The 72,089-nt window shown below is 35.0% G+C and overlaps 4 protein-coding genes across 7 annotated transcripts; 2 read left to right on the top strand and 2 right to left on the bottom strand.

Annotated features, from left to right (window-relative positions):
* Positions 1 to 17,697: 17,697 nt before the first annotated feature.
* Positions 17,698 to 18,755, bottom strand: LOC133032436 (uncharacterized; the record flags this gene model as incomplete). Its single annotated transcript, XM_061106380.1, has 1 exon — positions 17,698 to 18,755. A coding segment is annotated over exon 1 (606 nt), but the record flags the coding sequence as incomplete, so codon positions are not given.
* Positions 18,756 to 36,152: 17,397 nt separating this feature from the next.
* On the bottom strand, positions 36,153 to 36,888 carry LOC115718923 (calcium-binding protein CML37). Its single transcript, XM_030647746.2, has one exon. It carries the CDS (start codon positions 36,840 to 36,842, stop codon positions 36,399 to 36,401), a length of 444 nt encoding a protein of 147 aa, XP_030503606.1. The 5' UTR covers positions 36,843 to 36,888; the 3' UTR covers positions 36,153 to 36,398.
* Positions 36,889 to 41,343: 4,455 nt separating this feature from the next.
* On the top strand, positions 41,344 to 50,246 carry LOC115718911 (stromal processing peptidase, chloroplastic). Of its 4 annotated transcripts, none has more exons than XR_004012085.2 (24): positions 41,344 to 41,757; positions 41,878 to 42,136; positions 42,451 to 42,683; positions 42,829 to 43,027; positions 43,221 to 43,268; positions 43,426 to 43,533; positions 43,623 to 43,811; positions 43,946 to 44,245; positions 44,522 to 44,623; positions 44,940 to 45,074; positions 45,266 to 45,490; positions 45,828 to 46,031; positions 46,141 to 46,311; positions 46,643 to 46,792; positions 46,986 to 47,123; positions 47,667 to 47,894; positions 47,987 to 48,142; positions 48,232 to 48,358; positions 48,437 to 48,569; positions 48,761 to 48,881; positions 48,969 to 49,049; positions 49,155 to 49,256; positions 49,363 to 49,681; positions 49,798 to 50,246. XR_004012085.2 is itself a non-coding variant. In XM_030647734.2 (24 exons), the coding sequence occupies exons 1-23, from the start codon at positions 41,594 to 41,596 to the stop codon at positions 49,609 to 49,611; spliced, it is 3,822 nt and encodes a 1,273-aa protein (XP_030503594.2). In that variant the 5' UTR covers positions 41,349 to 41,593; the 3' UTR covers positions 49,612 to 49,657; positions 49,798 to 50,246. The 4 variants fall into 4 exon arrangements, 2 of the variants coding, with proteins under 2 accessions (XP_030503594.2, XP_060961687.1); XR_009684964.1 differs by having other exon boundaries at positions 41,349 to 41,757; positions 49,363 to 49,677; XM_030647734.2 differs by having other exon boundaries at positions 41,349 to 41,757; positions 49,363 to 49,657.
* A 3,107-nt stretch (positions 50,247 to 53,353) lies between these two features.
* LOC133032109 (uncharacterized) lies at positions 53,354 to 55,193 on the top strand. The gene is made up of 3 exons (XM_061105948.1): positions 53,354 to 54,189; positions 54,308 to 54,831; positions 54,935 to 55,193. Exons 1-3 carry the CDS (start codon positions 53,365 to 53,367, stop codon positions 55,071 to 55,073), a joined length of 1,488 nt encoding a protein of 495 aa, XP_060961931.1. The 5' UTR covers positions 53,354 to 53,364; the 3' UTR covers positions 55,074 to 55,193.
* The last annotated feature ends 16,896 nt before the right edge of the window (positions 55,194 to 72,089 follow it).

Genomic DNA, 72,089 nt, shown 5'->3' with positions numbered 1-72,089 from the left:
GGCCCAAATACTAATTGGGCCTAAATAAAATCTATCAAGAGTGATGATTTTATTTAGCAACCTAGCCCATTTTAATTACAAAATTAAATGGGCTACCTATATGCATCTAAGCCCAAAGCAAACATATAGGCTCACACAGGCACACTGATTTGGATGGATCCTATCATGTTACTAGGTTTATACACAGATGAAAGAATATTGCAAAATTTACCTGTTACAAATTATTTATTTGACTTATTGACAATTGAACCATGGGTTAAATCAGATCATTGGATCTGTCAACAAGTTAACCATGACAATTTAGATCAAACAATAATAGGTTTTATAAAAAAAATTTAATAATTAAACAATATATAAAACACACAAACATGTAACAAGTTGGATAGTTGGACACAAGATTTATTTAATTTTAAATTAATTAATTAATTTACTAATTTCGAACAAATATAAAAAAAAAATTATTTTCAGAATAAAAAAATAAAATAAAATTAAAAATTAATTTTAAAATTAAACCTATAAATTTGAAAAATTAAGTTTAAACTAACCTAAATATCTACTTCAAAAAAAAAATGCTAACAAATTTTCAAATTTCATATTATTTAAAATAAAATTAAATATTCAATAAAATAAAATGATAAATAAATATCATTTTTCTAATTTTACAATTTAATTTAAATAAAATAACAAAATTTAAAAGTTAGCAAAATATCTTATTTCAATTTAAAACTTCATGATTAAAATAATCTTATTTTAAATTTTAAATAAGGTCATTTTATTAAAAAGAAATTTAAATAATTTAAAATATTAAATATCTGACCTTAAATTTAAAAATAAGATAAAATAATCAAATTTTAAAAATAAGATAACTAATTAAGCAAAAAGATAGATTTTTACCTATTTTCAAGCTTCAAATTTCACTAATATCTTAAATTAATTTAAAAATATTATTTTAAAAATATTATTTTAAAAATATTAATTTAATTCTGATAATTAGATTTGAAATATGAAAAATAAAAATCTAAATACAAAATTACACAAAAAATTCGAAATTAATTCCATGAAAAAATGAAAAAATGGAAAAAAAAATGTATTTGGTGCGTATGGTATGCATTGCATACCATCTGCACACGCACGAAGGGATGTTGGGCGTGATTTCACGCACACGGATGCTGCCAGTAGCATTTTCGCGTGCGTAGATAGGGTTCAGACAGCACCTGGGCGAGAAACTTCGGACAACCCGTGTCTGAACACGGGTGACACCCGTGTGTCACGTGCATCCGCACGCGCATGGGGTGTGTCACCACCCCTAAGATTTTTCAAATTTTCAAAAAATCATAACTAATTCAAATAAAATTGATATTAAGTTTTGTAAAAAAGTGAATTTCTTAATTTTTTTTTCCAAACTATCCAACAAAAATAATTCCAGAAAAAAATTCAAATTATTTTTCGTAAAAAATTTGCAAACATCAAACAATCATAAAAAACACATAGATCAACATGAATCACATCCAAATCACACATATATCGTTTTAAGTCCGAATTTCTTGAAATTAAATCATTACCATGGCTCTGATACCAGTTGTTGGAATATATTTTACCAGGATCTAGATTTACTAACAAGTATGTTTTTAACATCCTAAACATGAACTTCTAAAACCATATGAAATAAACACATATAAAGTTTCAGAAACCTTACAGTGGGTGTAGCGGAATTATAATGGCTTCTTCCGCTCAGATCTCTAACCCTTGTATCCTTTCTGTAGCAGTGTATGACCAAGATCTAAGCCTGATTCTCCTTCTCTTGAATTTGGATTCAACACAGACTTACACACTATGATTGAGTACCACTTGATGTGTGTGGGCAGTTACTCTAATCATTCTAGGGTTCGGTTTGAAGAGAGGAAGAGAGAGGGTTTCGAAATAGGTAGAGAGAAGGTGGCTCAAAATTTTACTGAAGGCAAGAGTTTGCATCTTCTTTTCCTTTGAGGCCATCACTACTTAATTATATGAAACCACTTAGGGTTAGGTTAGATTTATTTGGCATTAAAAAAATAAAAAACTAAATAGTAAATTGCTCCTCAAGTGGCCGGCCATGGATATTGGGCCCCATTTTGCAATTTTTCCATTTTTCCAATTATTCATCTTATTTTCTCAAAAATGCCATTTTTCCAATTTAACCACTTAAATTAGGCCGGAACATAAAAACCGCTAAACCGTGGGAACCGCCCATTAAAAAACTGCAAAAATTGGGTTGGTTGAGTTTTAACCCGTTGTTTGGCGGGCGGGTACGGGTTAGCCTAAAAGGGGCGGGTCCAACCCGTACCCGTTATTTATTATTATATATATTTTTTAAAAAAATTTATTCCTAAGGCTGCCTAAAACTAAAACAAAAAGAAAAACTAAAACTAATTGTCGCACTGTGCGTCCCCCTTCTTCTCGCACAACCGACTCGCACAGCCCCTCCAAAAATCCAATCGCCGTCCCCCTTTTTCTCGCACAGCCGACTCGCACAGCCCAGCATCAGCCCATCAACGACTCAACCCACTCGACTCCCTTCTCCACTTCCAGCCATCGTAAACCGTCGTAGAGAGCGCCTGAACGACGAAGCCACAGCGCCGGTCCACAGTGCCCGACCACTTCGTCGGACCTTTATCCAGCCACAGCGACCGTTGACACTGTCCACAGTCCAACTCCACAGCTGCCGATCTCCTCACTCCTCAGGTATGGTATTATATATTTATATATATATTATTTAATTTTTTTTTATTTGTACAGAATAAAATATGTTTAATATGAAAATTATAGCATCAAAAATTTCAGTTTAATATGTTTATTTTGAAAATATAATCATCTAATCCAAAGCTTTGGGTTTATGTGTGAAATAAATAACTGCTTTATAGTTATTTAGATGGTGGCTTTAAATTGTGACTGTAAACCAAACCAAAGCTTCAATTTTGGTGATAATATAGTATACCACAGGTTGTATTGGCATGGGAGAAGGGAGGGAGATATTTTTTTGCTGAGTAAAATTTACATATGTTGTTTAGGCAAAAAGTGGAGTCTATACTTGTGACAATACTTTCGAAGTTTTGATTTTTAAGCAACCCAAACCGCCCAAAAAACGGCATAAAACCGCCCCTTAAAAAACCGCCCAACCCAAACTTTTATTGGGCAGGTATGGGCTGTGATTTTAAAAAACCGCCAAATAAAAACACTGCCAAACCGCCCAACCCAACCCATATACAGGCCTAACTTAAATGCCAAATCTAATTATTTAATAATTAAAATAATTATTAAATAAAATTTCCATTTAATACTTTTATTAATTAGACTTAATAAAGTCTCTTAATTAACAAATAATCCCTAGAATCTCTTTTCTTCACAATTAAGCCCTAGCTTAGTGAAAATTTATAAACTAGACATAGTCTAATTTCAGAATTATAATTGATTAATTAAAATCAATTAACTGAGTCTTACAAACAGTATTGTCTCAACTAGTATGGTGACCATGGGCCTATATATCCGAGCTTCCAATAAGCAGATCTAGAATTTACCAAGTAGATCCACTAACTTATTAATTCCTCAATACATCCGCCATAGAACTTGGAATTGCACTCTGAGCTATATAGAAAGCTCTATATGTTCCACGATATAGACACCCTATTAGTTATCCATTGTTATAATCCCAATAATCAATGATCCTCTATAGATGATTTACATTGCATAGGGATTGATTTACCGTTACACCCTTCAATGTATTTTATCCTTAAAACACTTAGCCACCTATAGATGATATTTCAGTGAACTAACATAATCACTGAAATGAGTACTCAACCATTTATCTCTGTTTAGCCAAGCTCGAAGGAAATCATCATTTCACTTCTATGTCTAGATAGAAGCTATAGATTCCATATCTATGATTAGCGCTCTCACTCAATTGCACTACCATGTTCTCAAAATGTACGTATCACCCTGACCAAAAAGTAGGCTTAACTAACAAATCAAAGAACAAGAATAATACTCTTGAGATCGAACCTAACCATGTCAGTATTAAGATCATTTGATCTAGGATCAACTAGGTGATATTGAATTGAATAGATATTACGGTAAATTTATCATATCTAATCCAAGTTCAATATCGGTCCTTTCCAATGCATACTCCATGCATCCAACCCAAGCTTTACTTTAACCAATGCCCTGAAAAGAACATAATATTTATCCAAGGTGCAAGTAAACTATGTTGTAGATTATCATATCAATTAAACCCTGTGTACTGATAAATCTAGGAATACATTTAATCACACAATCTTGATTACTTTCCACTGTGTTGACGACACAATAAACAAGAATATCAATGTGATAAGGGTTTGGATGAATTTATAAATCAAATAAACATATAAATGATAACATGAACCAAATGACACACTAAATAAGTGATGAAAATAATTCTGTCTCTTTATTGATAATTAAATGATAAAGATTACATTGAAATAAAGTTTTATTTAGGGCACAAAGCCCAACAATAGGCTGCTCTCTAGAGTTTAATACATTGTGATTTGTAGCAGGTGCACCAGATAGTGTAGGTTGCTGTATAGGATGTTGTGTATTAGGGTGTAAATCATGTATTGGTATAGGCTGCTATATTGAATGTTGTATGGGCTGTTGTATTGGATGTTGTGTATCAGGTGGGATAATTTTTGCTGGAGTAGTGTTATTATTGGATGTATGTATGGCTGTTTCTGAGGTTGGTAAGGGCATAGATGAAATCTCAGTGGGGGGCAGATTGGTTGATTGATTTGGTACAATTGGTTGAGTGGACAGGGTAGTTATGGGTGCTTGTGATGACAGATTGATAGTGGCATTAAGCATGGGAGGTTGTGATGAAGCAGTAGCACAACCAAAAAATGTGTTAGAGGGAGTAACAGTAGAGGGAAAATTATATGTAGCACAAGGAAAAGAAGTTGAAGGTGAAGAATGTACCTGTGAGGAACAGGGACGTGTGAAAGCAGAAAAACAACTTTCATTGAACACAACATTCCTTGCAATGTAGATTCTTCCTTGTGAATTCTCACACAAATAGCCTTTGTGATGAGATGAGAAACCCAGGAATATGTACTGATATGATCTGTACTCAAGCTTGTGATTATTGTAAGGTCTCAAGTGTGGAAAACAAGCACAACCAAAAGGTTTTAGAATCTTGTAATCAGGTTGACTTCCAAACAAACATTCATAGGGATTTTTGAAGTCAAGAACAATTGTAGGAAGTCTATTAATTGTGAAAACAACACTTTGAAAAGAATACCACCAATATGACAAAGTAAGACCAGATTGAGCAAGAAGAACCAAACCAGTTTCAGTAATGTGCCTATGTTTTCTTTCAGCTCTTCCATTTTGTTCATGATCATGAGGCCAAGGATGCTGAAAATGAATTCCTTGATCATGTAAAAATCTAGCAAATGGTCTGTATTCCCCTCCCCAATCAGACTGAACACTCTTAATAGGTAAATTAAATTATTTTCAACCATGCTTTTGAACTTTAGAAAGACATCAAAGGCTTGAGATTTAAGTGTTAAAGGTTAAATCCAAGTGTACCTAGTATGGTTATCTATAAATTAAGTGAATGTAATATTGATACCCTTCTTTAGAGGAGATATGAAATGGACCCCATAAATCAGTACGAATTAACTGAAGGGATTGTGAAGCATGGGTGGTGGACAAGGAGTAAGGTTGTTTGTGAATGTGGTATGGTTTTTAAAATTCTGCTTAAAGTAGAAAAGGAAAGATGCCCCAATTTTTGATGCCAAATATTAATGTCTTGATTAAAGACAGTTAAAGAAGCTGATGGTAAACACTGTGAAGAATAGCCACAATGAGTTTCTTTATTAATATTTGTCATATTACAAGAATTCACTGAATTAACAATGGAATTATTACAACAATTTTGACAATTATGAACAGTTGGAACATTGGTAGACTGAGACACTGTTGTGAGATTACATTGGAGGGTATGTGAGGGTTGACTGGAATCACCAAGCACATAGAAGTCATCCTTAATTGGTCCTTTGAGAAGAACAACTCCAGTGAGTTTGTCCTTGACAAAACAACAATTCTTGTGAAATTCAAGATACACATTATTATCATGTGTTACTTTAGACACAATTATTAATTTTTTTTTCATAGCAGGCACATTTAAAAAGATTTTAAGTATAAATTGTGAGAATTGTTGGAAGATAAGGAAGTGGATCTTATGTGAATTATGCGCAAAGTCTTACCATCACCTACAGAGAGTGTTTCAGTTCCAGCATAGGGAGTGGGGGAATCAAGAGACTCAGAACCATTTATAATATGAACATTTTGTTGGGTTTTGTGCCATAAATAAAACCCATTTCAATATAATCAAATTTAATTAATAAAGATCAGAAATCACATTTTATGTTGCATGGTTCACATGATTTATTTCATGATTATACTTAATGTATAAATTCTATTAAGTCCAGAACATATATATATATATATATATATTTGTTCATGATTATAGTGTTGTCAACACAGTGGAATATAATCTTGTTTATATGTTCGAAAGTGTAATTCCCTGATTTGTCAGTTCACTAGATATAGACTGGCATGATAATCAGCGATAGGTATACTTACACCTTGGATAAGTGTTATGTCCTTTCCAGGACATTGACAAAGTTTACCAGTATCGAATGTATGGAGTATACATTGGAAGGGACCGATATTGAACTTTGATTAGATATGATAAATTTACCGTAATATCTATTCAATTCAATATCACCTAGTTTATCCTAGATCAAATGATCTTAATCCTGACATGGTTAGGTTCGATCTCAAGAGTGTTACTCATGTTCTTTGATTTGTTAGTTAAGCCTACTTTTTGGTCAGGGTGATACGTACATTTTGGGAACATGGTAGTATAATTGAGTGAGAGCGTTAATCATAGATATGGAATCTATAGCTTCTATAGGTATTTAGAAGTGAAACGATGATTTCCTTCGAGCTTGACTGAATAGAGATAAATGATTGAGATCTCATTTTAGTGATTATGTTATTTCACTAAAATATCATTTATAGGTGGCCAAGTGTTTTAAGGATAAAATACATTGAAATGGTGTAACGGTAATTTTATCCCTATGCAATGTAGATCATCTATAGAGGATCATTGATTATTGGGATTATAACAATGGATAACTGATAGCGTATCTATATCGTGGAACATATAGAGTGTTCTATATAACTGAGAGTGCAATTCCAAGTTCTATGCGTGGATGCAACAAGGAATTAATAAATTAGTGGATTTACCTGGTAAGTTCTTGATCTGCTTATTGGAAGCTCGGTTATATAGGCCCATGGTCCCCATACTAGTTGAGACCATACTGCTTGTAAGACTCAGTTAATTGATTTTAATTAATCAATTATAATTCTAAAATTAGACTATGTCTAGTTTATGAATTTTCACTAAGCAAGGGCTTAAATTATGAAGAAAGAGTTTCTAGGGTTTATTTGTTAATTAAGAGACTTTGATTAGTCTAATTAATAAATGTATTAAATGATAATATTATTTAATAATTAATTTTTAGTTATTAAATAATTAGAATTGGCATTTAAGTGGTTAAATTTGAAAATTAGCATTTTTGGGAAAATAAGATGGGAAAATGACAAAATAGCAAAATTACAAAGTGGGCCCATTATCCAAACCATGGCCGGCCACTATGCATGGATTTTACCATTTATTTTTCTATTATTTTAATGCTAATTAAATCTAACCTAAACCTAGGTGGTTACCTATAAATAGATAGCGATGGCTCACACTTAAAATTGATGAAATTTCTTGTCTTCAGAAAATTGAGCCTCCTACCTATAGCCGAAACCACTTCCTCTCTTTTCTTCTTCATAATTTCGAACCTTGAGTGATAGAGTGAGTGCCCACACACAGCAAGTGGTATCTCAATCATAGTGTGGAAGACTGTGAAGAATCCAATCAACAAGAAGGAGAATCGGGCTCAAGAAGGAGAGAAAGAGATCTAGGTTCAGATCTTGATAATGCTCTGCTTCAGAAAGGAATCAAGGGCTAGAGATCTGAACAGAAGGAGTCATTATATTCCGGTGCAATAAATGTAAGGTTTTCTTAAACCCTTATGTAATTATTTCATTGTTTTAGAAATTCATATTAGGATGTTAATGAAACATACTTGTTAGTAAATCTAGATCCTAGTAAAATAATTCCAACACATTTGCCCCTGTATCAACAAACCAGAGATTGTCATCCCCAAATCAGGCAAGATAGTAGTGTATTGTACCTGATTGTCATTATCCATGTCAAGTTCAGTGAGATAGGCACGAGGAGGGGTACATTTTGAAGGGGCAAAATTTTTGTCAAAGCGATAATGACACACAGCAGCAGTGTGTCCACTTTTGAGGCACAATTGACAAATTAGTCTGGTTTGAAACACAAAAGAACCACAAGAATCCCCCTGTCAGCATTTCTTGAAGATGATTCTGTGTTATTTCCTCGAGCAGGTGGTGGAATGTATCTCCCTGAGTTAGATTTGTTGTTTCCAACTATAAGATTGGCCTGAAGTTTCATAGAAATGTCTATCATGGAGCTGTGATGCTCTAAACGACTCTCATGTGACATAAGTAAGGCTTGAGCTTCATCAAGTGACAAGGATCAAACTCAGCACCGAAACCATTCAAGATCTGAAGAACAACATCTTGTTCACTTATGTTAGAACCAGCGATGATTAAAGAATCAACAAGAGACTGAACTGTTGGAAATATTTTACCAGGATCTAGATTTACTACCATGTATGTTTCATTAACATCCTAATATGAATTCTAAAACAATGAAATAAACACATATAAAGTTTAGTAAACCTTACATTGGGTGCAACGGAATATAATGACTCCTTCCGTTCAGATCTCTAGCCCTTGATTCCTTTCTGTAGCAGAACATAATCAAGATCTGAACTTGGATCTCTTTCTCTCCTTCCTTTGATGCTCATTCTCCTTCTTGATTGGATTCTACACAATCTTCCACACTATGATTGAGATACCACTTGATGTGTGTGGGCACTACACTATCACTTAGGGATTTCGAAACAAAGAAGAAGAAGAAAGAGAGAGAGAGGTGGCGGCTGGGGAATTTTCTCTGAAAGGAATGAGATGCAATTGTTCCTTTCCTGAAGCCATTACTTTCTATTTATAGAATACCACATAGGGTTAGGGTTGAATTACTTGGCATTAAAATAATGAAAACATTAAATGATAAAAGCTATGCATGTGGCCGGCCATGGCATATGAAAATGGGCCTCACTTTTGCAACTTTCCTGTTTTATCATTTCTGTATCCCATTTTCTCAAAATTACCAGTTTTCACATTCAACCATTTAAATGTCAATTTTAACTATTTAATAACTATAAATAATTATTAAATAATATTGTCATTTATTATATTTATTAATGAGACTAACCAAAGTCTCTTAATTAACAAATATACCCTATAAACTCTTTCTTTACACTTTCGCCCTTAACAATTGATAAATTCACAAATAGACATAGTCTAATTTGAGAATTATAATTGATTAATTAAAACTAATTAAATGAGTCTTACAAGTAGTATTATCTCAACTAGTATGGGGACCATGGACCTATATAACCGAGCTTCCAATAAGTCGAACCGAATTTACCAAGTAAATTCCCTAACTTATTAATTCCTCATTAAATCCACACTTAGAACTTGGAATTGCACTCTCAGTCATATAGAATGCTCTATATGTTCAACGATATAGATACGCTATTAATTATCTATTGTTATAATCCTAATTTGATCAACGACCCTCTAATAGATGATCTACATTGAATAGGCACTAAATTACCGTTACACCTTCAATGTATTTTATCCTTAAAACACTTATCTCCGTATAAATGATATTTCAGCGAAATGAAATGAGATCTCCACCATTTATCTCTGTTTAGCCAAGCTCAAAGGATATCATCGTTTCACTTCTAAATTCCTATAGAAGTTATAGACTCCATATTTATGTTAGCGCTCCCACTCAATTATACTATCATGTTCCCAAAATGTACGTATCACCCTGATCCAAAAGTAGGCTTAACTAACAAATCAAAGAACATGTATAATACTCTTGAGATCGAACCTAACCATATCAGGATTAAGATCATTTGATCTAGGATCAACAGGTGATATTGAATTGAATAGATATTATGGTAAATTTTAACATATCTAATCAAAGTTCAATATCGGTCCCTTCCGATGTATACTCCATACATCCGATACTGGTAAACTTTGCCAATGCCCTGGAAAGGACATAACACTCATCCAAGGTGTAAGAATACCTATCGCTGATTATCATGTCAGTCTAAATCCAGTGAACTGACAAATCAGGGAATAAAATTTCGAACATATAATTAAGATTATATTCCACTATGCTGACAACACTATAATCATTAACAAATTCATATGTTCTGGACTGAAATAGAATTCATACATTATATATATATAATCATGAAATAAATCATGTGAACCATGCAACATAAAATGTTATTTCTGATCTTTATTAATAAGTAAATCTGATTATATTGAAATGAGTTTTATTTAGGGCACAAAACCCAACAAAATCCCACTTGCACTAATATAAAACAAAATGTGCATTTCAAATAATCTCAACACCTTGATATACAAATCAAGTGTAGTAGTAGTATACTCCTCGTAATAGGATCTGACAGGTTGAATTAAACACAACCTTCTCTCGACCATTACTCTTCCTTAATCACAAAATCCTTGATATTGTGAAATTCCTCTCTTTATGTCTACTCTCTTGGGATACTGGATTCTATACTTTTGGTAACTACTTTTTGGTTAATCAGGAAATAACACTAGTAGTTAAGACAAGTTGGAACGGTGCCACAAATGTATAGAACTTTCCTTAGACTGAATAAGTACCTTTCCTGCATCTTTAACATTCAGTCTCTCTCTGGTAGACCTATAGACTTCAGATAGGTTTTTACACTTCTCTAAAATCACTACTCCACCCCCAGAGTGATCACCATCTTCTCAGCATACTTTCTAGCACAAAGGCAAGTCTCGAAATCTGATGTGGTGTAGTCTAAGAGTTTTAAACACACCCTTATCGACTAACATATAGTTCCTCTTCTTAATCTTAAGATTTACTTGATTGTCTTCCAATGTTCCTTTCCTGGATTAATCTGATACCTACTCATTACTCCCACTCGACAGCAGGTGTCTGGTCTAAGGCATACTAAAGCATATCTGAGACCTCTCACTGTTCATTTAAGGAATTCTTTCATGGCTTTATCTTTTCTGGAATAGTTGAGACTTTTCCTTAGATAAATAAAATCTATGTCTAGAAGTCAAGAAGATTCTATAGATTGCCATTAAAAAAGAAAATGCTTCAGCATCTTACAAAAGTAAGTTGCTTGCATTAGAGTAAGTAATTACCAGGTATACCACAAGCCATAGGTTTAGATAAACCCAAACCTATAATACTAGGAATAGGAAGTTTTGTTAAGTACATTGAATAGACTTATTAACGAAAATTTCCTTTTATGTCCTTGTAATAGAAAACTTTAGGTTACTCCATGTGAATGGATCAAACCATAGTTCTCTTGGCTTTTCTTCTTAGTTTCTTATTTTGACAATCCATTACTTGTTTAAATTCACAATGGATTTTAATCACTAGTATCTTCCAAGTCATAAGAAGAGTGAGTTCCTTGAAAAACTCCCACTACGACAAGGTACCGTGAATTATGTCTAAGAAAACTACATGGTATTGACCTCTTTGGTTGTGTCAAAACAACAGAGGCAGTGGGATCATCTTGTAAAGAATAAGATGATAGAACACTTTTGGAATCAAGAAAAAAAATCTCATTTATTTGCTACTTTATTTTCAGACTTAGTCATTTTCTTATAAAAGTAGTATTTGTTTAAACAAACACTTTCTTATCTAATGACTATGGAATGGTCCACCCCTAATCATTTAGAATAGCTAACAAACATGCAAACCATGGTTAACAGTTCTAGCTTTTCTTAAGATTTTGATTAGGTCATCCATGAATCTAGTAATGGTTTACACTAAGTACCCAACCATTGCATCATTCTGAAATTGTATTACCATAGAAGAATTTAGGCAACGACTAGTAACTAATCATCAATATGCAACTCGAATTTCTGGGGAGGTAAGTTTGGATATGATTCAAAAAATCAATTTAATGATCTTTGAACTGCATATCTACTAACTATTTCTCCACCCCTATCAGTTCGCAAGATCTTTAACCACTTACCTTAATGGTTTTTCACCATTGCTAGAAATTCATGAAATTTTTCAAACATTTCAAATTTCTTTTGCATAAGGTAAAATCTAGAGTGATCGTTTTAAGAATACAATGAAAACTCATATCCACCCCTGAATGTACATCCATCTGCGAATGAGATGAACTACTTTCAGTGGATATAGCCATATTAACTCTTTGCAGAGAATGATCTTGTCAAAACCACTATGAACAAGATACAAATGCCATAGATTTAAAAAAAAAATATGTGGTTGTATCTTTTGATGACTTAGGTTTAGTTACATCAAAGAGTTCTTAGAATAGTGCAAGTGGATTCTGGTCACAGAATACTAAACTCATATTCCATACTAACATACAGTTTGAATCCATTGATAGAAAATGGTTATTAAACACTTGTGAAAGTGTAACTGTATAATGAGTAATTCTTTCTTGGACCACCACTACTAATTTAACTCTAAGTCTGATTTGCCCATACAAGTAGGAGATTTTTAAGATTGAGGATTTATATCATTTTGGGATAGAATTTCGGGAATATAATCATATGCGTCATTTAATTTCTTAAGAGAAAATATAGAATGACATGAAATGATTTATAGACCACTCATCCAATGATATGTTATTGAGCTAATTCGAAATGAATAAGCTAAGAGGAATTAGGATAATTTCGTATTTAAATAAGAATCCAACGATGGTCCAATTAGCGAGAGTCAAAGTAATCTTATTTATACAATCTTCTTGTTTCATATTGTAAATACTAGTCTAAGATGTCATCAATTGATGAACAGCTAGATGTTGCATTTACAATATTTATCATTCGAGATCTAACACTATTATGTTTTTCTAATGGTTTACAATCCATTAGGGATTTGTCCCATTAGAACAATAAACCAAATTAGACCAACAATGAAGATTTGAAATTAAACTACAATTTAATAACAGAAAATAACATGGTTCAATATAAATTCATACACAATTCAGAAATTATTAAACATATAGCAAGTAGGAATGACAAGTGAAAATACTAAAACATACAATCCTAAATAATTTCCAAGGTCTTCAACAAACTGATATCAGTGTCCCGTTTAGGCGAGAGTCAGTGATACCATCCATTGAATAGAGTTGTCAACTCATCTAAAATGATAAACATTCTAGCAACCTTTTATTCGATCAAGATTGGAATCCAGCGTTGTCCCGTTTAGGCGAGAGTCAAGGCTATTCTATCTTATGAGCTTCCACCATTGTTTCATACTTTTGTAAGTCAAATACAGTCGCCACCATTAGGGTGATCAATACTATATAAAACACTTACAAATAATTTTATCTTTCGAGATTCTATGGCGTTAAATTGCTAATGAACGTTCTGTTGGAAATTATTTTACCAGGATCTTAGATCTACTCACAAGTATGTTGTTTAAACACCCTAAATATGAACTTTCTAAAACGATAAATTAAACACATATAAAGTTAAGAAAACCTTACAATGATGCAGCGGAATTAATGTCTCCTTCCACTCAGATCTCTAACCCTTGAATCCTTTCTGTAGCAGAGTATAATCAAGATCTGAGCCCGAATGTCCTTCTTCTTCAAGTTTGATCCTTCACAGTCTTCCAATCTATGATTGAGTTACTGCTTGCTGTGTGTGGGCACTTACTCTTTCACTAGGGTCACGAAAAAGATGAAGGAGAAAAGAGAGAGGGTTTCGGCCAAGGTGTAGAAAGTGGGGAAGGCTCAGTTTTTCTGAAGAGAGAAATTTCTGTCAGAAAGGCTTATTCAAAGATGTGTATTTGACTGAGCCATCACTTTCTATTTATAGCCAACTACTAGGTTTAGGTTAGGATTTATTTGGCATTAAAATAATGAAAATATTAATTTGAAAAATCAACTTAAGTGGCCGGCCATGGTGTTGTAATGGGCCTCACTTAATTTTGCAATTTTATCAAATTTTATCTCTATTTTCTCAAAAACGCCAATTTTCCAATTCTAACCTTTTAAATGCCAAAACTAATTATTTAATAACTAAAATAGATTATTAAATAATATTGTCATTTAATTTAATTATTAATTAGACATATAATGTCCATTAATAAATAAATAAACCTAGAAACTCTTTTCTTTACAATTTCACCCCTGCTTAGTGAAAATTCATAAAATTAGACATAGTCTAACTTTAGAATTATAATTGATCAATCACGAATCAATTAATGAGTCTTACAAGCAGAATGTTCTCAACTAGAATGGGGACCATGGATCTATATGCTGAGCTTCCAATAAGTAAACCAAATTTACCAAGTAAATTCCTACTTATTAATTCTTCGTTGAATCCACTCTTAGAACTTAGAATTGCACTCTCAGACTTATATAGAGCATATTGTATGTTTCACGATATCAATATACTATCTCATTTAACCATTGTTATAATCTTATTGTGATTTAAAGATCCTCTATATAGATGATCTACATCGAGATGGGATTTCTTTACCGTTCTCACCCCTCAATGTATTTTGCCCCTTAAAACACTTAGCTACCTGTAAATGGTGTTTAGTGATCTAATGATTAGTCAGTTAAACAAGAGCTCATCCATTTACTTCTATTTGCTAAGCTCGAAGGGAATCATCACTTGACTTCTATACACCAGTAGAAGCTATAGATTCCATATTTATGTTCAGCACTCCCACTCAATCATACTATCATGTTCCCAAAATATACGTATCACCCTGACCCAAAAGTAGGCTTAACTAATAAATCAAAGAACATGAATAGCACTCCTGAGTTGAGCCCAAGCATATCAGGATTTAGATTCTTTTAATCTTAAGATCAACTACTGATATTGACTTGGAAAGATATGTATAACGGTAAGTTTGTAATATCTTAACTTAGTTGCAACATCGGTCCAGTCCAATGTATACTCCATACATTCGAAACTAGTATACTTTACTAATGTCCTGGAAAGAACATAACACTTACTCCAAGTGTAAGTACACATCATCGCTGATGATCACATTAGTGTAAATCCAATAACACTGATGAAACAGGGACCAAAACTTTTGATTCATATGATCACAATCACATTCCACTGTGTTGACGATACTGTAATTGTGAATAAACATATGATCTGGATTTAACTGATTTTGTGTGTATGAATGTAATAAACATATTAAACATATTAAACCATTAGCATGTAAAATTCATGCAAACATCAATCACTTCAAATTTCTTATATTGATAATTAATCAGATTGTAAAGAGTTTTATTTAGGGCATAAAACCCAACAAACTCCCACTTGCACTAATATAAAACAAACTGTGAAAATAGGTCAATCTGATGTCTTGATCTTCAGATCAAGTGTAGTATATTTGAATCCACCCAAACTTCTGGAAGCTAGTTCATAAATACACTTATGAAACATCCTTTACTATATGCTTTACTCATCAAGGGATACTGAAATCTTTACTGTTTTAAAAGTACATCTGAATAAACAGAAGACATATCTCTCATATTTTAAAATATGTAATTGAGATAATACAGTGTAGACTTTTCTTCAGTGATATAACTTTCTGGTATTTTCGAATAGACCAAGTTATAGTTCTTCTCTGGTAGAGCTTGAATTATTATACAATAATTCCTCCACCCCCAAAGTAAGGACCATCTCATAGAAATCCGAAATTAGATGGTGAGATACAAAGACAACTGATACACAGTTCCTTAATATCTGACATATAGATCACTTTCATAAATCCTTCTTGAATATCTTCTAATGTTCCCTATTTGATTACATCTCAGATAGCTCCCACTCAATAGCAGGTGTCTGGTTAAATAATACTTTTAACCTCTGATTGTTTAGAGAGTTACCTAGTTGTGACTTTTGTATTAGTCTGAAACTTTAAGTTAAGACTAAGTCATCAACATAGCAGACTAGTATTTGAAGTGAAAAATACATGCCAGAGATAAAGTAATCAAAATTAAGATACCATCAAATTTTATGAGGATTAAGAATTCTTGGTTCAAGTCATTCGAATAGACTGAACTAGAGTTTTTTATCTTATTCTCATAATTCTGATAAGTTATACCTATCCATGTGAATGGTTAGATTTGCTTTTCAGTAGTGTTCTTAAGTACCTATCACAATTATCAACCTAATGAAGATGGGTATAGAATTTTAAAATTCTCCCACTCAATTAAGGTAGTGTGAAACTTTAACAAAGAACTTTCAAAGGTATCAAACTTTTACTTAAACAGTAAAAACGAAATGGAACATACAATCAAGATCAAGAATTTATATTGACAATAGCTGACTCATTATATTACTTTCATGTTTAAACAAGATATGTGTTTCATAGGGAATTGTGGAATGGACTCCACCCCTAAGAATATACATATAGGGTACTATGGATAACCTCCACCCCTAAGTATATAGAGATTATGATCCACCCCTAAAGGTTGTAAAGATCATGATTCTCTAAGTGTGATAGAGTTTATGTGGAGTTGAATACTATCCAAAGTTCATTAGATATAAAAGATCGTTGAACTGCATAGTTTTCTTAACTTTTCTCCACCCCTATCAGATCATAAGATCCTTTTATTAAACAAATTCTTAATAATTGTATTAGAATTAACAATTATTGATAAACATAGAAATAATTTCTGGTGTTTATTTAATATAACTCTATGAAGAGTTGTAAATATTATAGAATTTGCATCAATAATAAAAACACTTACACATTCAAACATATAAATATAATGTGGTAATAATTGATGAAGATAAAATTAAATGAAGCTCAATCTCATAAATTGCAATAGGGAATTTCGAAAATAAAACTTTATTAATATTAAAAAAAAAATGTATTGCAACAATATGAGAGAAACAGGGATAAATATCCCTTACTAAAATTTGAAATCCAAATTGTCTTTAAACTAAAACAATTAATTCAAAAATGAAGAGCTTCATCTTCATGTGGACGATTTCACCCTTTATTCCAGCTTTCTGATCCAACTCAATTAAGTTCAAGTAGCTTGGCCTATAAGAAGAAGAAAACAAATAAACAAAGTTAGTCCAAAATCATAAATCCAATTGGATAATAATTCACTAAAACTCTTAAAGTTTATAAATGGAAATACCTTGTTTCTTTGCAAGAAGTTTAGGACACTGGGGTTTCCAATGACCTTTCTCATTGCAGTAGAAACACTTTCCTTTAAGTGTAGCATCACCAGAAGGAGCAGCCTTTTTCATGGCTTTTGTTCGCTTTTTGGTGTTCTTCCACTTCTTCTTCGATTTGGGCTTTGAAGCAGAGGCAACATTTGCTTCAGGTTTTATCGTCCCATTACCATTACCAGGATTATGAGGTTTACTCCCTTTCTTCTTGGGTCCTCCAATCAAATTTTCATAAGTTTGAAGGTCGTTGACTAATTCATGAAAGTCAATTTCCTTCTTATTCATGACATAATTTGATGTATATGGTAGAAATGCTGGAGTCAGGCTATTCAAGATAAGACTAACTTGAGTAGCACTGTCCATTTCAGCACCATGATCCTGGGCTTCTTGGAAATAACTAGACATGAGGAGAACATGGTCACGCACGTTTTGATGAGGTTCCATCCGTGCATTAATGTACTTCTTAGTCGCGTCAAAGCGTGACTGAAGTGATGCCTTACCGAATAGCTCATTTAACTTCGTCATAACTTCAGCAGCCTTCTCAGTTTTAGAAAACCGAGTTTTGAGGGTGTCAACCATGCTAGAAAGCATAAAGTATAGAGCTTTGTCATTTGCTTTCTGCCAACGCTCATACTTTTCTTTCACAGCTTTGGATGCATTGTCCCTAGGCACTTCAGGTGACGGCTCAGTTAAAACAAACAAGGCACTTTCTCCTATGAGAGCAATATTAATGTTCTCATTCCATTTATTAAAGTTAGATCCATTCAGCTTATTTTCAGTCAACAGTGATAACATGGGATTCATTTTGACAATACAGGATACTACAAAATAATAGAAATCAACAAATAGAAATTAATAATGGTTTAACACAAAATCAATTCAGAAATTATAAGCACATAGCAAGTAGGAATGATATGAGAAAATACTTAAAAAAAATTCAATCCTAAATAATTTCCAAGGTTTTCAACAAACTGATATCAGTGTCCCGTTTAGGCGAGAGTCTAAGCTACCATCCATTGAATAGAGTTGTCAGCTCATCTAAAATGTTAAACATTCTAGCAACCTTTTATTCGATCAAGATTAGAATCCAGCGTTGTCCCGTTTAGGCGAGAGTCAAGGCTATTCTATCTCATGAGCTTCTACCATTGTTTCGCAATTTGCAAGTCAAATATGATCGCCACCATTAGGGTGATCTATACCATATAAAACACTTACAAACCACTTATCATGCGAGATTAAACGGTGCAAAATTGCTAATGAACGTTCCTCCATTAGGGAGGATTACTCACTAAAACAAACGCGGTGTAAAACCCACAATGGAGATCGAATATCTTAATAATAATAAAGCTCATTATTTAAAATGTATTTTCTTTATTATTCTAATAAATAAATCTCATTAAATTCTATTTAAGAATTAAAATTCAAAAAATAAGAATTTAATATAATATTTATAAAATTATACTTAGATGGTGATTGAAATAAAATTAATTGTTTCCATCTTAGTAATAATCTTAAATATAAATATTAAGGAAATTAATTTAAGTTGAATTAAATAAATAATTAGCAACTTAAAAATTTCATTTGAGAATATATTTATTGGGTTCGAAAATTTAAAGTATATAAAAATACAATTTTCGAAAATAATAAAAATAGAAAAGAAATACTTCAAGCAAAAATATCACCTATCTAGATATTCTTTTGACTAGTTAATTCAATTTCTAATAATATATATATATTTTAAATTCATTTATTTTAAATTAATCAATTAAATGAAAAAATCATTGATTGTAGTTGGTCCAAGAATTAATTAAAATAAATAATTAATTTACAACCCAATCTATTTTTCAAAATAAAAAATTCGAAAATATTGCATAAATAAAATGCAAATTTCGAAATTGATTAATAAAGTAAAGAAAAATATATATATTGAAAATTATTTAAATTTAAGTTGAAAAATTAAATTTCAACCTAAAAATAATTTTCTATTTAATTAAGTGTCATGAAAAATCAATAAATATTTAAGTATCATGATGAAAATCAACTTAGATATTTAGATTTTTCAAGTTAATTAAATGTATTAAATTCAAGAAATAAATAATTAAGTGTAGAGAAGGCTTAATTATTAATTTCTATTTAATAGTAGGAAAAATATACTTAATAAAATTGTACCAAAATTAATTATTTAAATAATTAATTTCACAAAGTATAATATTTTCCTATTTAAATATTAGAAATAATAAGTAGTCTATAAATTACTATCTAGAAAATATCTTATTTGACTAAGTATCTTTTCAAAAATTTGAAAAATATCTAATTTAAGTTAGATAGAAAAAATCTAAAACTTAAATAATTTCAAATTTAGATTTAATTAAATATCAAAAATTAAGTTGTAACCACTTAATTTGAAGATATCTTTTTAAGTTAATATTCGAAAAGATATTAACCTAAAAAGTATCTAAAATATTCCATTTTAAGTTAATATTCGAAAAGATATTAACTTAAAAAATATCTTAAGAATCTTTAATAACTAATGCCTAAGATTCCTCAACTTGATTTAAAATTTAAATCAAATATTCAAATTTAAGTTAGATAAGAAAAATCAGTTGATACAACTAATTTATAACTTAAATAGGAATATTTAATTAAATAAGCTCCAGAAAGAATCTTAGTTAGTTAAAATTCTATATTTAATTAAATACAAGAAAAAATACAAATAATTTGTCTAGAATTAATATCTAAACTAAAAGTGTTTTTCTTAAAATTAACTTTAAAATATTAAAATGAAAATAAATTTCATATATTTTAAAAGTTAATTATGTTGCTAATTCAATTTTTATTAGGTCAAACTAATATAATTAACCTAGTACAGTTATTTAAATCAGGCAAATGGGCCTTAACAATTGGGGTAGTTCATGTGAGGGGGTGCTGGGTTCAGTATGTCGTACCCACTTCTATGGCTCCCAACTCTCACACAAGGCCCAAAAGAGAGGAATTTAACCTTAAAATAAATAACTGTTATTAATTAAATAGGTCCAATAACTAAATGGACCTAAATAAAATCTATCATGGTGTGACATTTTATTTAGCAACAACCTATATGCATCTATATAATAAAATAAACATATAGGCTCACACAGGCACACTTTGGATGGATCCTATCATGTTGCTAGGTCATACACAGATGAAAAAAGATTGTAAAATTTACCTGTTACAAATTATTAACTTGACCAAGGGAGCCATCAGATCATTAGATCTGGCAAAAAGTAACCATGGCTATTTGCAATCAAGTAATAATAGGTATTAAAAACTTACATACAAGCTAAAACCACATACTCCTGCAACAAGGTTAGCTGGATAGTTAGAAGTAGGATTTATTTAATTTTAAATAAATAATTTCGAAAAATAAATAATTAAATAATTTAAAAAAAAATTAATTTAATTTTTCGAAAAAATAAAATAAAAAAATAAATATTTACTTCGAAAATAAAAAAAATTTAAATTTCGAGATTATTTAAAAAATATTTAAAATTAAACCTACTTTTTGAAAAATTAGGTTTCAACCAACCTAAATATCATTTCAAAATTTGCTAACTACTTTTAAAAATTAAATGTTATTTTAAAAATAAAAATTAGAAAAGATAAATGAAATATCTTATCAGATTTTTAAATTTAATTTAAATAAATAAAATAACAAAATTTAAAAGTTAGCAAAATATCTTACATCTATTTAAAATTACATGATTATAAATATCTTATTTTAAATTTAAATAAGGTCAAAATATCTTAAAAAAGATTTAATTTAAAAAAAATATTTATAAAATCTTACCTTAAATTTAAAAATAAGATAAGATATAATCAAATTTAAAAATAAGATAGATTTTTAAGCAAGAAGATAGATACTAATTCAATTCAAATTCAAATTACACTAATATCTTGAATTAAATTTAAAAAATATTAAATTAATTCAAAATGATAATTAGAATTGAATTACGAATAGTAATAGTATATATACAAAACCATACAAAAAATCGGAAGTTAATTCCATGAAAAAGCATGAAAAATCGAAGAAAAACGAAAAAATTGTGAACTGTACGGACAGTTCTTGATCGAGAAAATTTCAAGACAAATTCCGATTTTTTCAAATCTTCAAAAATTCATAACTAATTCAAATAAAATCCAAATTGAGTTCTGTAAAAGGCTAACTTGCTTAATTTTTTCCATACTATCCAATAAAAATAATTTCAGAAACAAAATCGCAATTATTTTTCACGAAAATTTACAAACATCAATCAATCATCAAATAACACTCAATACAACATGATACCATCCAAAAACAAGCAAACAATCGTTTTAAAGTCCAAATTTCATGTAAGTAGATCAATTACCATGGCTCTGAGGCCAGTTGTTGGAAATTATTTTACCAGGATCTTAGATCTACTCACAAGTATGTTGTTTAAACACCCTAAATATGAACTTTCTAAAACGATAAATTAAACACATATAAAGTTAAGAAAACCTTACAATGATGCAGCGGAATTAATGTCTCCTTCCACTCAGATCTCTAACCCTTGAATCCTTTCTGTAGCAAAGTATAATCAAGATCTGAGCCCGAATGTCCTTCTTCTTCAAGTTTGATCCTTCACAGTCTTCCAATCTATGATTGAGTTACTGCTTGCTGTGTGTGGGCACTTACTCTTTCACTAGGGTCACGAAAAAGATGAAGGAGAAAAGAGAGAGGGTTTCGGCCAAGGTGTAGAAAGTGGGGAAGGCTCAATTTTTCTGAAGAGAGAAATTTTTGTCAGAAAGGCTTATTCAAAGATGTGTATTTGACTGAGCCATCACTTTCTATTTATAGCCAACTACTAGGTTTAGGTTATGATTTATTTGGCATTAAAATAATGAAAATATTAATTTGAAAAATCAACTTAAGTGGCCGGCCATGGTGTTGTAATGGGCCTCACTTAATTTTGCAATTTTATCAAATTTTATCTCTATTTTCTCAAAAACGCCAATTTTCCAATTCTAACCTTTTAAATGCCAAAACTAATTATTTAATAACTAAAATAGATTATTAAATAATATTGTCATTTAATTTAATTATTAATTAGACATATAATGTCCATTAATAAATAAATAAACCTAGAAACTCTTTTCTTTACAATTTCACCCCTGCTTAGTGAAAATTCATAAAATTAGACATAGTCTAACTTTAGAATTATAATTGATCAATCACGAATCAATTAATGAGTCTTACAAGCATAATGTTCTCAACTAGAATGGGGACCATGGATCTATATGCTGAGCTTCCAATAAGTAAACCAAATTTACCAAGTAAATTCCTACTTATTAATTCTTCGTTGAATCCACTCTTAGAACTTAGAATTGCACTCTCAGACTTATATAGAGCATATTGTATGTTTCACGATATCAATATACTATCTCATTTAACCATTGTTATAATCTTATTGTGATTTAAAGATCCTCTATATAGATGATCTACATCGAGATGGGATTTTTTTACCGTTCTCACCCCTCAATGTATTTTGCCCCTTAAAACACTTAGCTACCTGTAAATGGTGTTTAGTGATCTAATGATTAGTCAGTTAAACAAGAGCTCATCCATTTACTTCTATTTGCTAAGCTCGAAGGGAATCATCACTTGACTTCTATACACCAGTAGAAGCTATAGATTCCATATTTATGTTCAGCACTCCCACTCAATCATACTATCATGTTCCCAAAATATACGTATCACCCTGACCCAAAAGTAGGCTTAACTAATAAATCAAAGAACATGAATAGCACTCCTGAGTTGAGCCCAAGCATATCAGGATTTAGATTCTTTTAATCTTAAGATCAACTACTGATATTGACTTGGAAAGATATGTATAACGGTAAGTTTGTAATATCTTAACTTAGTTGCAATATCGGTCCAGTCCAATGTATACTCCATACATTCGAAACTAGTATACTTTACTAATGTCCTGGAAAGAACATAACACTTACTCCAAGTGTAAGTACACATCATCGCTGATGATCACATTAGTGTAAATCCAATAACACTGATGAAACAGGGACCAAAACTTTTGATTCATATGATCACAATCACATTCCACTGTGTTGACGATACTGTAATTGTGAATAAACATATGATCTGGATTTAACTGATTTTGTGTGTATGAATGTAATAAACATATTAAACATATTAAACCATTAGCATGTAAAATTCATGCAAACATCAATCACTTCAAATTTCTTATATTGATAATTAATCAGATTGTAAAGAGTTTTATTTAGGGCATAAAACTCAACACGTTCCTCCATTAGGGAGGATTACTCACTAAAACAAAAACTATGTAGAACCAACAATGGAGATCGAATGTCCTAATAATAATAAAGCTCATTATTTAAAGAAAGTTGTATTTTCTTTGAAACTTATTTTAATCTATTTATTTTAAATATATATTTATTTAATTAAAATTTCTAATTTAGAATGAAAAATTCTAAATATAAATTTTAATGTAATATTTATAAATTATACTTAGATGGATATGAAAATAACGTGAATTATTTCCATCTTAGTAATAATTTCCAATAAATATTTAGAAAAATTATTCAATTTAAGTTGTTTCAAAAATTAATTTAAATTAATTTACAACTCAAATTTAATTTTCTATTAATATATATTGCATTTCGAAAAAATGAAGTATATAAGAATACTACTTTCGAAAAATGCTTTAAAATAAAATAAAAATAAATCCTGGAAAAATTATTCTAAATTTATGTTGGCCCAAAATTAATTAATAAAAATTAATTTTCAACAAAAATATAATTTTCATATTTAATTAAATTTTTAAGAAAAAATTCAAATATTTAAGTATCATGATTAAGAATCAACTTAAATATTAATTTTCTATTTAATTAAATATCACTAGAAAAATACTTCAAGCAAAACAGATAATAACTATCTAGACTTTCATTGACTAATTAAGTCAATTTCTAATTATAATATATTTTAGTTCATTTATTTTAATTAATCATTAAATGAAAAAATCAATGATTTAAGTTGGTCCAAAATTAAAATAAATAATTTTCAACTTTAGTCTAATAAATCAATGAAAAAATTTGAAATTTCTGCATTAAAGAAATGTAATTTCGAAATTGTGGAAAAAAGATTAATAAAATAAAATATATTTTGAAAATTATTCAAATTTAAGTTATTCTGAATTAAGATTTCAAACTTAAAATAATTTTTAATTTTAATTAAATAACATGAAAATAATAATATTTAAGTATCATGATGAAAATCAACTTAAATATTTAAATTTTCAATCTAATTAAATGTATTAAATTCAAGAAATAAATAATTAAGTATAGAGGAGACTTAATTATTAATTCTAGTTTAATACTAGGAAAATATACTTAACTTAGATTGTACCAAAATTAATTATTAAACAATTAATTTCACAATCAATGATATTTTCCTATTTTAATATTAGAAATAATAACTAGTATAGAAATAACTATCTAGAAAATATCTTAATTTAACTAAGTGTCTTTTCAAAAAATTGAAAAATATCTAATTTAAGTTGTTATAGAAAGAATCTAAAATAACCAACTTAAAAATTTCAAAATAAAATTTAATTAAATATCAAAATTAAGTTGTAACCACTGAATTTAAAAATATTCCATTTTAAGTTTAACAACTTAACAAATATCTCTAGAATCTTCAATAACCAACTCCTAGAATTCCTCAACTTAATTTTAAATTCAAAAGATATTCAAATTTAAGTTGATATGTTCTAACTAATTTATAACTTAAATAGGAATATTTAATGAAATAATTAAAATAAGCTCCAGAAAGAATCTAGTTAGTTAAAATTCTTTATTTACTTAAATACAAGAAAAATATAAATAGTTTATCTAGAAATAATATCTTAAACTAAGAGTGTTTTTCTTAAAATTAACTTTAAAATATTAAAATGAAAATAAATTTCATATATTTTAAGAGTTAATTACGTTGCTAATCAATTTTATTAGGTTAAACTAATTTAATTAACCTAGTACAGTTATTCAAATCAGGCAAATGGGTCTTCACAATTGCGGTAGTTCATGTGAGGGGGAGCTGGATTCAGTATGTCGTACCCACTTCTATAGGCCCCCAACTCTCACACAAGGCCCAAAAGAGAGGAATTTAACCTTAAAATGAACAATTGTTATTAATTGAATAGGCCCAAAAACTAAATGGGCCTAAATAAAATCTATCATGGTGTGACATTTTATTTAGCAACAACTTATATGCATCTAAACATAAAGTAAACATATAGGCTCACACAGGCACACAGATTTGGATGGATCCTATCATGTTACTAGGTCATACACAGATGAAAAAAGAATGTAAAATTTACCTGTTACAAATTATTTACTTGACCTATTGACAATTGAACCATGGGTTAAAATCAGATCATTGGATCTGTCAACAAGTTTACCATGGCAATTTAGATCAAGCAATAATAGGTTTTAGAAAACTTACAAACAAGCTAAAACACATAATCCTGCAACAAGATGACTTTAGATAGTTGGATGTAGGATTATTTAATTTTAAATTAATTAAAAAAATTCGAAACTAATATTTAAATAAAAAAAAATATTTTCGGTTTAAAAAAAAATTTAAAAATAAGCCTACAATTTTGAAAAATTAGGTTTCAACTAACCTAAATATCATTTCAAAAAAAATTTGCTAACCACCTTTTAAATTTAATGTTATTTTATAAATTAAATATTCAATAAAATAAAATGATAAATACATACCCTTTTCTGATTTTATAATCTAATTTAAGTAAAAATAACAAAATTTAAAAGTTAGCAAAAATATCTTATTTCTATTTAAAATACCATGATTATAATCTTATTTTAAACCTAAATAAGGTCAAATTACTTAAAATAGAATATTTTATAACATGAATTTAATATCTGACCTTAGATTTAAAAATAAGATAAAATAATCAAATTTTAAAAAATAAGAAAAGAAGTAAGCAAAAATAGATTTTTACCTATTTTCAAATTCAAATTACACTAATATCTAAAATTATTTTTTAAAAATCAAATTAATTTATTTCTGATAATTAGATTTGAAATATGAAAAGTAAAAATCAAAATACAAAACTACACAAAAAATCGGAAGTTAATTCCATGAAATAGCATGAAAAATCGAAGAAAAACGAAATTTTTTTTTAGATGTACAGACGGTATGCAAAGCACACCATCCAGGTGCACATCCTTGGGCGCAAGGGGCTGTGTAACGCCCCGATATTTTACCTTATTTTACAAAAATACTATTTTCATGCATAATTTGAAAAGATAAAAAAAAAATTAAATACAACAGTGGATTTTAAAAATCAAAATGCAACAGAGAAGGATCCTTCATTTGTAAAACAAGATACAGTAAGTAAATAATTTTAAATAATGCATTTCCACTGTGTTAGATTTATCAACTGCTTAAAATAAAACTAAGGCACCACTAGCGTTCTAGATCGTTTGCCCGTCCGTAGCCGCTCACAGTATACGTACCAGATCTGACCCTGCTCACTATACATACTTCCCTGTCTAATACCTGTAGGGGGAAAGTAAGGGGGTGAGCTAAAAGCTCAGTAAGGAAATGCTTATCAAACAATACCATATAATATCACACATACCATTAATGTATTTATTAAGTTTTAGCAATATCATACATGCTCTTTTATAACTATAACCAAATAATTGTACATATGGAAACCTTTATCATACAAGTCTATACTATTTGTTCACACCGTACACATATACAAAGATCATAACTCCAGTATCATACTCATAACATAATCATATCAATACTATAAATAATAATGTCATTATCACAACATTGGCATATCATAGCCATTACTTACATAACCCGGGCCTAGCCTGGCCCTACAATATCCTGGGCCTAATCTGCCCATATAATAACCTGGGCCTATGCAGCCCTACCATTGTTATAGGTTAGGGTATCTCTATATTCAACAGTAATATCACTGTATCATACCCACCATAACAATCTCATACACGACTCAGTAAAATGTAGGGTAGGGTATCTCTACATTCAACGGCCTTACCCCGTATCATACCCCACCATGGTCCCTCACTTTACCTGAGACGTTAGCATACAACATATAACATACAACAATACACCATACACCATACAACATGCAATACACAACATACAACATACACATATACAAGTCATAACAACCATAATTTATATATCAATTGACGAATATTGTGTCCATACCACACATTCTCAGTACCATATACAGACTTATAATAACAAATCATAACTCATATTTCAGTACACAAAGAATCCAAATTTATGCAGATAAACACATATAACACTATCTAATTTCCTTACCTCAAATTCCGCTGCTTAAGACTTGTTATCTCGTCACTACTACCTATAATAACACATGGGTCAAGGCCCTAACATTAAAATTCGCACTCTTACAGTACAGCAGAAAGAACACTATTTTTGATCAATAACTACACGAATTCAAAGAAAGTTTTCTTCATAAAAATTATAGGAAATTCAATTATCTTTCTAACGATATATAGATCATTAAAAATGGATTAAAACTGAGGGAGTTATGATAGTTTTACTGAAACTATTTCTGAGAAGGAATATGGAGTAACGAATCACAGGAGACATCGAAAATACAAAGTTTTGATACTGAAATATTCCAAATCAGAGAATACTCTCTTCATGAAAGTTTTAGAAAATCAAATTCCCTTTCTAATGACACTAAAATCTTCAAAATCGGAGTTACAACGTAAGAGATATAGATATTATACCGAAACAGTTTTTTTTAGAAATCCTGAAACAAATGGATTTCGAACTACAGCAATAAAACAATAATTTTGACTTAGAATAATCAATAATTGGTGAATGGTTTCTTCATAAAACATTTAGAAAATTGAATTATCTCTTCAACGGTAATAAGATCGCTAGAATCGGATCATTATTCAGAGAGATATTTGGATTTTACTGAGACAACTTATATAGAAAATATGAAAAACGATTTACAACAAACAGCGTAAAAATACTAATTTTTGACATAGATAAATTTCGATTCAGTAAAACCTTTCTTCATAAGAATTATGGAAAATTCAATAATCTTTCTATAGACACCAAGATTGCGAGAATCGGATGAGTATTTAAAGAGATATGACAGTTTTACTGAGACATGTTTCATTCTGAAAAATAAGAAAAGGAGACCTACGAAAATTCTCCTATTGTGATCAATAAATAAGTAAATGTAGAGTTTCTTACCTCAAATACATCAAGCTACTTGGATCGATAGACATAAGATGATGGTGATCAAAGATGAGAGTGAAGAGTGGTATAGATTTGGCTAAGGATGTAATGGAAAGATGACTTGAAAATTTTAGGGTTAGTCTTGCTCAGATAGGTGGGAAGAATAGAACGATATAATTTTAGGGTTAATGAAATCTATACTGTTCTGACTCTTATTAGGTTTAGTTTTATGAATAATAATAATATTAACATAATAACAATAATAATATAATAAATTGTTAAATAAATAAATATCTAACTTTTAAATTTAAATTGTAAGCTCTCAATCTTGTAACTTTAGGGCTTAGTTTTGACCTAGAAAAATTACGAATTCTGATATATCTATTTCTATAAAATTTATAGATCTTTGAATTATCTTTCCAACGCCACTGGAATCATCTCAATCGGAGTTATACAACTCCAGATATGGTCATTTTAGTAAAACAGTTTCTAAACCTGCGAATTTCTCTAAACTTACGATTTTTCTAACATTAATCAAATAATAATATTATTTAATACCACTTATATATACAATTAATTAAATATAATAAATATATTATAAAAACGTAATGGACTTTCATATCGGGCTTTAATTACACATTACCTACTTATGAAAATATCATAATATTTTACTTTCGTAGTTAATACAACTTTAACTTTCTTTAGAAAATTGGTACAACTACTCTAAGTAATAATATCAACTCACTAACAACACAAATAAATGAGATAATTATCCTCGCACAATTAATATCCAAACAAAAAAATTAAATACTATTTTAAATTGGATATTACAGGCTGCTTGGGCGCATAAAGGGTGCTGCCAGCAGCCAGCCGCGCGCACAAGGGTGTGTCACCACCCCTGATTTTTTCAAAACTTAAAAAAATCATAACTAATTCAAATAAAATCGAAATTAAGTTCTGTAAAAAAGTAAATTGCTTAATTTTTTCCAAACTATCCAATAAAAATAATTCCAAAAACGAAAATTCAATTATTTTTCATAAAATTTCACAAGCATCAATCAATCATCATATAACACACAAATCAACATGAAACCATCCAAATCAATACATATCATCGTTTTAATTCATATTTCATGAAAGTAAATCATTACCATGGCTCTGGTGCCAGTTGTTGGAAATATTTTACCAGGATCTAGATTTACTACCATGTATGTTTCATTAACATCCTAATATGAATTCTAAAACAATGAAACAAACACATATAAAGTTTAGTAAACCTTACATTGGGTGCAGAGGAATATAATGACTCCTTCCGTTAAGATCTCTAGCCCTTGATTCCTTTCTGTAGCAGAACATAATCAAGATCTGAACCTGGATCTCTTTCTCTCCTTCCTTTAATGTTGATTCACCTTCTTGATTGGATTCTACGCAATCTTCCACACTATGATTGAGATACCACTTGATGTGTGTGGGCACTACTCTATCACTTAGGGATTTCGAAACAAAGAAGAAGAAGAAAGAGAGAGAGAGGTGGCGGCTTGGGAATTTTCTCTGAAAGGAATGAGATGCAATTGTTCCTTTCCTGAAGCCATTACTTTCTATTTATAGAATACCACATAGGGTTAGGGTTGAATTACTTGGCATTAAAATAATGAAAACATTAAATGATAAAAGCTATGCATGTGGCCAACCATGGCATATGGAAATGGGCCTCACTTTTGCAACTTTCCTGTTTTATCATTTCTGTATCCCATTTTCTCAAAATTGCCAGTTTTCACATTCAACCATTTAAATGTCAATTTTAACTATTTAATAACTATAAATAATTATTAAATAATATTGTCATTTATTATATTTATTAATTAGACTAACCAAAGTCTCTTAATTAACAAATATACCCTACAAACTCTTTATTTACAGTTTCGCCCTTAACAAGTGATAAATTCACAAATAGACATAGCTAATTTGAGAATTATAATTGATTAATTAAAGCCAATTAAATGAGTCTTACAAGTAGTATTATCTCAACTAGTATGGGGACCATGGGCCTATATAACCGAGCTTCCAATAAATCGAACCGAATTTACCAAGTAAATTCCCTAACTTATTAATTCCTCATTGAATCCACACTTAGAACTTGGAATTGCACTCTCAGTCATATAGAACGCTCTATATGTTCCACGATATAGATACGTTATTAATTATCCATTGTTATAATCCTAATTTGATCAACGACCCTCTAATAGATGATCTACATTGAATAGGCACTAAATTGTCGTTACACCTTCAATGTATTTTATCCTTAAAACACTTAGCTCCGTATGAATGATATTTCAGCGAAGTGAAATGAGATCTCCACCATTTATCTCTGTTTAGCCAAGCTCGAAGGATATCATCGTTTCACTTCTAAATCCTATAGAAGTTATAGACTCCATATTTATGTTAGCGCTCCCACTCAATTATACTATCATGTTCCCAAAATGTACGTATCACCCTGACCCAAAAGTAGGCTTAACTAACAAATCAAAGAACATGTATAATACTCTTGAGATCGAACCTAACCATATCAGGATTAAGATCATTTGATCTAGGATCAACAGGTGATATTGAATTGAATAGATATTACGGTAAATTTTAATATATCTAATCAAAGTTCAATATCTGTAACGCCCTAATGCTAAGGCACGCTACAGTGCTTTTTCAATTATAGTGCAATCTTTGCTAATCAAAGAATTTTCTCGAAAAACGTGTCAAATTAAAACTTTTATGATAAATATTAAACTTTATAATATGATAAAATATTTACAAGTACCGGGATCCCGTTTTCAAACTTTTTAAAATTAATATTTCAAAATACACAAATTACAGGTCGCACAGCGACTATCAAAATACAACTCCCAGATGTCCCGAGACCGAACACTCCAGGTCGCGCTGCTTGACATGTACAATCCCATCTGAGCTCAGGTTCACTCCTGTTCAGTCTTCGCCTTTCCTTTACCTACACATGGAAGCAGAACTGTGAATCGACAAACTCAGTAAGAAATGCATATAACATATCACATAATTTCTGACCTGTAAACAGGTGCCCATACACCTATTTACAGAGCTTAACAGATGAGTATGAACGTTCTAACTGCTTGTGCTATTGACCATGATATCACTCCTACCAGCTTTATAATCGTGTTGTAGGACCGGTACTATGTTCGTGCCGCTATGATAGCCTCAATAACACCCTAAAGTATAATTGGCCATGATATCACTCTTAACCAGTACGATGTCTGTACTGCTGAACCGACACAATGGTTATGTCGCTATGATAGTACCAATTCATACTTTCGGGGGTGAATATCACTCTTAACCAGTACGATGCCTGTACTGCTAAACCGACACAATGGTTGTGTCGCTATGATATCACCCGAACATATACAATGATACAAACAGCATGCATATATATCATACATATACATACACCCAGATAATCACATCACACATTATACACAGTTCTTACCTGTTTTTCGAATTCAAGTGTGCTGGCCGACCTGAACGGAAATCTCGTGCTAGATGGATGCCCTAATCACATTTTGAAACCGGGTAACTTACATGATTCAAAACCCTAATCCTGGGAAACCCAAAACCAAAACCCTAGGTTCTGCTATGCTCTTAATGGGTTATTCTAACTCTGGAAATGGGGAAACACCCATCTGAGGCATCGAAAAGGCAAAGATTGAGAAAATGAAAGGCCCGGGGAACCCTGCCAAAACTGGCTAGCCGGTTTTTGGGGCACTGCAAACCGACTAGCCGGTTTGCACCAGTTTTCCCCAAACTTTTCATTTGTTGCTCAATTCTTCACCAATTGCCATGAAACCTTCCAGAGCTCCTATTCAATGCATAAACAATAAAACCCAGCCAGTATTTCACAGAGCAAATCAACAAATCTCAAGTTTCCATTAAAGCTCAAAGCTTTGAACTCAATATTCAAAGTTGCATAAAACTTAAACCAATCAACCAAACCAGCAATTAGGAACTAAAATCAACTCAAAAGGACCCTAAAATTCAAACCCTAAGCATATGAAAATTTAACAGCCACTAAGCCTAAAAATCTCATACTCCTTCATCCATGAATTTCAAGAAACAAAGAGGGATATGACTAAAGCTTACCTTGGTTAATTTCTCTTTGAATTCCTTGATGAAAACACAGAATTCCAGCCACAAAATCCCTTTGCTTCTGCTGGTTTCGAAGAGAGAGAGGGAAGGAAAAGAGAGTTCTTGATTTTTTGACTTTTCTTTATTTTCTTTCTTTTTCCTAAAATGCATAAAGGATTGATTTCTATTCTTTGCTGAATATTTAGAGTGCTAGGTGTCACAAAACTAGGCTGCCACCTATCCCACCATTTAACCAAATGTCTAAAATGCCCTTTAACCCAATACTAAGGTTTTTCTAAAGCTAGGGGTAAAATGGTCAAAATCCATAACCCCGCTCAATCCCGATAATTTATTTTCTCTAAAATATTTCCCACTAAGAAATAAGGTTCTAAACTTACCCATGTGATCAATCTAGCCATCCATCGCATTTTCCGTTGTCGCCGAGCAAAAATTACAAAAATAATATATTTCACATATAAGCTAAATAATACCCCTAGAGTCTAATAAAATCTCTGAAATTGAGAAATTATAACTGTAATATTTATTTCTAAATATTGGGGTCCATAAATAAATTAATTCACAAATAATAATAAAAATAATAAAAATTAGTGCTAATTGCCTTTACTAATCCCAATTACTAAAGCGGTCATTACAATATCGGTCCCTTCTGATGTATACTCCATACATCCGATACTGGTAAACTTTGCCAATGCCCTGGAAAGGACATAACACTTATCCAAGGTGTAAGAATACCTATCGCTGATTATTATGTCAGTCTAAATCCAGTGAACTGACAAATCAGGGAATAAACTTTCGAACATATAATTAAGATTATATTCCACTGTGCTGACAACACTATAATCATTAACAAATTCATATGTTCTGGACTTAAATAGAATTCATACATTATATATATAATCATGAAATAAATCATGTGAACCATGCAACATAAAATGTTATTTTTGATCTTTATTAATAAGTAAATCTAATTATATTGAAATGAGTTTTATTTAGGGCACAAAACCCAACATGAACTTTATCAACTTAATCAGAAATAGACAGATTTCCTTTGTGAACATTGGAAAACTGACCTTTCAATTGGAGCAATCTTGCACGAGATTGACTGGCAAATCGTTGTTCTAAGGCACGCCAAACTGCAGAAGACGTGTGATGATTGGCAACTGAGATAAGAACCCCTTCTGTCATGGATGAACGAAGCCATGACAGAAGCAATTGATCGCGTTTCTTCCATTGCTGATAGACAGGGTTGGTCTACCCAGTAACCAAGAACCGAGGAGGTGAGATGCCACTAAAGAGAATGTCATCCAGATCATGACCACTTACAGTAGGGACCACCTGAGACTTCCAAGAAAGAAAGTTAGCTCAATCAAGCTTGATCGTGAGAGAAGTTGAAAGAGAACTGGAAAAGGATTCCACATAGAGGAAGTAGAGTCAGAGGATTGAGCAGACAGGTCTGGTGCAGGTGCAGTGACTGTCTGAGGATCAGGATCGGAGATTGGAATCGCCGGCTCTATTGAAGGCGACTGATACCATGTAAAAGCTTAACAAGCTAAACCAGAAAGGTAAAAACCAGAGAGAGAGAAGAGAAACAGATAGAGAATTTAGCTGAAAAGCTTGACTTGAAAAAGAGCACAATCCATTTATTTATATTCAGGAATTACAAGGCAAAAACAGAAAGTTAGTTAAGAAAACTAACTGAATGAACTAACTTATCTTAAGAAACTAAAACAAGTAAAATGTTAGTTAATAATAATGTGTTTAGAGTATGGTTGGGGATGCCATATTATAGGTGTTCAACATCAGTGATGTTTCATGTTGATGTACAGTTTTGTTTTTTAACTGATTTGACAAATTAAATATTTAGCACCAATTACTTGTTTTTTATTTACTATCATGCTATTTAAATGTAAAATGAAGAAAAGTGATCAAATAAAAGAAAAAAATATTACATATACTAAACATAAAATGAAGAAAAGTAATCGAATAGAAAAGTTATTACTCTTATTATTATTTTTAGAGTAAATAGCGGCATAAGTACCAAAAGTTTTGAGTTTGTAAGCGGCATAAATTCAATAATTTTTTTTAGTGGCATAAGTACCCAATGTTTGTAAAACTGTAATTTTTCTCTATTTTCGTCAGTACAGGTTCCGTTTAAAATTTATTAAAAAAAGATTTAAAAGTAACTGATACTACATATTTTTCGTCCAGACCAAATAATCTAAAATATATGTGTCCTATTTAAGACAATAACAGAGTCTGTACTGATGAAAACTGGAAGAAAATGACAGTTTTATAAACATTTGGTACTTATGCCACTAAAAAAATTATTGGATTTATGCCGCTTACAAACCTAAAACTTTGGGTACTTATGCCACTATTTACCCTTATTTTTAATATATTATATCGTATACTTGTACATTGGAGCACATATACAAAAGTTAAGCTAAATATAACACATTTTTTCTTTCTTATTGGGGATGGTCTAGTAATTTTTGTTGTTTCTATTAGGGGTGAATATAATTCAATCTAATCGAACTCAAATAATTTTAACTATAAAATAATTAGATATTTAATTATAATTAAATTAGATTAAATATTAAAAATTAGATTTTAATTGAATTGATTATTAAATGCCAATCTTAAAATTTAACTTTATGTAATGCATATCAAACAAATTATTTATATTTTTATTTATAAATAATATAAAAATATTTTGATTATATTTGATTGTTTTTGATATTTTTTTAATGATATTTTATTTTATTTCATTAGTTGGTAGTGTTATTATTTTAATTATTTTAAATTTTTGGTTACATTAAACTTATATATGGAATATTAAACTTAAATAAATGTTTTTATACTTTTTAAGTATTTTTCTGTATGTTTTTATATTTTTGAGTAAATATAAAAAATTAGGAGAATTATTCTATATATTATTTTTTATTTATTTTCTTTAAATTTACGGTTTAGGTTGTTCTAATAGTTTTTATATGGGTTACTATACGAATTTAAGTTACTCCGTTAGTTGCTATAAAATTTTTTGTATAAAATTCCCTCAAAATATAAAAAAAAATATTCAGAAGTGTAAAAATAAAAAAAAAATTAAAAAATTAAGTGTGTAATTAAATATTCAATTAAAAATCTAATTACTAATTAAATTAGATTGAAATGAAAGAAAAATATTAGGCTCTAATTTATGGTACTGTCACCAAGCTGAAACCTTTTGGCGGAATTTGAGAGTATACAAAGAAAAAAAACAAGAAGAAATAGAAATCTTTGTAGAATCACACACACTTATATATATACTTATTTAATATTAGCATTGTTATAATGTACACAGTTAAATTAAATTAATAATGAAAGCATATATATATAATATATATGAATGAAAGAAATAGTGGTGTTTAATTTGGTGTTAGCGCATCATAACAGCAAACTCATCAAAGGTGAGCACCCCATCTCCATTGATGTCAAAGGTTCGAATCATAGCCTTACAATCCTCAAGAGAATGTGAGCCACCGAGCCTAGATAACATGTTCCTCAAGCTAGCTGGCGTTATGCAACCCGACCCACCCATCTCATACATCTCAAATGCCTCTCTCAGCTCCTTTTTCTTCTCTTCCTGATCTTCTCCACTCCCCTCCATCAGCTTCACGAACTCATGGTAACCCAATAGGCCATCCCCATCCATGTCCGACGACTCCACAGCTGCTGTAGCCTCGTCTAGTGAGAGTTCTCCCCCTGTGGCTCTAACACAGCTCTGCAGCTCAGCTGGGGATATCTTCCCATCCTTGTCCTTGTCGAAGTACTCAAAAACCCTCTCAAGCAGTGGCTCATCATGCATGGTGTAGCTACACATTTCTTTTTCTTCTTCTTACTCTTTGTGTGAGTTAATTATGGCTAAAAAATGTATATTTATAGAAGAGGAGAGGAGAGTGTAAGACGTGTGTAAAATATGAGGAGAGAATAGTCAAATCATTGATGGGATTAATAAAACGTGGCAATAAAATAAAAACAATTTTTTTAACTTTATCGACATATTTTTATGTTTTATGATGATAAAGAAAGCAAAAGAACAGCGAGGAAGGATTAGGATGGTACGGCAACACGCACACGCGCACAAGCAGCGCAAGTGTATTATTATGGGAAATTGGCCCACGGTATGCCGACGTTTCCCACCGCCTTCGGCCGCTTGTTTTGTTTTTTATTCATTTTATCTTATTTACATCATCATTAAGGGATACTGAAAATTTAAATTTAGTATTATTTTTTACTAAAATTAACACAATCCAATACTAAAAGTTATGAAATAATTATATAATTCACTATTTTTCTGTAAATTTTTTATATTTATATAATAATTATAAAAATAATAAAAAAATTAAATAAAAGTAACAAAAAAATAACATCAAAACAATAAAAATAAAAATTACAACATAAAAATAGATCAAAATATCCTATTTTTTATAAATAAAATCATAAAATTCATAAAAATATTTAAAATTTCGTATAATTGTATTTTTATTATTCTTGTGTATTTGTAAAATAATCCCAAAAGTTATCTTATTATCTACAGCCACACTAAAATTGCTTTTTTATTTTTATTTTTAAATTTTAATAATAAAATAATGTTAAATAATTGAATTTTCTTAATATATATGTATTATTTATATTTATATATAAAAGTAATAAAAATATATATTTTTTTGGTGTAATTTATAGTGTTGTAGTTGGAATTAACAAAAAAAATTAGTTCTAAAATAGTATTTTTTTGGTATTGATTTTAATATTAAGTTTAGGTTTCACTATTGGAGTTGCTCTTAGGATTTTAAGCCCCAAAGTATAATTTATGTATTAGTGTCCCGATACTTTCTTAAAATAGTCTTGGAATTATTCATCATCTTTAGTCAAGTTTTATCACAACGTCATAAATAAAATGATGATATGACTACTAAACTAGTTATCATGTCAATATTATATCTATGCTATATGTGTAGTTAATTTAGAAAAAATAATTAATTTTTTTTGTTTAATTTTACGTATTTTTTTTAATTATTAATTGATTTTTAATTTAATGATTTTTTAAAAATATATTATTTTTATTTTTTAATTTTAAATTATATACATAGCACTAAAAGATCAATTTATAATTGTGAATAATTTAAAAAATTATTTGTAACAGGTTAACAAATTTAAGGATAGGATAGTAAAATCCTAAATTTAATTTGCATCACCATTCATCAGCCGACCGAACCTCCCTCCTCCCAACTCTCAACTCAAGTCCCAACTCCGAAGTTGTCCCCCAATATATATCGATCCATATCAAACAAAATGATACCGACATTAATCTAATCTTACTTTCCTTACTAGTCATAAATTCCATTAATTTAAGTGTCGTTTGGTAACACTTTTATTTTTTTTAATTTTTTAATCACAAAATAATTATAAAATTTTTGTTTTTAAAAATTTTATTTTTGAAAAACAAAAATGCATTCTGCAACTACTTTTATTTTTCAATTTTAAAAACAGAAAATAAAAGTGTGTTCTGTAAAATTTATTTTTTTTTACTTTATTTAAGTCGAGTCTAGGTTCGCGGTCGAATTCGGATCCAGGTCAGAGGTCGGGTTCATCACTAGGGTCGTGAGAGAGGATTTGAGTCCGGGTCTTCTCGGAGTCCAAAATATTAATTAAGAAAAAAAATTATTTAAAAAAATATTGAAATTGATTTTTTTTTGTTTTTAAAATTTTGATTCTCAATTAAAAAATTAAAAAGCAAAAACAGTTTTATAGAACATGTTTTTAAAAAATATTTTCACTTTTCTAATTTTAAAAACAAAAACTGATTAAAAAAGTATTACACCTTAATTAATTAACCCCAACATAAAAAAAAAAATCAGATTCGTTGTGTGATTCATATTTTGAAACGTGGCCGCATGCTTATGAGGACACGTGGATATGTGATTCAATTGGAAGTTTGATTTGATAAGAGCATAAAACGAAGGCTTTACGCAATTAATTAAGAATGAAATTATAAAGGAATTCTTTTTATTTATTTTAAAAAATTAAGGGTGTGTTTGGAAGTAACTGTGTAATTACTAGATAGGCTAATTACTAGAGATGGAAATTGGTCGGTTAATGTACGGGGAATGCAATCCCCGCCCCCATCCCCGTTACCTATTTATACCCCCATCCCCGCCCCATCCCCGCCCCATCCCCGTCTAATAACCAACGGATTCGGGGTAGGAGAATACCCATCGGTTATGGGGAACCCATCGGGTATCCATTAAGGTAAAATGAAAAAACAAATTAATTTAAAATAATTGAAAAAAATAAGTTAAACTAATATTCTCACAAATATTTATTATGCATTCATAATTCATAGAAGATAAAAAATAAACCTACTTAAAAAAAGCATAACCTAATAGAAAATAAAAACTAAATATGTGTCAAAGTTTGAAAAAAAAACAAAAAAAATTATATATATCTATATCGGGGTCGGATATGGTGCGGATAGTATTATTCCCGCCCCCGCCCTATCCCCGCTTCGGGTATTGAAATTGTCCCCCACCACCGCCCCATTAACCACTAAGATGGGGAATCCCCACCCCATTAGGGGCGGGTCCCCGCGATTACCCATCCCCGCGGTATAAATTTCCATCTCTACTAATTACTAGGGTAATTACTAGGGTAGTAATTATACAGTTTAGTAAATACACTATATTTTAAAATGCAAGGTGTGTTTGGATATGAGGTAGTAATTATATATGAATCCTAATTTCAGTAATTACATGAGAAAATAATATTTTTTAATAGCTAATGTTTAATATGGAAAGTTTTTAGTAATTACACAGTGTAATTACATTCAATTATCATGGGGACCATGAGAATTGGAGAGTGTAATTGGAACCCCTCAATTACTTTTAATTACACAGTTATATTATAATTACATGGTCAGACAAACATGCCAAATTGTTTAATTACCTCCAATTACACGCACATCCAATTACAGTGTGGCTTTCCAAACGCACCCTAAAGAGAAAATTGTAAAAAAAAATATGAAAAAAATCATGTAAAGGTGCTTTACGCAATTAGAAGGTAATTAAGTACTTTATGTTTTTTTTTTTTCATATTTTTTAATTTTTTCTAAAATTTTCACATATATTTTACAAACTTATATTTTAAAAATTATAAGAAAATGGTGTTTTTACAATACTTCTTTTAGGGGTGGCCATTCGATCCAATCTAACCTTTTTCTTTCCTCATCCGATCCAATCTAATTAGTAATTGGATTTAGAAAATCATCATCCGATCGAATCCAATTAGACTTCAAAATCCAATCCAATTACTAATTGAATTGATTGGATTGGATCGATTTTTTAATTAGATATCCAATTACACACCTAAATTTCAATATTAGCTTAAAAATATAAAGAAAAATACGTAAAAAACTAAGTATCACTTTTTATTTAAGTTTAATACTTCATAAATATACTATTCTTACAAGTGTATTGTAGCTAAAAGTTTTAAATAATTAAAACAATAACATTTTAAGTAATAAAATAGAACAAAACATCATGAAAATAAATACACTAAACAATCAAGTGTTACAAATTCTACATGCAAAAAATGTAATAAAAATATAATAAATATTTATTATATAAATAATTTTTTAATATATATAAATGTAATTGGATTGAATCGGTTTTTAATTGGATTTTGAGATTGACATCCAATAACCGATCCAATCCAATTAGAATCTAACTTTTAGCATCCAATCCAATCCAATCCAATTGTAATTGAATTTTTAATTTTTTGTAATTGGATTGGATTGGATCAGTTCGGTTCAATTGGATTGGATTGGATGATGCCCACCCCTAACTCCCTTAATATAAGTGCATCGATACAATTTTTATATGTTTCAACATTCAGAAAAAAAATTTAATTTATTTTTTTCATATTCGTTTATATTATAATTATTTAAGATATTTTACAAAATTTTGAAATTTTTTAAATAATTTACCATATAGAATGCAGTGTTCAATTAGTGTATTTTACACACGCATAAAATAAAATAATTACGCGTATAACATATTGCTTGAATTTTATTTTTGACGTATTAAATTTTTTAAAATTTTACAAAATATCTTAAATAGCTATAGAATACATAATTATGAAAAAAAATTTGACTAAAATAATATTTCGAACATCAAAACAAATAAAATGGTACATCTTTTCTAAGAGATACATTGTAGAATTTAAAAAAAAAAATTAAAAAAACCATAAAAAAATATTCATAAAAAAAAAAAGAAAAGAAAATTCCCCTTAACTAATTAGGAGTCACATATATTTCCATCTGGGCTTTTAGGCGGTCAAGGGCCCAATATCAGAGTTTCAGTCTCAGCCTCAGCTTCAGCCTCAGCCTCACCACTATTCACTATCTCCTTTTCCTCTGTCTGGACAAAACCAAACTTCATAACAAGAAGAGAAGACCAGAGAAGAGAAGAGAAGAAAATGAAGATGGTGATATAATTATTATTGGGAAATGAATTGAGAACACATCAAGGAGTTTACTTTCATCTGATTCTCATCTACGCCATACTTGGCTGATCCATGGCTGCCACAACAAGCCTAAGCCTGCTCCCCCAAATTACTCCTTACCGTTCCCACAGATTAAGCAACGATAACCGTCTCAAGCTCAAATGCCTCCGGCCACGTCTTCCTCCGCCTCTGAATCTTAATTCTCCTTTATCCTTACTTTCTTCCTCCATCTCCAGGTACTTCTTCACCGCTTTCTTATATATATATATATATATATTCTAATTGATGTTGTTATTTGTTATTATTAGGGTTTCTCTTTGTTAATTCGTTTTGTTTTCTTTTTCACTATACCTCAGGCATCCAATTCGAGCTGTCTATGGCGGTTCGGGCTTCTTTCCCAAGACTAATGGTTGTAGTAACACTAGTATTAGGCATAAGTCTGTGTTGAGTGAGCTTCCCCTCGCCAAAGCTGATTCTTTGAGACCACGTCATTGCGTTTCGTGCTCTCTTTGTCGAAGCCGACGGGGCTATTCACGTTTCAAAACGTCAATACCATCTGTGTTTTCTGATAAATCTTCGTTTTGCTTATCCAAGCCCAAACAATGCGATGCCTTGGTAAGTGTTCTACTACTAATAAAAATAGCCTTTATGAATTTTTTTATTAGCAAAATATCTTTACAAAAAAATTTATTAGCAAAATAAACTTGTATGGTCATCAAACGACCATAGATTTACACTGTCATGCAAAACACGATCATAGATTTACACTGTCATGCAAAACGACCATAGATTTGCAAATTAAGCGAGGTTATTTTGCAAATTTAGTATTTTATATTGTTATTTTGGTAAATTTCACCACTAATATTCGTACAGTAATCGCACTTTTATTATGGGTTAATGTATCTTCTTTCTTTGTTTTGCTTGTACAGGTTCCATGTGCAACTGTTGGTCCGGATGAGCCACACGCAGCCAGCACTGCCTTGCCAGAAGGTATTATTGAGAAACAAGACTTGGATTTATTGTATAGTGGAGTTGGAGGAGATGACAAAGAATTGGATGAGTTCTTAACTTGTCAACTTCCCTCTCATCCAAAACTCTATCGAGGGCAATTGAAGAATGGCATGCGTTATCTTATTTTACCCAATAAAGTTCCTCCGAACAGGTAATTTTCAATTCATTTCTCATTTTATTTTTAGGAACACTCTGTTATTATGTTGTTCAATACGAATTTTAGTGTGGTTTCCTTCACTCAAACAACATTTATATGCACTATACATTTTCCCACTTCAAAATTGTTGGGATTTTAGGTTTGAAGCGCACATGGAAGTTCACGTAGGATCAATAGATGAGGAAGATGACGAGCAAGGAATCGCTCATATGATCGAACATGTAGCTTTCCTTGGAAGTAAAAAACGTGAGAAACTTCTTGGGACAGGGGCACGATCAAATGCTTACACCGATTTTCATCATACAGTGTTTCATATCCATTCACCAACTAGTTCAAAGGTTCATTATTCTCTCTTTCGCTTCACTGTGTCTTAATCTTTTCTCGCTAATCATTCTGTATTAGTCCAATTATTTTTCACTGTTTCTGTTGGGTGTTATTTGAAGAGTTTATTTTTGAACTTGCACTTGACTATGCGTAATAGTTTATTGGAAAAAGAAAAAAGGTATATTGATAATAGTGTGGTGCTTTCAGGATTCTGATGGAGATCTACTTCCATATGTATTGGATGCGCTAAATGAGGTATGACCTTTTGGGTTTGCTTCAATAATAGCATTGACTTGATCTGTCTTTCAGTCACAATTTTTTCTTCAAATTTCTTTTTCATGTGCTTGCAACAAGTTTAAATTGAAAGATGTCATTCTAAGCTGACATTATTCTTTATTTTGTGTTGTAATAGATAGCTTTCCATCCGAAGTTCCTTTCTTCTCGAGTAGAAAAAGAAAGGCGTGCGATACTTTCAGAATTACAAATGATGAATACAATTGATTATCGTGTTGACTGCCAGGTATGAACTGAAGATATCGTTGTTTGGTTATATCATATTGCTTATTACTGTCTCAATCAATGTGTATTTTTCCTTCCTTTCAAACACAGTTACTACAACATCTTCATTCTGAAAACAAGCTGAGCAAAAGGTTTCCAATTGGATTAGAAGATCAGATTAAGAAGTGGGATGCTGACAAAATAAGGAAATTCCATGAACGTTGGTACTTCCCTGGAAATGCAACCTTGTACATTGTCGGGGATATTGACGACATCTCAAAAACAGTTTTCCAGATAGAAGTACGTTTACACACACACTATATATATATTATAAATTTAATGAATCCTCTTTATGTATTCCAAGTCAGTGATCTTTCATTTTCCAGTTTACATCTAGAATCTGTATGCTGACTCGATTTATTGCTTATTTGCAGGCAGTCTTTGGACAAACTGGCACAGAATCTGAAGCTGTCTCTCCATCAAGTCCCAGTGCTTTTGGTGCAATGGCTAGTTTCCTTGTTCCCAAGCTCTCAGTTGGCCTCGGTGGAAGTTTATCTAATGAAAGATCATCTAATTCTGTAGAACAATCTAAAATCTTCAAAAAGGAAAGGCACGCAGTTCGTCCTCCCGTAAAGCATAATTGGTCACTCCCCGGAAGCAGCACAGATGAGAAGCTTCCACAAATTTTTCAGCATGAGCTGATTCAAAATTTTTCCTTCAATATGTTTTGCAAGGTACTGACTACTAAGGTTTTGAGGCTACGCATCTCTTCCCGAGTATACTACAGGGCTTTCAGCTGAATAGCTTAGTCAAATAGAATGCTAAGTTAATACTGGTTTTCTACTCCTCAAAAAGTTCCTGGAAGTTACTTATGTATTGAGATGCTTACATGAGTGATATCATTTTCTTGAAAACATTGTTGCTCTAAGCAAGTAGAATGTTTGTTTAAGGACACAATTTAGATTGCCTTTCTCTTTGCTTTGAATTATTAGCTGTGAAATTTCTTGCAGATTCCAGTGAGTAAGGTTCAAACATATGGTGACCTAAGGAATGTTCTGATGAAGAGAATATTTCTATCTGCTTTGCATTTTCGGATTAATACGAGATACAAGGTGTGTTTATAGTGTCATATCAAATATTCTACTGTACACTCTTCAAAATTCTTGACTGGTTTTTTATCATTAGTACATAATACTCCTTAGTATATTGGTTTCCCCCTTTTTGAACATGTGTTAATCTTAATATGGAGTCTTTTGATTCTTAAGTCATCAGTATTTAGGCTTTCAGAAGTTCACTTCAACTGTTTTGTATATGCTTAAGTCCTTATTTTGGAGAGTACTTATAAATTTCCTAGCTTGTACTGTTTTTTCTTTTTCGGCTGTTGAATAGATGCCTTAAAGTTAGCTGCTAATCCATTGTAATTTTTAGAGTTCAAATCCACCATTTACCTCAATTGAATTGGACCATAGTGACTCTGGAAGAGAAGGATGCACTGTTACTACCCTTACTGTAACTGCTGAACCAAAGAATTGGCAAAGTGCAATAAAAGTTGCTGTTCAAGAGGTTTGTCATTTTCTACCTTCATCACCTATAATATTCACAAGTTCGGTCTTCCTGTTCTCAATTTGATGCATTTCTCCCCCTTGCCCGATGAGCAAAGAAGCTATTTGTTTAATTGATGGCAATGGCACAAATAATCTGGTGCCATTTACTTGGTTTTCTTAGCGAGGCTAATTGTTTTTGAGTTGTTTCAGGTTCGTCGGCTTAAAGAGTTTGGGGTTACCAAGGGTGAATTGACTCGCTATATGGATGCACTTTTGAAAGACAGTGAACATCTGGCAGCTATGATTGATAATGTGTCATCTGTAGATAATTTGGATTTTATTATGGAGAGTGACGCGTTGGGCCATACAGTGATGGACCAAAGGCAGGGACATGAGAGTTTGGTAACTGTTGCTGGAACAATTAAACTTGAGGAGGTAATAACTTTATGTTATATTCAAAAAAAGAAAAAATTAACTTTATGTTATATAAGGCTTGCTCTGTCATTCAGAATCTGTGCTGTGTTCAGCTTGATGATGTTCTGTAAGAAATTTAACTGTTTAAATTATAATGTTAAATTAACTGGCAGTCTTGTTAAGGTAGTGTGTCTAGTGTGGTTTTATAACTTTACGGTGAAGTTTTATTTATCTTTGGGTGTGTTAAGCAGTGAGCAAAATATTAAGCAGTTGTCTTAAGATTATATGTATTGATCTTTAATTCTCAGCTACCATAATTTTTCATTGACTTGTTATCTTCGACTATTTTTTTATGTAGGTAAATTTTATTGGGGCTAAGGTGTTGGAATTTGTCTCTGATTATGGAAAACCTACTGCACCCATTCCTGCTGCAATAGTTGCATGTGTTCCGAGAAAAGTGCATATTGAAGGAAAGGGTGAAACCGAATTCACAATATTCCCTAGTGAGATTACAGCTGCTATAAAAGCAGGACTGAAGGAGCCTATCGAGGCTGAACCCGAGGTGTTGTTTATTTCCATGCTATTAACTTTAACCTCTTGATTGCATTGCATGCCAACAATTTTCAGTTGAAGATTTTTGGTTTGATATAAATTTGACTTGTTTATTGCAGCTTGAGGTGCCAAAGGAGCTACTATCTTCATCACAAGTACAGGAATTATGGCTGGAGCGTAGCCCATCCTTTATTTCCTTAAGTTCTGAAACTAATGTCTCAAAAATTCATGACAAGGAAACAGGAATTACTCAATGCCGTCTCTCTAATGGAATTCCCGTGAACTACAAGGTATATGACATGATTTATTCAGTTGTAAGAACTTATTATGAATATTTATTTTCCTTATAATCATTGGACGGGTTCTTGGTTAATGGATGATATATAAGTATATTTATACATATATATATTTATGTATGTATGCTTTTATGAGTAGCCTTAACCAACTCTTGGAGTTAGCTTCATATCTATGGCTTCCCCCCTTCTTTATTGATTTTTTTAATTGTTCTAAATGGTGATGCTGTTTCGCATTAAACCAACTCATGTGATGCTCTATTCAATAAAACATTCTTCCAAAGAAATGTGGTCATCGTCCCCAAATTGTTATTTCCTTCACATGCAGATTTCAAAAAGTGAAGCCCGTGGAGGTGTAATGCGGCTTATAGTTGGGGGTGGACGAGCAGTTGAAAGTTCTGAATCAAGAGGAGCAGTTGTTGTGGGTGTTCGAACTCTCAGTGAAGGAGGACGTGTTGGAAATTTTTCAAGGGAGCAGGTTTGTAACCCTGTATTCATTGGCAAAGCTAATAGCCTAATCAATTATACGAGGTTTTCATCAGGGTTCCAGTATTTTGCTTGAGGACAATTTTTTCGTTCATTGTTTTTACCAGAAGAAAATTTACAAAAATTTTGAGAGTTAACTGCATGATATGTTTTCCCTGATAGCATGTACACATTCTCTTCTCCAGGTTGAACTATTCTGTGTAAATCACCTGATCAATTGCTCCTTGGAATCCACTGAGGAATTTATTGCTATGGAATTTCGTTTTACTTTAAGAGATAATGGGATGCGTGCAGCTTTCCAATTGCTCCATATGGTATTGGAGGTAAACCCATTTGATCTGTGTCTACTAGTTTTCTTTTATATGTGATAAAGAACAATAGTGTATCTACCACAAACAGAGAGAAAATAGAGGAAAAGAAGGAGAAACTTGATTGAAATTAGGAAAACGAGTCCAGGATATTCGAGAGACCTGGTTTCTCTCCAGAGCCAAGGCTCATTCCAGCCCTAAACAACAACAGTGTATAATTGATTAGGGTATTCGTGCCCAGCCCTAAACATCTCATCCCTATTTATTCCCTTAAAACTTTCCAAACCAAACATACATCAAAATAAATCAAAACATAGAGCAAGAAACCACCAGCTTTCCAAAAATATCCCACCCCAATTCTTCTCACTAATTATGGGGTCTCCTAGCATATGTGTAGCAGATTGTTGGTCTATCAATATGCTTTAAGATGTTTTCTTGGTTGCTGCTAGTGCTACAAAAGGATCCACTCATTAGCACTTCTGTTTCCATGGGCTCCTAGCAAATAACCTTTGGAACTGATACTAATTTTAAAATTTTTTCTATGCTTTGCTGTTGCAGCATAGTGTCTGGCTGGATGATGCATTTGACAGAGCAAGACAATTATATTTGTCATATTATCGGTCTATTCCCAAGAGCTTGGAGCGGTCCACTGCCCACAAACTCATGATAGCAATGTTGGATGGAGATGAACGATTTGTTGAGCCTACTCCAAAATCATTACAAAATTTGACCTTGCAATCTGTAAAGGATGCAGTCATGAACCAGTTTGTAGGAAATAACATGGAGGTGTGTGATTCTTACTGTATATATTCTTTTATGAAATTGTATATAAATATAACATTTCTGGTCGACTAATTGATGAATAATTGTTTTTCAAGGTAAGTATAGTTGGCGACTTTTCTGAGGAGGATATAGAGTCTTGTATTCTTGACTACCTCGGTACAGTTAGAGCTACTGGAAATCTCACAAGTAACCATGATGAGTATGCCCCTGTTGTTTTTCGTCCTTCTCCATCTGATTTGCAGTCTCAGCAGGTGGGATGAGAAACTAATAGATTACTGAAGTTTTAAAGCTTGTTTTCCATTAAAATATTATTCATAGTTGTCTCTGTTTATTCCATCAGGTATTCTTGAAGGACACCGATGAGAGAGCATGTGCCTATATTGCAGGTCCTGCACCAAACCGCTGGGGTTTTACAGTTGATGGAAAAGACCTGTTCGAGTCAATTAGTAGTATTTCTACTGGTGATGGTGAGTTGTTGCAGCATCTTATGTAAAACTAATCATTTGAGTGATATACAGATATTAATATGGCTAGGGTATATGCAGTTCCACAACCAGACACTGAAGAATCGCTTACTGGGGCTGAGGGTTTCGAAAAGGATTTGCAAAGAAAACTTCGTGGGCATCCACTTTTCTTTGGTATCACTATGGGGCTTCTGGCTGAGATTATTAACTCGAGGTAGTTTTTCCTGCACACAACTTAATAAGCACCTGAAAAAGGCTCAACTTCATGTATCAGATGCATTCAGTCATATGTAGTTCTATATGGTGTAGTAACATTCATGCACCTTTAGTTGAAAGTTAAATTCATAAATCAAATACATTTTGCCATTTGTAAGCTCTATAATATTCTTCCGTGATTTTGCGCAGGCTGTTCACAACTGTACGCGATTCTCTTGGATTGACGTATGACGTTTCATTTGAATTAAACTTATTCGATAGGCTGAATCTTGGATGGTATGTTATTTCCGTAACATCTACACCAGGCAAGGTGAGGAGTGAATTTCATCTTGTATAATTTGTGTTTTTGGCCTCTTTTGAACCACTTCACACAGTTTTGACTGAAACCAACCTTCAGGTTCACAAAGCTGTTGATGCATGTAAGAATGTTCTCAGAGGTTTGCACAGCAACAAGATTACTCAAAGGGAGTTGGACAGGGTTGGTTTCTTCGTTTTTTTTTGTTTGTGTGTGTATAATATCTATTTATATATTTGGATTGCACATGATCTGAGCTTATTTTGATCCTTCTTTTGCAAACTGCAGGCAAAAAGAACCCTTCTTATGAGGCATGAGGCTGAAATCAAGTCAAATGCGTATTGGCTTGGACTCTTAGCCCACCTACAAGCCTCTTCTGTTCCAAGGAAGGTACAATAGGGGGACTCTCTCAAGATCAGCCTAGCTAACTTCCCTTGGAATTAAGTGTTACGCTAGTTGTGTGTGATTTCATTGTCTTATTTGAATTTTGGTGCAGGACATATCGTGCATCAAAGATCTGACTTTGTTATATGAAGCTGCTGGAATTGAGGATGTATACCTCTCATATGATCAGCTGAAAGTAGATGAGGATTCTTTATATTCATGCATCGGGATAGCCGGGGCACATGATGATGGGGAGATCGTCGTTGAGTCAATAGAAGAGGGAGGATCGTCAGATGAAGGCTTTCAGGGAGTTGGTCCAGTGGGTCGTGGTTTATCAACAATGACAAGGCCTACCACATGAGGGAGCTTCCTCTCCCTCATCCTAAGATGAGAGCTTTATTCTCCAAGTAAAGCGATTAACTACGATGCACGTATGAATAATTATCATAATTACGTTAAAGATGATTTGATAGGTTCATAATTTCATGACGAGACCAGTGGCATGGAGGTGCTGGTATTTGTGCTAATTTTATGAATCGATTTTCAGGTTTGAAGGAGTGGTATGGCTTGACATGGCCTTGCTGGAAGAATCCAGAATATGGCATTGCCATGGAGCAACCCTGCTCTACACACCACCCAGGCAACCTGAAACCAGCTTCTTTGCAAACTCACTGATGCAGATTTTTTGCATCCTCACTATATTGTTGTTGTACAAAAAGAAAGGCTTATTTTGCCTATAGGTGACCAATCATAATAATTATTCTCTAAATTTTTTTGATTGTAGGATGAAATTTTGTACACCAACACCATATCCTATTATTATTGTACTTGAGATATTGCGCAAGAAAATATAGACAATGTTGCAAAAAAGTGCAATTCTAGTAACTAGTAAACATGCTGTTTTTTCTTTATAAATTTTTTAAGTTATATATATATATATATTATGAATATTAATATTAATTGAACAATAAAATTATATTAAATAATTTTAAAATATATTTTTTTTTTGAAAATGTATTTATCAAAAGAAATAATAAATGAGAAATTTAGTTTAGCATGTTTAAATATAAAGCATGATTGTTTCAAAAAAAAAAAAAAATATAAAGCATGATCTTTTAATATACCATCCTATTTAAAGTAAGATACTTATACGTTAAATATTTTTTTCTCTTAAAAATATCTTTACATTCTGAAAACACTCTCTTTCTCTCTCTCTGTCTTGTTGTTTTTAACCTGAAGTTCCAAAATCTTTGAGCTCAACCACCTCGAAACTTCTGAAATCTCTATCCATTGTTAGATTTCTCAACTTGCTTGTTTTGTATTTTTTTCTTTTGTTTTTGACAATATCGCAAAATATCGTTGAATATTACTATATTGCGAACTATCGTTAAATGTCTCTAATTCACAATATCGTTAAATGTCACAAAATTACTCAAATTTTCACAATAATTAACGATGTTTAGCGATGTGTTGTGCATTTTTTAGTCTCATATCACAAGGGAAATTTGAATTTGTATGCTTAAAATACCATATTATTTTTCCCCTAAATCCAAACTTATCAAAATTGGTAATATATGACCAATTTACCAAATTTCCAAATCTAACCCTCTCATTTGAAACCATCAACCTCTCTCTCTTCCTCACTCTTCTCTCAGCCGCACTAAAAAACCCAAAACCCCAACTCAGCCACAGCCCTCGAACGACAACCCCGATCACTCCGGCGTGGAACCTGAACCCCAACGAACGCTGTACCCCGAGCAACTCGCAACCTAGTCCGACCCCCACTCCGAAAATGTCAAAGGTAAGTGGTTTTTTTTTTTGTTTTTTTTCTTAGAAATGGTTTATAGATTTATTTAGTTTGAGTTGTGAAATATTATTGGTAAGATTTAAGAAATTTATTGTGAAAATGGGATTCGGATCCGTAAAAATTGGATTTTGACTGTAAAAAATGGTGAATATGCGTTCGGATTTGGGGGAAGAAGGTGGCCCGATGGGGAAGAAGGTGGCCCGATGGTCCATTTGGTATGGGTCCGATGGTCCGACTAAATGGGCCCGATGGGGGGTTCGGCTGTGCTCTGTATGGGCAGACAGTGGGTCCGATTTGTAGCCATCGGACCCGTGGGTTGATTTTTTTTTTTTTTGGTTTTATTAATTAGTAATTATTATTTATTGAATATTGTTTTTTTTATTAATTATTGTTTTAGTATTAATTATTGTTTTAGTATTAATAATTGTTTTATTATTAATTATTGATTATTGTTTTTCTATTAATAATAATTTTATATTATTTACTAGGTATTGTTTTATATTAATAGTTGTTTTATATTAATTATTAATTATTTTTTATTATTAATTATTAATAATTGTTTTACATTAATTATGAATAATTGTTATATTAATAAATTGTTTATTAATAATTATTTTATATTAATGATTGATAATTATTTTATTAATAATTTTTTTTATTATTAATGATTAATTATTGTTTTGTTATTAATTATGAATTAGTGTTTTTTTTCTATTAATAATTATTCTATTAATAATTTTTTTTATTATTAATGATTAATTATTTTTTGTTAATTATTAATTAATGTTTATTATTAATTATTAACTATTGTATTAATTTGTATTGTTTTATTAATTATTATTTTTTTACTAATTATTAATTATTAATTTGTATTATTTATTAATTATTGTTTTATTATTAATTATTAATTTTTGTATTAATTTTTATTGTCTTATTAATTTTTTATTATTTATTGATTATTGTTTTATTATTAATGATTAATTATTGTATTATTTTTTATTGTTTTATTATTTATTAATTTTTTACTAATTATTAGTTATTAATTATTAATTTTTGTTAATTATTAATTAATGTTTGTTATTAATTATTATTTTTTTTACTAATTATTAATTATTAATTTGTATTATTATTAATTATTAATTTTTGTATTAATTTTTATTGTCTTATTAATTTTTTATTATTTATTGATTATTGTTTTATTATTAATGATTAATTGTTGTTTATTTATAGGTTTAGGGTGTAATATAATTTTTTTTTCAGTCTTCCAAAGTTCCACGACTTTTACTGCCAGTGTCTGAACATTACACTGGTCGTGTTACTTGGCGGGGCGGTAGTTACTATTACCCCAAAGTAAAAGCCAAGTTTGTACAAATGCAGTTGTTGGAAAGGGTGAAGGAGGAATCCCCTTTCAACAATTTTTTTGAGAGAGAGCCATTAGCGTTTTCAGGTGCTCTTATCCATCAGCTCTTCATGCATAAGATAAAATCAGATAAAGATGATGAGGTGCATTTTTATATTGCAAAGAAGAGATGCCGATTCGGCCGAACTGAGTTTGCCTTGGTGACTGGGCTTAATTTGTTACGTGACCGACCGAGGGCCGAGGTTTCGGAGAGGGCGACGTCAGACCGTTTGATAGTAGAATATTTTAATGGGGATCCATCTATCAGCATTGGTCGTCTGCGCAGCGTCTTTGAGAGTTGCACTGAGAAGGATGATTGTTACAAGTTGGGTTTGGTGCTGTTCGTGATGGGTGTTCTGACTGGGAAAGAAGAGAAGACCCTGGTTCCCCCATTTATCATTAGAATGGTTGAGGACCTCCCTTTTTTCTACAATTACCCGTGGGGGAAAATTTCTTTCAACTTGTTGAAAGATACTTGGAGTAAGGACTTCGTACAAAAGAAAAAGCATATGGATGAGAAGATTGTGAAGGGAACGACTCAGAAGGAGTCAAAGTATTCGGCCTATGGATATGCTGTAGCATTGCAGTATTGGGCTTATGAGTCCATCCTCGAGCTTGCTGAGAAATTTGCAATCAGAAGATCGCATCGCTTTCCCCGAATGGTGAACTGGGAGAGTAAGGATGCCCCACTCGGGAAAGAGGAAGTCATCAGATTATTTGCAAAGAAAGTGAGTTTGTTAATTCATTGCATTTGCTTACGTTTATTTATTTATTTTATTTTAATTTAAGTCTAATAATCAATTTGTTATAATTTGCAGTTGACAGTGTACTCCGTTTTATGTCCGCGGAGTAATGAGGCCGAGTTTTTGAGCCACGTCACTGGAGGTGAGGCGCCTCTATTTGTGGATATGGAAGAATTGGTTATTGGCGATGATGGCCAGCCTACTCAGGATAGTTTGCGCAGCCAAGCTTCAAAGCTTGCACTCACGCTAGAACAGCGAGCGGAGGAAGCTGGAATCTTCAGAGATGATACACCACCACATTCTCCACCATCAGGGGCCCGTTCTGTTCCACCGTCTGCCTCAATGCCCGATTCTGCATCTATGCCGCAGTCAGCATCTATTCCCAGCACCTCACAGCCTCAGGTGCCATTATCTTCTGCCATATTGGCAAGATTGGAGCGTGTTGAAAAGGAACAGCTTGCTTTGAAGCAAGGCCAGACTGATATTTTGAAAGGGCAGAATGAGATAATGGGTTACTTGAAGACCCTATTGGCTCTTATGGGAGATCAGAGAAGGCCCAGCGCAGAGGCAGAGCCACAGCCAGACGCCGTGTCTCCAGGAGATGAGTTCATTCTTCCGAATGATTACAGACCTAATGATGTGGAAGATGTACTCCAGACACCTCAGATTATGTCGGTCACGTCCATTGGAGATACCCAAGATTCAGAGGTTCAGGTTTTAGAGACCGTTCCAACACCGGTGGAGAAGAGAACGAAGAAAAGGCCAAGGTGGTTTGACGAGTACACCGAAATGAAGAAGAAGATGAAGCCATCAACAACCAATGTGAATGTTGACCCACTTCGGCCCGTTGATGAGAAGCTACTACATAGTTTTCGAAATTGGTTAGTGGGAACCATCGGAAACAAGTATCCGAGGGACGTCTTCACCGGTCTGTGTGGCGTGGCTTGGTTCTCGACCCTAAATACAGACAAACTATGGCTTTCTGATGACGTAAGTTTATTAACTAAGTATTATATGTTGTTATTTACTGCTTTTTACCGTTGTTATTTGTTTTTTTTTTTTAATGTTGTAATGTGGTTGTGCTGACTTATTTATATGTGCTGTGCAGCATTTGGATGCTGCTTTCCATATGATGAGGAGGAGGCAACACTTCTTCCCGGAGTTGTACCCACGTAAGTGTACTGTCATGCCATCTTGGTTTACCTCATCGTTGAGGGGTCGGTGGGATGCTTGGAAGAGCAATACTGACCATGATGGTTTTGTTTGGGATGAGTCCATCTTGGAACTCCTTCGTGGGGATCCAAACCAATTTTTGCCTTCTTGGAAGGGTATGGAGTGCATATACATGGCCCTGTTCTTGAACGGACCGAAACATTGGATCGCTATGGAGGTCAATCTTGAGTTGTGGAAGATATTCCTCTTCGATTCGAGTCTTGGATCTCTAACGAAAGACGAACTGAATTCGCTTATGGATGTGTGGTGCCCTTTACTAGCCAAATTGGTGGACCAGTGTGGTGTATGTGACACTCATTACATGGTGATGGTCCCTCAAATGACAGCCTCCGAAAGTCAGGTCAGACCCTTCGACTGGGAAATGATGGACAATAAAGTTGTACCTCAGACAAAATCGAGGTAATTTAAATGCATTTTTTTTATAGTATGTTTATTAATTAACAAAAAAAATTTATAATATTCTCTATGGTTTATTAAATTTTGCGTTTACCTACTATTGCAGCGGCGATTGTGGAATGTACGTCATAGAGCATATTGAGCATAAGTTATTGGATCTACCATTCGATGGAGTACATGATCAGCATATGTCGCTCTTTCGCCAGAGATGGGCAGTAGATTTATTCTACCAGAACTTGGCATGAACTTTAGATGTTTAATTTTTTATATTTGTTGAACAATGTTTACTTTTACACTTTTCAATTTGAACAAACTACTTTCACTAAAATTATTTTATTTTATCAGTAGAACTTGTTTTTGGCTCAGATTTTTAACAAAGTTTAGAAATAATTTTCTAAGAAATACGTAACAGTACAACACATGTTCATGCCACAAATTAAAAATATTTTACACCATAAATATAAATAACATAATAGTCCAAATAAACATCACAATACTAATAAACTAAAAATTTATGTTAAACCTCGGTAGGTGCAAGTGCTTCTGTTGTGTCCCGTGGCACCGCACTTGCTACATTTTCGTGATTTGATAATCCTTTCACCATTACAAGCAGTTCGGTTGTTCTTAATTCTTCCAACCTTTTGCTTCTTGGGTCGCCCTACTGGTTGCTTCTCAACAGGCACTCCAACTGTCATGTTCTTTATGTCATCAGGTAATTCCCAATCATCCTCGTCACCAGCTGGCATAATTGTTCCTTCGTATGTTCTCCTCCAATATTCTGTTGTGTAATATGGCGAGCATAGTGTGTACACGCTAATACTTCGCTCCTGAGATGCAAAGACATGCATGAGGACAAGGAAACTTCATGCACCGGAACAAGCCGCAAGTGCAACTCTTTCCCCGCAAGTCCACTACGCCACCGGTGAGAATCGTTCTTCCAGGGTGAACCCGCAACGTGTAAGGCCCGCATGAGTCAACGTTCAAAACTGACCTTTTTCAAAATGCAATGCCAAGTCCTCCTCCATTTCTGGTGCTAGGGGTTTCGTCCACTTGTCAGCTTTTTCTTTTCGTGAAGCAAACCACTTCTGGACTTTGGACCTCAGGAATGCTACAGCAGCAGTGATCGGGAAGCCTCTTGCATCCTTAGTTGTGTTGTTGAAGCTCTCAGCCCAGTTGCTCGTCATTACATTGTAACGTACCCCTGGAAAGTACGACCGGACCCATTTTTCAAATCCGATTTCCTCAAGATATTTTGCAACCGCTGGATTCATGGCCCGAATGTTCTCAAATTCTCTGTGAAACTCTGATCTTGAATACGTGTACGCACACGTGTAAATGTGATTCGTGAAGACGTCAGTCTTGAACTTGTGGTTGATGTTCATAATAATGTGGTGGTAGCATGCACCGTGGTGTGCATCAGGGAACACGATATCCAAAGCACGAACAATACTTTGATGCCTATCCGAAACAAAAGCTAAGTTCTCAACATCACCAATCGTTTCTTTCAATTTTCTCATAAAATAGGTCCAGGAATTGTGGTTTTCACTGTCAACTATAGCAAAAGCTATCGGAAAGATATGACTCCCTGCATCCAAAGCCACTGCACACAACATTTGCCCACCATACATAGTCTTCAAGAAAGACCCATCAACGCATATAACAGGTCGACAAAACTTAAACCCCCGAATAGAAGGACCCAGAGAGAAGAAACAATACTTGAAGCGACCATCTTCTACCACAAAATCCGTGATGGTACCTGGATTCCGCAACTGTAGCATGTGCAAGTAACTAGGTAATAAAGAGTACGAATCTTCAGGTGTACCCCGAGTCAGGTGTATTGCCTTCTCTCCGCACCTCCATGCCTTTTCGTAACTCATTTGGATCCCGTAATCCTTGTGCATACTTTTTCTTATATCAGAGGGCAACTGATCCGAGCCGTCAGTTGTGAACTTATCCTTAATTAGATGGGCAACTATTACAGGTGATGCTTGACGGTTATCTTTTCCTCGAAGATCAAGGGAACATGTATGTACATTATGAAATGTACTCACCTCAAACATGTTAGAAAGTACGTTCTTCTTCGCTCTTAACTCCACCCACAATCTGTATCCTTACATGTGACGTACCAAATATCAGTACCGGACTTCCTAACGTAGTAGTCAAACCCTTTCTTCATTGCATACAGGCCAACAACCATCTTTAAATGCTCTTTGTCTCTAAAAAACTTTCCCACATGTAACTCCCCGCCTGGTGTGCCACCCGTAGATATATAATGACTATGATCCTCGATGTCTTCTCTTGTATACATTTTCTCCTTGAATTTACCGTAACTTGTCGAAGAAGAAAATGGATCGCTCCATCCAGTCACATTGGTACCTCGAGCATCGCAGGACCACTAACATCATTGGTCTCTCTACCATTATTAGGACTCCGTACCGTCGCAGTTCCTCTAGCATGACTGGTTTCGCCTGGACGACTACTACTAGTACCAGGTGTTTGGCAATTTTCTCTACGGGGCATTCTTTTATGTGTCGGTGGCCTCGGTGGCCTCGGTGGTATTTGGTACGATAGTGGAGTCAAGTTCAAAGGTACAGCAACAGGGGCCTCTGTACCTTCGTCGTCTCTTACGCCATCATTGCCCTCAACATAATATTCAGGGTCTGGACCATCACAAAAACCATCAATGAAGGGCATTTGTGCTACAATATCGCACTCGCATCATAGTGTTTAATTCTGTGTAATACATCCGCAACCAACACCTCTGGATTTGTTTCTGGAACAAAACTCCCAACCTCGCTACGATTATCCTTAACAGAACTTGGTGTGGGACTAGGATCAACCCAAACATTCTTCTTTAACAAAGTCACAAACAAAGGAATAAATTCATCTGGCTTCTTCGCAAGTGTAGATAAAAAGTACCTTGCACGCTTATCATTTCGAATAACTTCAGGAGGATACTCATAGCCTTTCCTGTACTTGTAATTTACTTCCAATTTCAAGTCATACTCCGCTTTGTCAACATCCAGTTCTTCGTACAAAACATCAACCAAACCTGAGTAGCTTAGGTTCGGATCAATGTCAATTGTCAAAGCGGCACTCCCTTTATAAATCCAATCTCTACCATCAAGCTCCCAAACACCATTATACATAACACACGCATTAACAGTTGAATCTGTCACAAACATTTAAAAAAACACAGTTATAATTTACAACAAAAATCTCACCGAAAAAAATCTTAATTAATCATTAATAACAAAACAATAATAATTAATTGATAATAAAATAATAATTAATAATTAATAAATAATAATAAAATAATTATTAATAAAAAAATGAAAAATAAAACTATAATTAATAATTCATAATAAAACAATAATTAATAATAAAAAAAATACAAAAAATTAATAATAAAATATAATTAATAATTATTACTAAAACCATAAAAAATATAACAATAATTAATAAAACAATAATTAATAATAACTCATAATATAAAACAATTATTATTTAAAAAAATAAAACAATAATTAATAATTCATAACAAAACAATAATTAATAAAAAAAATAATAATTAATAATAAAAAATAATTATTAATTGATAATAAAATAATAATTATTAATAAAAGAAAAATTAATAACACAAATATTAATAAATCACTACAAAATAAATTAAGCATACAATAATAAACAATAAATAATCATAATTAATTAAATAAAAAAATACAAAAAAAAACTTGCAGTAGAGTCCGATTGATCCGACCATCGGACCCCATGGAGGTGCATCGGACCATCCTTTAAAAAAATAAAAAAAATCCAAAAACCACTCGGGTCCGATGGGGTCCGATTGGTCCGACCATCGGACCCATATGGAGAGCATCGGCCCCAGGGTCAAAAAAATTAAAAAATCAAATTTCCCAAAAAAAATTAAAAATTAAAAAAATACACAGGGTCCGACCATCGGACCCACATGGTCCGACCATCGGACCCATCGGACCCACATAGAGAGCATCGGACTCAGGTCCAAAAAATAAACAAAAAAATAAAAAAAAAACACAACGGGTCGGACCATCGGGCCCACATGGTCCGACCATCGGACCCATCGGGCCCACATAGAGAGCATCGGATCCAGGTCCACAAAATAAAAAAAAAAATTAAAAAAAATACACAACGGGTCAGACCATCGGACCCACATGGTCCGACCATCGGACCCATCGAGCCGTCTTCCCTGCCATCAAATTTTTCAGCTCATCGGACCCCCATCGGGCCAGCATCGGGCCCGACGAAAAAAATGCAGAAAACCAGAACAAATCCAGATTTCACAGGCAGCAAACTTTTTATCAGAAAAAACAGCCAAATAACAGCAACAATCTACAGATCAAGCATCAAAATAACATTCTAAACTAAATATAACAACAACAAACAAGATTGTTCAAACAAAAAATAAATTACCCATGAGTTAGTGTATGATGCTCGTCCAAAAATGAGAGAAATTATGTGGTGAGCCTTGTGGTGAGCCTTGTGCAGTGTGCTGCTAGTGTAGTGAGGATGAGAATAGAGGAGCAAAATTTCACCTTCCCTTTGTGTAGCTTCGGGCAGGTTAGAGAAAAGAAGAGAGAGGGAAAGAGAGAAGAAGTGATAGGGGGGTGAAGGAAAAAACAGAGGGTATTTTGGGTATAATAGAAAAATTGTCATATATTTTAAATATGGGGTATTATGAGTTTTGAGGATAAATTTTAATTAAATGCAAGCATACAAATTCAAATTTCCCTATCACAAATACTTCCTCAATCATTGCTAAATACGCAAAATATTACCAAATATCGCTAAACTTTATCCCTAATCTAATATTTGGTCTATTATTGTAAATACATCGCAAAAAATTGCAAAAAACTAGAAAACCAAAAGAAAAAATATAAAAAAACAAGAGAGGCCATGAGAGAAAACGACGGCGGGGCTTGCGACCGTTCTAGGTTGTATATCCATATGTCAAAAGACATTTGAACATATCATCCAAGTGGTTATCTGGCACGTGTTCTCTTTGTAGAGAAGCATCTTGTCAAAATCGCTATGAGCAAGACAAAGTTCCATAGATAATCTATAATCGTTGGTCTTTTGTTGTATATGATTCCTAGGCCTAGTTACAATAAGATTTTTCTGAATAGTACAAGTAGATACGCGGTCTCAGAATATAAACTCGCTTTCCATACATTAATACATAGTTTGCTCTAGAAATGGATATTAAAATCTGTGAAAAGTTAAACTTAGTGTTTATGAAATTGGGAAACTAAAATGTGATTTCTAATAAAATTTGGAAATAATTTCCAAATTACAATTGAGTTATTATTCTAGCTCTGACTGACACTAAAAACTATTACAATTCCTAGTTCAGTTATTTTGTATCTCATTGTAAGAAGGAGATTCAATTTTATTTCCTAGTTATCATTTTTAGATAGAATATCTAGAATATGTTTATTCGTGCTACTCATTTTCTTAGAAGAAAATAGAGCAACATCATAAGTAGATGTTTATAAACTTTCTTGTCGAATGATGTATTATCTTTAGAAAATTCCTAATGAAAAAACTAAAGAGAAAAATTAAAGGGCAATTTCGAGAAAATAACAACACAACGATGTCCCAGTAGGCGAGAGCCAAAGTTATTATTATTTTATAAGCTTCTTCATTGTTTCGACATTGTAAACCCTAGTCCAAGTTTTCATCATAGGGATGAGACAACTAGATTTCACATTTGCAAAATACTTATCTTTTGAGATTTAACACTGTTAGATTGTCTAACAGATGACCATCCGTAAGGGGACGATATTTAGCGCCTTGAGGTCCTATTAAAAACAACAACTAAGTTAGACCAAAAAGTGAGATCTCAAGAAACGATAAATGTCATTGCCTCACGATCACGCTGAAAGGAGCCGTGTATAAGTAGTTTAAGAGGCAAGATTTGGGAACTGTCACATCTTGGAAGTAGTTTTCGGAAGATTTCCTCCAACAATGTCAAGCTACATGTGATTACATCATGCACATCACAAGCATCACTTATATGAAACAAGGCAAGCAAGAAAGTCTATGAAACTATATACTCGCTCAATGTCCAAAGATGAACACAAAATTGCTATAGCTGTAGGAATACTCACGGAGCAGATTCTAGGGAAACATATTGAAAAGAGAATTGAGCAATCTGGATGATTTTTATGAAAGAGCAGAGAAGTATATTCGTGTCGAAGAAGTAATGGAGGCTTAAAGAAAGGCATAAGTGGGTACTCATCAGATAACTCGTATGACCCCTGCAAGGTCTGTTAAACAACATACCTTGATACCTACGAGCTGCCACACCTAGAGGTGCCTTTTTCCTTCAACCCCAAAACTAAAGCATCTAAGAAATCCTACTAACAGAGAAGATTCTCTAGTTGGCCTCATGAAGCAATAGCGAATCTACCTCACTTATTTTACTATGTTGTATGTAATCAAAGAGGACACCTAAATTTGGCATCCAGTAATGACAAGTGTACCATGGTATTTACTTGTGAGTTTATCTCTATCAATGAAATGTTGGATTCCCATCTTACATGTGATGTCGGTCATGCTTCATCCATCCATTCAACTTTTTTACTATACTTGACAAATGAAATTGCCAAAAATAAACAAAATGATGGGACAATAAAAGATGCTTAATGTTATTCGCGCTTCCAGAAGAGTGACACATGGCACTTCCGACTTAAGATCAGTCCGTAATAGCCTGACCCAAAATCTCTATCGAAAGGACAGATCCAACTAGGGGTGGACATTTAATCCAATCCAATATTTTTTTTCCTCATTCGATCCTGTTGCTCCTAAAATCGCCCAATGTACGTGGACCAATCAAGAAGGGACACGTGGATCAAATTACTTGGGAAGAACTGCTAAGTCTTTGTATGGCACCAGGAAGCATTATTCGCATGAGTCCCGGATGATGCTCCCGGAGTACAAGGTACTCCCGGAAGCGAGCATAGCTTAAAGGCACTCCGGGATGTGTCAGGTCTCTCCCGAGACATCAAGTCGCATTTAATGCTGCATGGGAGGAAGCGTGTTGGGACTGTAACACGCAATAAAGTCTGACGGCACATCCCCCAAACAGCAGCGCTACAGTAATGATCATTTAAGTCTAGCGACGGCTACGCTGCGAAGAGTCACGTCAATCATAAGACAAAAAGGACATTCTCCATAAAAACCCTACATCACCTAGGGATTTGACCATGCATCACCCATGGTATATTCATCGGAAATGCCCAACTTTATGGATACTTACAGACAGATGTGTAAGTACAATTCTAGGGATTACCCCACCAAAACACTATAAATACCCCCTCAAAGCTCATTTAATGGGGTCGGAGAATCTTGGCTGCTTAAGAGCAAACAGAGAAAAAACTCACCAAGAACATTCTTTGTATTAAAGAGAGAAACATTCTCCCAAGTGTAGAATCTGTATTAAAGATATCCATAAATATCAGTGGCTCGTGGACTAAGGCTCATTAACGCCCCAACCACGTAAAAAGTCTTCATCTCGCTTTCTTACAGCTCATTATTATATTCATATATTATTAGTTGCCGAAAACCTCGGTCAACATTTTGGTGCTTTCATTGAGAGCTGAGGAAAGCTGCTTCACAACAAGCATTTAACTTCACAACAATGGTGGAGACAAGAGCTACACGTCACCCTCGCCCTCTAGAAGACGCTCAAGATCCCAATGAAGAGGATGTAGCCTCAAGGGCAGCAGAGGAGTCCGAGGAAGAAGTTCCAGATGAAAACCACGAGGAACACCTCGACGAATACGCTTACGATGACGGAAGCTACCAAGAGCTGGTGCTCCTCAGACAAAAAGCCATCGATCACGAAGCTGAGATCGAAGCTCAGAAAGTGCAAAATCAAAAGATGCATGAGGTGATGCTAGCCATGCAAAAAGCCATGGAGGCAGCTGGCATTCACGTGCATCCCAAGGCAATGGCCGCTGGACTCGATGGGGAGCCAGCTACGTCTTCGCCCAATTCCCAGCAGCAAAGGCCTAGGGAGCCTAGCCCTATAAGGCACCCTGCTGAGGAAAACCAAATAAAAAACCCTACTTCTGCCCCTGGTCGAAAGAAAAAGGCGCAGGATCCGCGTAAGGTCCGCTCAGATTTCCCTAAAGGGAAAGGTCCGCAGAGGGGCAAGCCCCAAAGAGGGAGTCTTGGCCCTCAGGATCGAGGGGACCGAAAAAGCGTTTCCGTGCACCAGGAACCGGGGGGTAGAGGCAGAGGAGGACAGAGATGTCCACCCGTTGATTTGAGAAATCAAATCAATGGGAATCAGGGTGACCTCCGGGATCACCTTGATCAAAAAAGATACAGACCCGAAGTCTCCTCGGGCACTGTAAACGAAGGGATTATGGCAGAGCTTGCCATCCTTCGAAAAGATATCGCCCGAGTCTCCCGGAGGCAGAAGGGAGATGACTCCGACTCGGATAGTGAGGACCGGGAGCCCTGTGCCAAGCATATCCTGGAGGCGGAGCTCCCTAAAAACTTCAAAATGCCCGAAATGGCGGCATATACTGGGAACTCCGACCCCAGTGATCACCTGTCACGATTCAACCGAGTCATGACAGTCATGCGGGTCAGCAATGACGCCAAATGCCTATGCTTCCCCCTCACTCTGAGCGGTTCGGCGGAGGAGTGGTTCAAGAAACTAGAACCAGGATCGGTGGGATGTTGGAACAAACTCCAAACCAACTTCCGGAGACAATTTGTCGCCGCCAGGAAGGTCAATTTGGAGGTTAGTGCCTTGACTAACATCAAGCAACTACCCACCGAGACCTTGAAGAATTACATCAAGAGGTTCCGAGAGGAGGCCTCGAAGACCAAGAAGGTTGACGACGGACAACAGCTTGCGCTTCTCCAAGCAGGAATCCGTACTGGGACTCCCTTCTGGAACGAATTACAGCAAGAAGGCGCTGCTAGCCTTCAGGACTTCCAGAAGCGAGTCCAAAAATATATTAACCTCGAAGAAGCCCAGATCGTGGCTTACGGAGGCTATTATCCCACCGGGATAGCAGGGTACATGCCAGGAGTATCGCCCCTGCAATGCGTCCCGACCGCGACCCCCTCCGGTTAGTGGCATACGGTTTTTGCCACTCCCGGATACAACCAAGGCCAAGCTCTGCCCCCGGCATCTTCCCATTACGGCAATCCGTCCGGGGTGAATGGACGGGCTCCTTCACAGGCTGCCCCAACCGCTAGCTTAACAGGCCCTACTCAAGGGTCTAGAAGCAAGAGGTCTTCCAAGGGCAGCACCCGAACGGGAGAGAAGCGCCAAAAGAAGGGGTACACACCCCAATACACCCAGTACACAGAGCTCACGGACTCTCAGGAACGTGTCTATTTTGCCACAAGGCAGAATACGCATTACCGGAGACCCCAGCCATTGTACAGGGACAGCTCCCGGAGAGATCCGAGCAAAAGGTGCGAATATCACAACGACATCGGCCACAGCACCAACGAGTGTAAAAATCTCAAAGATGAGATTGAAAATCTGATCCGGTTGGGCCACCTCTATAAGTGGATCAAGAATAGGTTACCCCACCTTAACCCGGGGCAGGTGGCCGGGGGCATGCCTTCGGGAACACCAGGGGGTACAGCAGGAGTATTGCCTCCAGCTGCTCCCGCAGGTGACACCCAGCATATACCCGGACTACCGCCTCGGCCTAATGGACGGGTAGCCATGATCTCCGGAGGTCCCCATATCGGAGGAAACACTCGAAAGGAGCGAAAGAGATATGCCGAGGCTGCAAGGCACAGTGAGGTGTGGGAGGTCACTCAACTCCCAGCTCAAAGGCCTCGGCTAATGGACCAACCCATAACATTCACGGAAGAAGACGCCAAGACGGTGCGTTTTCCTCATCACGACCCGCTGGTCATAGAGACCCCCATTGCAAATAAAGTGGTGGCCAGGGTCCTGATTGATAATGGAAGTTCCGTGAACTTGCTCTTCAAAGAGGCCTTCACTGCGATAGGGTTGACCGACCGGGACCTCTCTCCTAGCGGATCGCAGCTCACAGGGTTTAACGGGACAACTCTAATCCCGATGGGAAAAGTCGTTCCCAGCTTACCCCGTGCCCGACACTCCCTGCAGCACGTTTAAGTATTGCACCTTCGTGGTGGTAGACTGCCCAACAGCCTACAACGCAATCTTAGGCCGACCGGCCCTCGGCGACTGTGGTGCAAAAGTAACTTCCATCCGACACCTATGCCTAAAATTTCCTACCAGAAGCCGAGTCGGAACGGTGAGGGGAAACCAAGGAGAGGCTGTGCAATGTTACAACATTGCCGCCCACTTGCCAGTGCTCATGGTCCGGGGGCCCCCCGAAGTAGAGAAGGCTGAAGAAGACGAGTTGGATCCTCGTATAGGATCCGAAAGGGTCGTAGAACCAATGGAGGACGTCGAAGAGATACCAGGGTGCGACGACGACTCCACCAAAGTACTCCGGATAGGGAGAGGCCTAGATCCGGAGGAAAAAGATAAAATAATAAAAACACTGAAGGGCGCCATTGATGTTTTTGCATGGCGCCAAGAGGACATGACCGGCATCAGCCCTCATGTCATCACCCATGTCCTCAACGTCAACCCGGACATGCCTCCTATACAACAAAAGAGACGCCCGCTCGACTCGGCGAAAGCCGAGGCCTTAGAGAAAGAGGTGGATAAACTTTTGTCCAATAGCATGATCCGCGACGTATACTATCCCGAATGGCTGGCCAATCCGGTCCCCGGTGCCCAAGCCGAACGGGACTTGGCGGGTTTGCATAGATTTCACAGATCTAAACAAAGCTCGCCCAAAGGATCGCTTTCCGCCGCCCAGATTGACCGGATGGTGGACGCCACCTCCGGATTCAAACTCGCTATCTTTCATGGATGCCTATGCCGGGTACAATCAAATAAAGATGCATACGGCGCACTGTGGAGTGCACTAGCTTCAGGACCGATAAGGGGGTATACCGTTACCTAGTCATGCCTTTCGGATCGAAAAACGCCGTGAGCAACCTATCAGAGAATGGTTAACCGGATGTTTAAAAGCCTCCTGGGACGAAACATGGAAGTATATGTAGACGACATGCTCGTCAAATCCAAAGCATGCAATAGCCATGCAAACGACTTAGAAGAATGTTTCGAAGTCGTCCGAAGATACGGCATGAAGCTCAATCCGAAGAAGTGTACCTTCGGAGTCAAGCTCGGGAAAATTCCCGGGCTTCATAGTCAGCCAAAGGGGGATTGAGGCGAACCCGGAGAAAATCCAAGCTCTCTTGGACATGCCGTCCCCCAAGAAACATAAGGACGTGCAAAGTTTGACCGGAAAGGTGGCCGCGTTGAGCCGTTTTATCTCACGATCCACGGACAAGTGCATACCCTTCTTCAACATACTGAAGAAATGCCAAAAGTTCGAATGGACGGACGAATGCGAGGAGGCATTCAAAAGGTTAAAAGACCATATGGCCAAACCTCCTATCCTATCAAAGCCCGTCCTTGGAGAAGACCTGTTCCTTTACTTGGCGGTCTCCGAACATGCGGTCGCGTCGCATTGGTCCGGAGGAAGAAAAGATCCAAGATCCCGTGTACTATGTTAGTAAACGCATGATAGGGGCCGAGACAAGGTACCGGTCATTGAAAAGCTAGTGTTCGCCTCCCGATGGCATCGCGAAGTTGAGACCATACTTCCAAGCCCATCCAATCGTAGTTTTGACCAATCATCCACTCCGCAAGTCCTCCGTAAACCCGAAGCCTCCGAAGACTCCTCAAATGGGCAATGGAACTGAGTCAGTTTGACTTGCATTACGTGCCCCGGATTTCTGTAAAAGGCCAAGCCTTGGCAGACTTCATCACCGAATGTAATGAAGCCGAGGCAACAGCCAATACTCCGGAGCCACCCATTCCCACTTGGAGAGTATTTGTGGATGGAGCTTCAAACGAAAACGGCTCGGGAGCCGGAGTGGCTATGATATCACCCACTGGGTTGCGGCTCCAGTGCGGACTCCGATTCAACTTCACAGCCTTCGAATAACGAAGCCGAGTATGAGGCCCCGATAGCGGTGGCTAAAATTGGCTAAAGCTGTAGGAGCCAAGAGGGTGGAAATCTACAGTGATTCCCAGCTGGTCGTAAACCAAGTATCCGGAGAATACCAAACCCGCGGCGAAAGGATGGCCGCGTACGTAACAATAGTCCGAGAACTGCTCCACGAGTTCACGGACTATAAAATAGAAAGAATCCCCCGAGAAAAGAACGCTCATGCGGACTGTCTGGCTAAGTTAGCCTCGGATGGTGAGATCGAAGAGCTGGGGGCAGTACCCGTGGAACGCTTGGCAGAGCCAAGCATCAAAATAAAAGAGACCACACAAACGGTTGGGCAAGAACCCGGCTGGATGGTCCCCATCATAAAATACATAACCACAGGTGAGTTGCCCCAAGAGAGGGCCTTTGTCTCGAAAGATTCGCATCGTGCTCACCGTTATGTAATGATGGATCAAATTCTCTACGGAGAGGACTCGGCATGCCTTATTTAAGGTGTGTATCGGACCCCGAAGCTAGACAAATCATGCCGGAGGTCCACGAAGGGTTCTGTGGAGATCATACGGGAGGACCCAGCCTCTCAAAGAAAATATTGAGGCAGGGATACTTCTGGCCAACAATGAAAAAAGATTGTATAGACTATGTCCAAAAGTGTGACTCGTGCCAAAGGTACGCGAACATACCGAGAGCTCCTCCAAATGAGATCACGCTGATGACAAGCCCCTGGCCCTTCGCGGTCTGGGGCATAGATCTCATCGGGTCTCTACCTACGGGAAAAGGAGGAGTAAAGTATGCAATAGTAGCAGTAGACTACTTCACCAAATGGACAGAGGCTGAGCCTATGAAGACAATAACCGCTAAGAAGGCGTTGGACTTTGTTATCAAAAACATAGTGTGTCGATACGGCTTACCTCACAAAATAGTCTCAGACAATGGAAAGCAATTTGATTGCGAGGAATTTACTGACTTCTGCAACCGACACGGGGTAGTAAAAAGCTTCTCCGCGGTAGCCGGCCTAAACGAACGGCCAAAGTGAGGCAACAATAAAATCCTAAAGGTCACCTTGAAAAAGAAGCCGCCGCTGTAAAAATAACTCGGCCGAAGAATTGCCAAGGGTATTGTGGGCCTACGGATGACCCCGTAACCACAACCGGTCACTCGCCGTTCTCAATGGCATACGGTTGTGAAGCAATGGTCCCGGTGGAAACATTATTCCCATCCCACAGGAGAACGACCTACGATCCGGCCACCAATCAGGCCCTGCTCCAAGAAGCTCTGGATCAAGTCGAAGAACTCCGGGATGAGTCCCAAATACGGATGGCCGCTTATCAAAAGAAGGTGACCAAGTATTTTAACTCCAAGGTTAAAAACAGAAAATTCGCTATCGGTGACATGGTCCTAAGAAGGGTCTTCCCAGCCACCCAAGAACCCGGAGTGGGGGTACTTGGACCAAATTGGGAAGGACCATATGAAATCGAGGACGAAATCGGCTCTGGCACTTACAAACTGAAAAGAATGGACGGAACTACTGTCCCAAGAGCCTGGAATGCTGATCACCTCAGAAAATACTACCAGTAGCGAATTAAAACTTAGCTTTTGTTCAAAGGGTTTGTACCGTCCAAATGTATGCCTCCTCTATATTAAATAAAGCTGAGTGCCTTAAAAACAAAGTTTCTATGCCACTCAGGGGGGTACTAGGGTATACCGCACGGACAAACAAAAACAAGCTAAGTAAAATATCCTGACCCAAAGGGCAGGTCAAGCTAAGTAAAACATCCTGACCCAAAGGGCAGGTTAAGCTAAGTAAAATATCCTGACCCAAAGGGCAGGTCAAAAACATGCGCAAAAATAAAAGGCGTAAGTATGAAATCCTGAGCCAAAGGACAGGTTGAAATATATAAAGTGTGGAAAAAAGATCGCACATATATATAAATAAAAAAATAAATAAATAAAACATCCTAGCCCGAAGGTTAGGTCATACACATATAAATGGCCCGGGGACAGGCCTTAAATTGTCTCCCCTTCAAATAAAAGCTGCCGCCTGTAAGTAAATTGTTCTAAGGCAGCAGCAAGTATGTACAAAGAAAAAAAAAAGAGTTATGATAAGAACGGGTACAATCTGGGTCAGTAATATGGCAGCTCAGTCAGCCCGCGGCGGAAGACGAGGTCCGATCCGTGCCTCAAGCTCAGCATCAAGTCTCTTCTTCTTCTCCCGAAATTTGGCAATCATGTCCTCGGGTTTGGGATAGAAGGAAAGCTTGATACTCTGATCGTTGGTGGCCCAAGCCATGTAGACACCATCATCAAAGCGCTTCGGGCACCGGGCACAGGAGACGGGAGAAAGGAGCTCGGCCCTCTTGGCCTTCCTAATAGACTGATCTTTATAGTCCCGAAGCTCCTTCAACTCCGCAGCCAGAGCGGCCTTGGATTCAATATCCGACTGGTGAGTCTCCTCTAGAGACCTCACCTTGGCGGCCATTTCGTCCAAAGCCTCCCTGGCCTCCCGAAGGTCCCGCCTAGCCTTCTCGGCAGCCTCGGTTTGAGCCCTTAGCTCCTCCTGATGATGGGCCTCCATCCTGCCTCTCCGCTGGGCCTCGGCCTGGATCATGTCCTCCGCCTGAGCCTCCCTCCGGATGGCCTCCTCCTCCCTGGCCTTGGCCCTCTCTTCCTTAGCCTTGGCCGCTGCTTCCTGGCGCTCGGCAGCCTCCTGGTAGATCTGCCTCTCCGCTGTAAGGTCTTGGAGGACCTTCTTGACGTCGTTCATGTCCCCAAAATCGGACAGAGCGAAGCCATGGCTTATAATGTTCTTGGAGAGGCGACCAGCCTCAGCTGCAAGCTGAGCCATAACGGGGTATAAGGAAAAGTTTCTCAAAGGAAGAAAACAAAATACAAACACCAAAAAGGAAACGCAAGAAGTTGCAAAGTACTTACCACTGTGAGGGAATGGCTGAGGTCCTGGACTTGGAAGATGGAGTTCAGGGAAGCGCAAGTGGCAAACCGCTTGGGCGCACAACGTGTAAGCTGAGAAGCGAACTCACCGGTCATTTCCGCGGCGAAGGGAGCCAGAGTGGGCCCTAGGAGGGGACGGAACCAGTCTGCCAAAGGATCCAGGTTGAGGTTCCACGGATCATGATAGTCCGGATGGTTAATGCTCGCCTCAACCTCCGCTCGCAGAATCCTCCTAAGGGCCTCCACATCGGCATATCCCCGGGAGTACTCGTCCATAGCGTAGTTGTGTTTGGCTATGCGAAGCTCCTGCCTTGCCTCATCCCCCGGAATCGGGGTAAGCTCAATGCGAGGAGGAGCAGGATTTTCCTCCATCGGAGACACCCCGCCGTCTAGGCCATGAGCGGGAGTGTCGGCCCTCCGAGGCCTCTTCGGCTCGTCTTGGGCGATCATCTTGCCCTTACGCTTGCGAATCAGAGCCACTTCAGACTCCTCCTCGTCCTCCTCTCGCTACCACCGGAAGAGCTTCGAGGGTCTCCAGCACTCGGCGGCTTCCTCCGAGAAGTCCCACCCTTTCCCCTGGCCTTCTCCCGGAAGCACCTCCTCGTCATCCACCAAGTCGATGGTTTCGGGAGGAGCGCCGGAGGAAACCTTCAAGGAAGGGGCCGGGGGAGAGGGGGTGAAAGCCGGAGGAGCCACCGGAGTATGGACCCCAGCCAGCTGTTCCAGGATGGCATCCATGGAGGTACCGTTCCAATAAAACAAGCAAGTGTTAAAAGTCCGTGAGAAACTACTTACAAAAAGGTGCAAAGAAATAAACTACTCCTACCCGGACTCCCTAGTTCGGCCCTAGCAAAGTCCCGAACTTTAATGCCGGCAAAGATCATCTCCAAGATAACCGTCCGAGGGCCGAAACCACCGGACGCTATGTAAGCCGACGGACCTAAGGGAATAGGTTCCGGAGGGCCGGGGCCCATCCGGACCGACCTAGGTAATCTCCTAAGTTTGTAAAATAAAATTCCTTCAAATGATCCCCCCACCGGGTCGACGGCATCTTAAACCTACGGAGACGCTCGTCGAACCCTATGGGCCTACGACTGGTATATTCATCAACGGAAGGAACATATTGAATTATCAAAGGAGACTTACCACCAGCACCAGAAGTGCTAGCACCGGGAGCACCCGAGTTTGGTTCGGACCGAAGGCCGAGGCCGGAAGTCTGGTTCTCGGAAGAACCTTCAAGACGAAGGGGTCCCCCGGCGGAAGGACCTCCAATCTCTTCTTGAAGAATCTTGTCAAAAAATTTTGCCTCGGACTTCCCGCCGATGGCTTGGCTCCTCCGCACCACCGGGCTCCCCACGCGAAGCCCTCTCCCGCAGGCACGGGCACCGGAATACGCCTTCTCCTGGGCCTTCCGGTAGAGATAATCTTGGTACTTCTTCTCTGCCGTAGCAATAAGCTCATCCCGGAAGGCCTTCTCCGCGACTGGCGCCCTCACGTTAGGGCAGATAACCTTGGAAAGGTTGGAGTCATCCACGGATTGGTGAGAAAGGATAAGTTTAGCCTTTCTGCAATTCTCCGTGGTGACCAGGCCCCCGACATCAAGATCGGCATGGTCGTAAGAGGCGAAGGCTTGGGCCCTTCGAAGGAACGCCTGAGTGGTGAGCGTCCGCTGGTAAGGTGGGATCCGCACCCACTCCGTGAGAAGCTCCGGATGGTCCACGGCCCTAAAACCGGAGGAGAAGAAAAATCGGTGGCGGTACTCCTTAACATGAGTCTGCCTATTATACGGAACCACCCCTTCGTTAGCAGGGTGGATCCGGAACCCATAAAAACCGTCCTTAAGTTTGTCCCCTTTCTTGGGGACGGATACAAGTTCATAAAAATACAAAATCTCCGCCGGGCTGGGAGACCCCCAGCCGCGCGCGGAGTAAAAAATAAATAAGCCTGAGAGCAGGCGGTAAGCTTGAGGAATAAGTTGGTATGGCGCAAGGCCGACAAATACAAGAAAATTAACAAAATAATCCTGGAGCGGGAGCATTGCACCGGCCATCAGATGGGTCTGACTCCAAGCCCCGAAGCCATCATAGTTGAGATTGGGCGTCTCCGAGTCCCGGGGAGGCCGGTGGAAGGTCCCTGAGGTAGAGGGTTTGATTCCAGCCACATTAATGATGTTCTCCAGCTGGTGAGGGCAGGTCAGGGTCGACCGGAGCTCGGCCGCCTCCCAACCAGTGG

This window comes from Cannabis sativa, chromosome X, assembly GCF_029168945.1.
Source record: "Cannabis sativa cultivar Pink pepper isolate KNU-18-1 chromosome X, ASM2916894v1, whole genome shotgun sequence".
Classification (NCBI taxonomy): Eukaryota; Viridiplantae; Streptophyta; class Magnoliopsida; order Rosales; family Cannabaceae; genus Cannabis; species Cannabis sativa.
The sequence above is the reverse complement of the archived record's forward strand: the minus strand, read 5'-3'. Positions and strand labels throughout refer to the sequence as shown.

Excerpts from the sequence above, each read along its gene's own strand:
- LOC115718923 (XM_030647746.2), bottom strand. The coding sequence starts at position 36,842 with ATGTGTAGCTACACCATGCATGATGAGCCACTGCTTGAGAGGGTTTTT.
- LOC115718911 (XM_030647734.2), top strand. The coding sequence starts at position 41,594 with ATGGCTGCCACAACAAGCCTAAGCCTGCTCCCCCAAATTACTCCTTAC. Across the intron at positions 48,143-48,231 it reads CTGATTTGCAGTCTCAGCAG|GTATTCTTGAAGGACACCGA; the intron begins GTGGGATGAGAA and ends TTATTCCATCAG. Across the intron at positions 49,050-49,154 it reads CTCAAAGGGAGTTGGACAGG|GCAAAAAGAACCCTTCTTAT; the intron begins GTTGGTTTCTTC and ends TGCAAACTGCAG.
- LOC133032109 (XM_061105948.1), top strand. The coding sequence starts at position 53,365 with ATGGAAGAATTGGTTATTGGCGATGATGGCCAGCCTACTCAGGATAGT. Across the intron at positions 54,190-54,307 it reads AACTATGGCTTTCTGATGAC|CATTTGGATGCTGCTTTCCA; the intron begins GTAAGTTTATTA and ends TGTGCTGTGCAG. Across the intron at positions 54,832-54,934 it reads GTACCTCAGACAAAATCGAG|CGGCGATTGTGGAATGTACG; the intron begins GTAATTTAAATG and ends CTACTATTGCAG.